General features: G+C 46.1%; 1 long non-coding RNA gene across 1 annotated transcript; it reads right to left on the minus strand.

Annotated features, from left to right (window-relative positions):
• Positions 1-19,782: 19,782 nt before the first annotated feature.
• On the minus strand, positions 19,783-20,497 carry LOC139832185 (uncharacterized). Its single transcript, XR_011746860.1, has 2 exons — positions 20,125-20,497; positions 19,783-20,016 (listed from the first exon to the last, which is right to left on the minus strand). It is a non-coding gene; the product is annotated as an uncharacterized lncRNA (long non-coding RNA).
• Between the last annotated feature and the right edge of the window lie 51,592 nt (positions 20,498-72,089).

Raw genomic sequence — 72,089 nt, forward strand, 5'->3', positions numbered from 1 at the left:
GGCGGGCGGCGCGCGGGCGACGACGCGGAGGAGAGGAAGAGGAGCAGGCCGGGCGCGGCGCGGTGTGGAGGAGGAAGAGGAGGAGCAGGAGCGCGCGCGGCGGGCGGCGGCGGCGCGACGGCGGGCGGGCGGGCGCGGCGACGGCGGGCGACGGCGCGAGCGGGCACGGGCGACGGCGCGGACGGCGGGCGACGGTGCGGGCGGGCGGCGGGCGACGGCGGCAGGGCTTGCAAAATTTGGCAGCCTGCCGGCGTCCAAATCTCCTCGCGCGAATGGGGAAGAAGGTGGGGCACGCGCAGTTAAGTAGCAGGGGTCTTTTGCTCCGGTTCGTGGGGGGTACCGGTGCAAAAGAGTCTTTTGCACCGGTTCCAGCCACGAACCGGTGCAAAAGACCCAAATTTAGGCTGAAAATTTTGCGTTCTTCCCGCCTTTTTTCTCTGTTTCGCGCGGGATCGAGTTCCCGCCACGACGCTGCGCGGGTTTCCGCCACGACGCCGCGCGGGATATGTTCCCGCCACGACGCCGCGCTGGACATTTCCCGCCACGACGCTGCGCGGGTTTCCGCCAAGACGCCGCGCTGGACATTTTCCCGCCACGACGCTGCGCGGGATATGTTCCCGCCACGACGCCGCACTTGACATTTTCCCACCACGACGCGCAGCGCGGAGATTTCCCGCCTAAACGCCCTCTATAAATAGTACTCCCCCGTGTCTCCCATTTCACTCATCACTGAACCCTAGCCCATTGCACAATGCCTCCAAAGCCGCACCCACCGCCGGTGGAGGTGGACCCGCAGCTCGCGGAGATAGAGGAGTGGGAGGAGCTGCAGCAGCAGCTGCGGCAGGAGGCGGCAGCCAGGAGGGCAGCAGCGGATGAGGTGGACCCGCAGCTCGCAGAGATAGATGAGTGGGAGGAGGCGGCGCTAGCGGCTACCATAGAAGCGTTTGAGAGGCAGAGTCTCCAGGAGCTGCATAAGCAGCCGCGTGTGGCGGATCTGGATAGTGAGGAGATGCATAAGCATCGTCGTGAGGAGGAGCTGCGGCAGGAGGCGACAGCCAGGAGGGCAGCAGCAGATGCGCGGAAGAACTAGTAGAAGTTGTTATTGTTGAATTTCAATAAAGCAGTGTTGTCGTTGTTTTAGTTTAAGTTTAGTTAACGTATCTTGTTAAATTTCAATAAAGTCGTTGTCGTTTTATCCCGGTTAATGGCTGGAACCGGTGCTAAAGACGGTTGATTAGTTTATATACCCCTTTTATCCCGGTTACTGGCTGGAACCGGTGATAAAGATGGTGGATTAGTTTATATATCCTTTTATCTCGGTTCCTGGCTGGAACCGGTGCTAAAGATGGGGGGGCTAAATCTGGGGGAGGCTTATCTGTTATTTGCCTTATCTGGGGTGGTTTCATCTGGGGGGAGGGGATTATCTGGAGGCACACACCGCTATATATAGCCCCCTCCGACCAATGTTACAGATACATATCACAACAAACGCTTCACAATATGAGCTCAAGGTACATGATAATAATTAATACATTATGATCGCTTCGACCGTAACCATGGAGTATCTTCAGCATTTAACGCGATGGTTGGATCAATGTTCACTGTGAAGGGCGGAATTTCAGCAAACTTATTATAATCTTCTGACATGTCTGTCTTGTCCTCGACTCCCACGATGGTTCTTTTCCCTGAAAGAACTATGTGACGCTTTGGCTCATCGGATGAGCTCGTTTCCTTATGTTTTCTTTTATTCGGTCTAGAGGACATGTCCTTCACATAGAAAACCTGAGCCACATCATTGGCTAGGACGAATGGTTCGTCTGTAACCAAGATTGTTGGTATCCACTGTTGTCATTCCGTACAGCTGGTCTACCTTTACCCCTTTTCCATCCAGCTTGAACCATTTGCACCGAAATAAAGGGACCTTAAAAGAAGGTCCATAGTCAAGTTCCCATATCTCCTCTATGTAACCATAATATGTGTCCTTTTTGCCACTGCTAGTGTTTGTTGCATCAATGCGGACACCACTGTTTTGGTTGGTGCTCTTTTTATCTTGGGCGAACGTGTAGAAGGTATTTCCATTTATCTCGTACCCCTGGAAAGTCACTATAGTCGAAGATGGTGACCCAGCCAACATGTACAACTGATCTACAATATTGTTGTTATTAATGAGATGTTCTCGGAGCCAACCGCCGAATGTCTGCATATGTTTATGCGTAATCCAGTCTTCAGACTGCCCCAGATGTTCTGAGCGCACAATATTCTTGTGATCAGTGATATACGGGGCCACCAAGGTGGAACTTTGTAGAACTGTGTAGTGTGCTTGAGTGAAAGAAATGCCGTCCCTACATATCATTGATTTCCTTCCTAGCGTGCCTTTTCCACTTAGTCGCCCCTCATGTCGCGATTCAGGAACACCAATCGACTTAAGGTCAGGAATGAAGTCAACACAGAACTCGATGACCTCCTCTGTTCCATAGCCCTTGGAGATGCTTCCTTCTGGCCTAGCACGGTTATGAACATATTTCTTTAAGACCCCCATGAACCTCTCGAAGGGGAACATATTGTGTAGAAAGACAGGACCGAGGATGGCAATCTCTTCGACAAGGTGAACCAGGAGATGTGTCATAATATTGAAGAAAGATGGTGGAAACACCAACTCAAAGCTAACAAGACATTGCACCACATCCTTCTGTAACCTTGGAAGACTAGCTGGATCGATTACCTTCTGAGATATCGCATTAAGGAATGCACATAGCTTCACAATGGGTATTCGAACATTTTCCGGCAGAAGCCCCCTCAGTGCAACCGGAAGCAACTGCGTCATAATAATGTGGCAGTCATGCGACTTCAGGTTCTGGAATGTTTTCTTCTCCATATTTATAATTCCCTTTATATTGGAGGAGAAGCCAGACGGGACCTTGATACTGTAAAAGACTTCAAAAAAGATATCCTTCTCTGCTTTGGTAAGAGCGTAGCTGGCAGGACTTAAGCGACTCCCTGTATGCTTGTAATCCTGTTCTTGCTTGTCTTTTGGGACTTTCATACGATACTGATCCTCCCGTGCTTCTGGTGTATCTTTTGTCTTCCCATACACGCCTAAGAAACCTAGCAGGTTCACGCAAAGATTCTTCGTCACGTGCATCACGTCGATTGAAGAGCGGACCTCTAGGACTTTCCAATAGGGTAGATCCCAAAATATAGATTTTTTCTTCCACATGGGTGCGTGTCCGGTAACGTCGTCATTCGGAACAGATTGACCGCCAGGACCCTTTCCAAAGATTACTTTTAGGTCCTTGACCATATCAAGTAAAGCATCACCGGTACGGAGTTCAGGCTTCACCCGGCGATCTGCCTCACCTCCGAAATGATTGCCTTTCTTTCTGACGGGGTGCCTCTTTGGAAGAAATCGACGATGCCCCAGGTACACAACCTTCTTACATTTATGCAAATAGGCACCTTCGGTCTCATCTAAACAGTGCGTGCATGCATTGTATCCCTTGTTTGTCTGTCGTGAAAGGTTACTAAGAGCAGGCCAATCATTGATGGTCACGAAAAGCAACGCTCGTAGGTTAAATGACTCCTGTTTGTACTCATCCCATGCATGTACACCTGGTTTGCTCCACAACTGTAAGAGTTCTTCAAATAATGGCTGTAGGTACACATCAATGTCGTTGCCGGGTTGCTTTGGGCCTTGGATGAGCACTGGCATCATAATGAACTTCCGCTTCATGCACAACCAAGGCGGAAGGTTATAGATACATAGAGTTACAGGCCAAGTGCTATGACTGCAGCTCTGCTCCCCAAAAGGATTCATTCCATCTGTACTTAGGCCAAATCTTAAGTTCCTCGCGTCATCTGCAAAATCCGGGAACTCTCTATCGATTGTCCTCCACTGCGACCCATCAGCGGGGTGTCTCAGCATCTCGTCTTTCTTACGGTCTTCTTTGTGCCATCGCAACAACCTGTCATGCTCTTTATTTCTGAACAGACGTTTCAACCGTGGTATTATAGGAGCATACCACATAACCTTGGCAGGAACCCTCTTCTTAGGGGGCTCGCCCTCAACATCACCAGGGTCATCACGCCTGATCTTATACCGAAGTGCAGTGCATACCGGACATTTTTCCAAATTTTAATACTCAGCGCGGTAGAGGATGCAGTCATTAATGCATGCATGTATCTTCAGCACCTCTAATCCTAGAGGCGAGAGAACCTTCTTTGCTTCGTATGCGTCTTGTCGTGCAATTCGTTATTCTTTGGAAACCTCCTCTTCATTATTTTCAGTAACTTCTCAAATGGCTTGTCACATATACCAGCCTCTGCCTTCCATTGCAGCAACTCCAGGGTGGCACCGAGCTTTGTGTTGCCATCTTCGCAATTTGGGTATAACTTCTTTTTGTGATCATCTAACATGCCCTTTAACTTTCGCTTCTCGTTTTCTCGTTTTCGCATCTCTGTGTGCATCGGCGATGGCCCGACGAAGATCATCATCAACGGGCTCATCTGATGCCTCTTCATCTTGATCACCTCCTCCTGCATCTTCATCTTCATCATGCCCTGTTGCAGTATCACCGTAGTTAGGGTACATATCATCATCCTCTTCTTCTTCTTCGTCGTTTTCCATCATAACCCCTCTTTCTCCATGCTTGGTCCAACAATTATAGCTGGGCATGAAACCTTTCCAAAGCAGGTGTGAGTGAATGACTTGCCATTCAGGGTATTGCTTCAAGTTATGGCAATCAACACATGGACAACACATAAAACCATCCGCCTGTCGGTTTTCCTGAGCCACACGGATAAATTCTTCCAGGCCCGATCTGAACTCGGGTAGACGTCGGTCAACGTACATCCATTGCCGCCGGTTCATCTACATCAAATAATTAATTAAGTTTATCAATAAACAATTACAAAACATCATAATATTTATAAATAGTGGAAATTAGCACCGTACAAATGAAAGGGTTAAGTTGTTGCTTAAACCTTGATCGAGGAGGAAAGAAAGAGGAGAAAGCTTAAGTGTCGCTCCGGCACCTCATCTCATTTTTGTTGGGTGTAAAATCAAGCGGCATCACTCTCTCACACATTTCATCGAGCACCTTATGTGCATGCCAAAGAGAAGCAACTTAACACTCAACACACACACACCTTCTCCTAGCAAAAATGAAGTGAGTGGGCTGTTTGGCCGGTAGCTGAGCTGAAATAGGGCTGGGGACCTTTTAGCACCGGTTCGTGTTACGAACCGGTGCAAATGATCTATCTTTTGCACCGGTTCGTAACACGAACCGGTGCTAAAGGTTCCTCGGCTGACACGTGCCTGGCGACGAACCTTTTGCACCGGTTTGTGTTACGAACCGGTGCAAAAGGTCCCTCGGCCGGCTGCTCCCCACGAACCGGTGCTAATGACCCCTTTTAGCACCGGTTCGTGCCAAATCCGGTGCAAATGACATCTGGGGCAAAAAACCAAAGCCCTTGTTTCTACTAGTGATACTATCTTCATCCCAAGACTTAAGGTTTATATTTTTTTGAAAAAGTCAAAGCAAGTAAAATTTGATCAAAATTTTAGAATAATCTAATAATAAATATGATATTTTGTAGATAGCACATAAAAATATATTTTATTATCTATCTAATAATATTAATTTTGTATTTGACATGTTATTGATTTTTTATAAAAACTTAGTTAAACTTAACATAGTTTGACTTTCTGAAAAAAAAATATACCTTAAACCTTGGGATGGAGGTAGTATACAACTGATCATTGATGAAATCGTGACAACATCAAATTGGTCCTTTGCAGGAGAAAGTGAGAGAAGCTGGGGTACATATCTTGTGAGGCAGACATGGCCTCGATCGATAGTGCACAAGCAGTACACTCAGACCCCAGTCACACGGAATCCCAATCCATAGTGGATTGAGACGCTCTTTCGGTTGTGATCTTGCACGAGTTTCGTGGTTTCTTCCACTGTCGGACCCGCCACCGGCAATGGTAACGCTAGTTAGGCGCAATTCTTTTTTAGAATGGACTAACGGAGGTTATGTTTCCGGCCTCTGTATAGCACGCATTATTTATTTTTTAATTTATTTAATGGAATCTTCCAAAGAAAATACAAAGATGAAACCGAAGCTAATGACTAATGTCGCAACAGCTACAAGCTTGATGAATGGGGTGGCCTTGTCGGGGCCTCATGCCCGGACATCGCATGTACACACATCATGAGATAACCGGAGGCCTCATAAATGCCCAATAGCGTTTCGGAAACACAAACCGGTCCAGCAAATCCTGAACACACACCATCTTCCGCTGACCCATCTCCAGTAAGAATCAAGGAATTGATCTTGTCAAGCATGCCGCCAACAACGCCACGATGTCAGACGGCGTCAATGGTGACCTCCCCAAATATGAGGTTTCCACAAAAACCAATGGAGCGAGAGACGCCCCCCACCATCGTCCTCGAGCGAGGAATACGACACCCACGACCGCCGCCGGTGATGGCATCCTTACCAGTTGGACCGCCGTCTCCTCCTCACTATGGACCGCCACACCTCACAGACCAAGCAATCCGCCGCGGGGAAACCGCTGTGAGGCGGCACCACCACTGACCGGATCCCTTTGCATTAACGAGGAAGGCATCCAACAGCAAACGTGGACACCTGGCTGCATACCCCGCATCATGGCCACACAGGTGTCTCATCCCAAGGCGCCTGCTCAAGATCCCCTGCCCAAGTGGCGCTTCAAAGCCGTGACGGAGAGGACGTAGCTAGGCGTACGTACCTTGTGTGTTTTACAAATGAAATATATGTACATCCTTCGTTCCATATTAAGTGTCATAACTTTATACTACATCAAAGACACTTATTAAGTATCTCCACCAGAGCGCCCATACCGACCCCAATAGCGATTTTTGGGTTGGATCATTTTTTCGGCCACACCGGCGCGCCCAATAAGTATGCGGCCATTTCTGGAGCCTAATACAACCGCCAGCAACCCCGTGTCGGCCTCTTCACGTGGGGTGCCGAATGGACACGCCGACACCTTGCACCATGTAGGATTAGGCGTGTGGGGCCATCTTTGCAACGAGAGCAGACGCCTGCCCCGGATTAACTGCCCGCGTAGAGAAGGCTGAGCGTCGTCTTCAATGGGCACGACGGTTCCCGAGGCAACGACAAGATGGCGATGCGACGGTTCCTAATGAATGCGACCCGCCGCCCAGGATAACCTGGCTGTCCCTCCCTATCTCCGCCCATACCACAACTCCCCTCCTCCATCAAACCCTAGTTGCGACAACAATCTCATCCTCCGCCGCCATGGCGCACAATCAAGAGGCCGGCGGGAGCAGCACCAGCGTCGGGGAAGACGGCCGGCCGCACAAACTGAGCCTCGACGAGGTGGAAGTGTTTCACCAAGCCCACCTGCTTGTGCCGCCGGAGTACCGCCTCCCGTACGAGTGGAATTTGTCGAACGTAGGTTATGCAATCCGCCATTACCGGTGGGGGCAGAGCTCCATGCGCTCATCGACGAGCGTCGAGCACGGATGACGCCGCAGCATCACACACAACTGAGGTGGTCGGAGACAAGACGCGACTGAGTGGATGTGTTCCAGTGGGAGCGCGGGGAGGAGATCGCCAGGTTCGCTGGCCCCGACGTCGGCCTGTACAACCGCCTCGGGTTGATGCCACGCTCGTCGCATATGGATACAGCCCGCGACAACCTTGGAATCCTTGTTGTCGGTCGGTGTGCTACCCGGTGGCCCTGTCCACCCCTCCCGCTACGCTTTCAAGGTCTTCGCGCTCCGGATCAAGCTACGCCGGACGATAGCGATCAGTGCCGTACCCTACGCCGAGACGGAGCTGAGGGATCTTCATCCAAGACATGACAAGGTCGTCTTCGTTGGCACCGGCGCGTCTCCGCTTGAAGAAGGAGACGACGGTGAAGAAGGAGCAAAAGTCTATCCTCGGGCGCCGCATGGCGATGATCCTCCCGTCCCAGTCGCCGTCGGAGAAGAATTGGTGGGAGATGGAGATGGAGATGTAGGTGGCTGCCAGCGGCGCCGACGATCCAGAGGATGCGCCGGGGTAGCATCTATTGTTGGGACGTTTGTTCTATGAGGACGTGCCTGCGGCGATCGGTAGGCAGGCGGAGTGGTGGTCGGCGATCGACAACAACTTCGTCGTCGACCTCGACGGCCCTGGTACTACTACATCCCGACATCGGCACCGACAATGAAGAAGGAGGAGGCTTCTTCGTCAGACTTCGAGTTCGGCTTAGACGACGATCGCAACGGCGCCGACAGCGCCCTCGGCTTCAGCGCTTTCGACCGCGGCCAGGTAGATTTAGTCTAGTTTTTTTTTCTAGATATAGATTTATTTTGCAAAAAAATTATGAATTCAAACTTTTCGTGTTTTGCGTGTCTACATTTCAGGCTCGCAGGTGCGTGTACCCTCTCCCCAAATTGAGAGCAGGTGCAGATGGCTCCAATAGAACAGTGCCGGCCAACCTGCCGGTGCCTACTTCGAGACTACACCAATTTGCACATACCCAGCCTATTATGCCAAGTCATTCAAAATGCATGTAATTGTACATTCTTTTGGGTTAAATTTCAGAAATGTTGCAGGTGTTTTTCAAGAGTGCATCTAGCAACCGCCAACTGGTATCACCTAACCCAATAGGGTGTATCAGTGTCTGCACCAGATGTTAAAACCTCATTATCATGGAACGGAGCCTTTTTGGAGCACAGGCTACAGTTTAGCCTGTTTTTAAAGCTTCAATATTTGGATTTGAATTCAAAGATTTTTTAAAATATAATATGGCCAATGGTGTATTCTAGCAATGTTTAAAACTTCTATACGTATTTTCTCTAGTTATTTGTGCACTCGTAGTATACACAGTTGGTAAATGCGGGTTTCTTTTCTAATTATTTGGGAATTTTGAAATCAATTTTAGATTCTTCGAAAATAGCACGCCTCTTGTAGCCCGTTCCCGTACTAATTATCTGTACTAATTATCGTATTATCCTGTGGCTAACCTAACTCGAACCCCCAAGACTACAAGGAAAAGCTGATTCTTTCGCAGTGCGGCATGTGAATACGGTTTAATTTGCTGATTTACGTGGCAATGTTCACGTTAAAATTGTGCACGTGGACATTGTTTCTTTTTTTGCGAAACATAGTACAGACGAAGACGCTCACAAATACGTACACATAGTCACCCTATAAACGCACACGTACCTTACTCCTATGAGCACCTTCGAGAGACTGATTCATGAACTTGATCAGATGGGTCTTCAGATTGACGAAGTCAACAGATGCCTCGTTGTCGACGAAATGTCGTTTTCCACAGAAAAATATTCCATCTTTACAAGACAACAAGTGTAAAATCTATGATTTAAACTTTAATGGACTGACGACGCTACTATCCTATTAACCATCACAAGTTGGTTCTCAAACGTGGCCGTTGTGAGCTTGCCACCAGCGCTTTGAAATAGAATTGTTTCATGCATGCTATTGCAAGTGGCTGGTCGCTTTGGCAGGTGCCATTGTTCACTTTTTATTGTTTATACGTGTATCTTTGATATTAGACTAGCAAAAGTGCCCGTGCGTTGCATCGGGTCTGGGTAAGAAAGTACCTAGACAAACCATCTGTGTTGATAATTCTCCTCTTTATCAACATTGTTGATGATGGTCTTATTTTCTCCTATTTATAATAATAGTGGATTGCAAAGTATCTCACTATACCAACTTGTAATACCACAATCCTTTGATGATGGTGGACATCATTCTTAGGTTCGGGACGATATCTGAAAACTTTCTCGGGGGCCCGAGAAACTAAGCGTGCGGCCCTTTTTTATACAGGCCGCGGACGGGAGCTCGGTTCCAAAACCCTACTCCCCTCCGGTGCTCCGCCGTCTGCCGCTTCCACTACATGCGAGCAATTCGAGCCAAGCCGCCGCCGCATCCGCTCTTCCGCGAGCTCCACCGTGACCGCATGGCTGGTGCCGACAGCTGCGGGAGGGGAGTCGGCCGGATTGGCGGCAGCAACTCGTAGCCCCCCGTCTTCCGCTCGGACTCGGTTCCAAAACTCTACTCCCCTTCGGCGCTCCGCCATCTTCCGCTTCCACTACCTGGGAGCAATTCGAGCCAAGCCGTCGCGCCGACAGCAACTCGCAGCCCCCCGACTTCCGCTTGGAGACGGCGCGGCGGAAGTGGAACCGCCCGGAGGGCTTGCGAAAGCGGAACGGTGGGATCCTTGCGCCGCCCGTCTATGCGAGCTTAGTCATATAAACTGGTGGGAGTTGGTCTATGCGAGCGATGTGGTACTATATCTCTCCTTTCTTTTCCCCCGCCGCCAACTGTCGTCCGTGCACTCCCTCCTCGTCCAGCTCGGACCCGTATTATTATCAGAATAAACCGACTCCCAGCCCGTGTCCTTTTCCTCTGCCTCTGCTGTGCTCCTTTTCCTCGCCATCCTCGTCTCCAGTGTTGTCCTACCGACCCCGACGGCTGCCATGCTTGTTCTTTTCTGAGGAGGCTTGTTGATATTCAGAATATTGATACGTCTCCAACGTATCTATAATTTCCGATGTTCCATGCTTGTTTTATGACAATACCAACATGTTTTGTTCACACTTTATATCATTTTTATGCGTTTTCCGGAACTAACCTATTGACGAGATGCCGAGAGGCCAGTTGCTGTTTTCTGCTGTTTTTGGTTCCAGAAAGGCTGTTCGGGCAATATTCTCGGAATTGGACGAAATCAACGCCAAACCTCCTATTTTTCCCGGAAGGCTCCAGAACACCGAAGGAGAGTCGGAGGAGTGCCAGGGGGGCCCCACACCCTAGGGTGGCGCGGCCCAAGGGGGGGGCGCGCCCCCCTATGGTCTGGGCAGCCCAGGCCCCCTCCGACTCCGATTCTTCGCCTATTTAAGTCGTCGTGACCTAAAACCTCGACACCAATTGACGAAACTCCAGAAAGACTCCAGGGGCGCCGCCGCCATCGCGAAACTCCAATTCGGGGGACAGAACTCTCTGTTCCGGCACCCTGCCGGACGGGGAATTGCCCCCGGAGCCATCTCCACCGCCGTCTTCACCGCCATCTTCACCGCCATCGCTGCCCCCGTGATGAGGAGGGAGTAATTCACCCCTGAGGCTGAGGGCTTCGCTGTAGCTATGTGGTTCATCTCTCTCCCATGTACCTCAATACAATGATCTCATGAGCTGCTTTACATGATTGAGATTCATATGAGTTTTGTATCACTATTATCTATGTGCTACTCTAGCAAAGTTATTAAAGTAGTTCTATTCCTCCTGCACGTGTGTAAAGACGACAGTGTGTGCACCGTGTTAGTACTTGGTTTATGCTATGATCATGATCTCTTGTAGATTGCGAAGTTAACTATTGCTATGATAATATTGATGTGATCTATTCCTCCTACATATGTATGAAGGTGAAAAGTGTGCATGCTATGTTAGTACTTGGTTTAGTCCTTTGATCTATCTTACACTATAAGGTTACTTAAACATGAGCATTATTGTGGAGCTTGTTAACTCCGGCATTGAGGGTTCGTGTAATCCTACGCAATGTGTTCATCATCCAACAAAAGTGTAGAGTATGCATTTATCTATTCTGTTATGTGATCAATGTTGAGAGTGTCCACTAGTGAAAGTGTAATCCCTAGGCCTTGTTCTTAAATACTGCTATCGCTACTTGTTTACTACTGCTGCATTACTACTGCTTGTTTACTGTTTTACTGCGTTACTACTGCTGCAATACTACCACCATCAACTACACGCCAGCAAGCTATTTTCTGGCACCGTTGCTACTGCTCATATATATTCATACCACCTGTATTTCACTATCTCTTCGCCGAACTAGTGCACCTATTAGGTGTGTTGGGGACACAAGAGACTTCTTGCTTTGTGGTTGCAGGGTTGCATGAGAGGGATATCTTTGACCTCTTCCTCCCTGAGTTCGATAAACCTTGGGTGATCCACTTAAGGGAAAACTTGCTGCTGTTCTACAAACCTCTGCTCTTGGAGGCCCAACACTGTCTACAGGAAAGGAGGGGGAACGTAGACATCAAGCACTTTTCTGGCGCCGTTGCCGGGGAGGAAAGGTAAAAAGTACTCACACTCCGGACCTCGGCTACCAAGCTATTTTCCGGCGCATTGTAAGTACTCAAAGCTATTTCCTTTAGATCCTGCAATTGCAACTTTTTGTTTCTTGTTTACACTAGTTTGGCATAATGGACAAGAATGAGCTTCTATTTTTGTTTCCTGATTTAAAACATGGATTGTTTGATGCGAAAATTAAAAAACCTATGGAATCTTATTTGCATGCTGGTAGTAATATTAGTATGAACGCTTTGAACACCATTGTTGATAATAATATAGAAAGTTCTAAGCTTGGGGAAGCTGGTTTTCATGATCTTTTTAGTCCCCCAAGCATTGAGGAGGAAATTTTCTTTGATAATACTTTGCCTCCTATTTATGATGATTATAATGATATTGGTCTTTTAGTGCCGCCTACTATGGAGAGTAATTTTTATGATGATAATACTATGCCTCCTACACTTGATGAGAATAATAATGATAGCTACTTTGTTGAATTTGCTCCCACTACAACTAATAAAATTGATTATGCTTATGTGGAGAGTAATAATTTTATGCATGAGACTCATGATAAGAATGCTTTATGTGATAGTTATATTGTTGAGTTTGCTCATGACACTACTGAAAGTTATTATGAGAGAGGAAAATATGGTTGTAGAAATTTTCATGTTACTAAAATGCCTCTCTATGTGCTGAAATTTTTCAAGCTATACTTGTTTTATCTTCCTATGCTTGTTACTTTGCTCTTCATGAACTTGTTTATTTACAAGATTCCTATGCATAGGAAGCATGTTAGACTTAAATGTGTTTTGGATTTGCTTCTTGATGCTCTCTTTTGCTTCAAATACTATTTCTTGCGAGTGCATCATTAAAACTGCTGAGCCCATCTTAATGGCTATAAAGAAAGAACTTCTTGGGAGATAACCCATGTGTTATTTTGCTACAGTACTTTGTTTTTATTTTGTGTCTTGGAAGTTGTTTACTACTGTAGCAACCTCTCCTTATCTTAGTTTTGTGTTTTGTTGTGCCAAGTGAAGCCTCTAATCGAAGGTTGATACTAGATTTGGATTTCTGCGCAGAAACAGATTTCTATCTGTCACGAATCTGGGATTTTCTCTCTGTAGAAAAATCCGAAAAATATGCCAATTTACGTGCGTGTTCCTCAGATATGTACGCAACTTTCGTTAGTTTTGAGTTTTCTGATCTGAGCAACGGAAGTATTTATTAGAAATTCGTCTTTACGGACTGTTCTGTTTTGACAGATTCTGCCTTTTATTTCGCATTGCCTCTTTTGCTATGTGGGATGGATTTCTTTGTTCCATTAAACTCCAGTAGCTTTGGGCAATGTCCAGAAGTGTTAAGAATGATTGTGTCACCTCTGAGCATGTGAGTTTTTGATTATGTACTAACCCCTCTAATGAAGTTTATGAGAAGTTTGGTGTGAAGGAAGTTTTCAAGGGTCAAGAGAGGAGGATGATATGCTATGATCAAGAAGAGTGAAAGCTCTAAGCTTGGGGATGCCCCGGTGGTTCACCCCTGCATATATCAAGAAGACTCAAGCGTCTAAGCTTGGGGATGCCCAAGGCATCCCCTTCTTCATCGACAAATTATCAGGTTCCTTCTCTTGAAACTATATTTTTATTCGGTCACATCTTATGTGCTTTACTTGGAGCGTCTGTGTGCTTTTGTTTTTGTTTTTGTTTGAATAAATTGGATTACATCATGCTTGTGTGGGAGAGAGACACGCTCCGCTGTTGCATATGAACACATGTGTTCTTAGCTCATGATATTCATGGCGAAGTTTCCTCTTCGTTAAATTGTTATATGGTTGGAATTGGAAAATGATACATGTAGTAATTGCTATAATGTCTTGGGTAATGTGATACTTGGCAATTGTTGTGCTCATGTTTAAGCTCTTGCATCATATACTTTGCACCCATTAATGAAGAAATACATAGAGCTTGCTAAAATTTGGTTTGCATAATTGGTCTCTCTAAGGTCTAGATAATTTCTAGTATTGAGTTTGAACAACAAGGAAGACGGTGTAGAGTCTTATAATGTTTACAATATGTCTTTTATGTGAGTTTTGCTGCACCGGTTCATCCTTGTGTTTGTTTCAAACAACCTTGCTAGCCTAAACCTTGTATCGAGAGGGAATACTTCTCATGCATCCAAATCCTTGAGCCAAACAACACTATGCCATTTGTGTCCACCATACCTACCTACTACATGGTATTTCTCCGCCATTCCAAAGTAAATTGCTTGAGTGCTACCTTTAAACAATTCAAAATTTATCACCTCTGATTTGTGTCAATGTTTTATAGCTCATGAGGAAGTATGTGGTGTTTATCTTTCAATCTTGTTGGGCAACTTTCACCAATGGACTAGTGGCTTCATCCGCTTATCCAATAATTTTGCAAAAGGAGCTGGCAATGGGATTCCCAGTCCCAAATTAATTAACAAAAATAGATACTCCTCCATGGTATGTGATTGTTGGACGGCACCCGAAGGATTCGGTTAGCCATGGCTTGTGTAAGCAAAGGTTGGGAGGAGTGTCATCATAATAAAACTAAAATAAAAAGGCACTCCTTCATGGTATGAGATTGTTGGCAGGCACCCGAGGATTCGGTTAGCCATGGTTTGTGAAACAAAGGTTGGAAGGAGTGCCACCCAAAATAAAATAAAATGGGAGCCGCTCTTTGAAGGTTTGTCTGGCAAGGGGGTTAGAGTACCCGCTACCATTCGTTGACAACAACATACACCTCTCAAAACTTTATTTTTATGCTCTCTTTATGTTTTTAAAATAAAAGCTCTAGCACAAATATAGCAATCGATGCTTTTCCTCTATGGAGGACCATTCTTTTACTTTCAATGTTGAGTCAGTTCACCTATTTCTCTCCACCTCAAAGAAGCAAACACTTGTGTGAACTGTGCATTGATTCTTACATACTTGCATATTGCATTTGTTATATTGCTTTGCATTGACAATTATCCATGAGATATACATGTTATAAGTTGAAAGCAACCGCTGAAACTTCATCTTCCTTTATGTTGCTTCAATACCTCTACTTTGAATTATTGCTTTATGAGTTAACTCTTATGCAAGACTTATTGATGCTTGTCTTGAAAATACTATTCATGAAAAGTCTTTGCTTTATGATTCAATTGTTTACTCATTGCATTTACATTGTTTCGAATCGCTGCATTCATCTCATATGCTTTACAATGGTATGACTAAGATTATGTTGGTAGCATGTCACCTCAGAAATTATCTTTTATCGTTTACCTACTCGAGGACGAGTAGGAACTAAGCTTGGGGATGCTGATACGTCTCCAACGTATCTATAATTTCCGATGTTCCATGCTTGTTTTATGACAATACCAACATGTTTTGTTCACACTTTATATCATTTTTATGCGTTTTCCGGAACTAACCTATTGACGAGATGCCGAGAGGCCAGTTGCTGTTTTCTGCTGTTTTTGGTTCCAGAAAGGCTGTTCGGGCAATATTCTCGGAATTGGACGAAATCAACGCCAAACCTCCTATTTTTCCCGGAAGGCTCCAGAACACCGAAGGAGAGTCGGAGGAGTGCCAGGGGGGCCCCACACCCTAGGGTGGCGCGGCCCAAGGGGGGGCGCGCCCCCCTATGGTCTGGGCAGCCCAGGCCCCCTCCGACTCCGATTCTTCGCCTATTTAAGTCGTCGTGACCTAAAACCTCGACACCAATTGACGAAACTCCAGAAAGACTCCAGGGGCGCCGCCGCCATCGCGAAACTCCAATTCGGGGGACAGAACTCTCTGTTCCGGCACCCTGCCGGACGGGGAATTGCCCCCGGAGCCATCTCCACCGCCGTCTTCACCGCCATCTTCACCGCCATCGCTGCCCCCATGATGAGGAGGGAGTAATTCACCCCTGAGGCTGAGGGCTTCGCTGTAGCTATGTGGTTCATCTCTCTCCCATGTACCTCAATACAATGATCTCATGAGCTGCTTTACATGATTGAGATTCATATGAGTTTTGTATCACTATTATCTATGTGCTACTCTAGCAAAGTTATTAAAGTAGTTCTATTCCTCCTGCACGTGTGTAAAGACGACAGTGTGTGCACCGTGTTAGTACTTGGTTTATGCTATGATCATGATCTCTTGTAGATTGCGAAGTTAACTATTGCTATGATAATATTGATGTGATCTATTCCTCCTACATATGCATGAAGGTGAAAAGTGTGCATGCTATGTTAGTACTTGGTTTAGTCCTTTGATCTATCTTACACTATAAGGTTACTTAAACATGAGCATTATTGTGGAGCTTGTTAACTCCGGCATTGAGGGTTCGTGTAATCCTACGCAATGTGTTCATCATCCAACAAAAGTGTAGAGTATGCATTTATCTATTCTGTTATGTGATCAATGTTGAGAGTGTCCACTAGTGAAAGTGTAATCCCTAGGCCTTGTTCTTAAATACTGCTATCGCTACTTGTTTACTACTGCTGCATTACTACTGCTTGTTTACTGTTTTACTGCGTTACTACTGCTGCAATACTACCACCATCAACTACACGCCAGCAAGCTATTTTCTGGCACCGTTGCTACTGCTCATATATATTCATACCACCTGTATTTCACTATCTCTTCGCCGAACTAGTGCACCTATTAGGTGTGTTGGGGACACAAGAGACTTCTTGCTTTGTGGTTGCAGGGTTGCATGAGAGGGATATCTTTGACCTCTTCCTCCCTGAGTTCGATAAACCTTGGGTGATCCACTTAAGGGAAAACTTGCTGCTGTTCTACAAACCTCTGCTCTTGGAGGCCCAACACTGTCTACAGGAAAGGAGGGGGAACGTAGACATCAAATATCAAGGTATATAAACCAGCCTTATTTTGTATAAGGGAGCGAGGTGGTACTATGACATCCAACGTTCGGGTTCCTGACTCCTACTACGAACGAACCGAACGCCAATAACATATTTTCGTTGATTCAGATTTCAGAAAGCCCACTGGCTTGCGGCTCATTGGTGCCTTACCAGGCCCGGCAACGCTGGGAGATCCTTTTATGGCACGATCGGGGCAGTAACCACCGCAGAATTCAGAAGCTCACCGGAGAAAGAGACTTTGCTGGCGCTGAGCCTACAGACCAACACGAGTTGGCCTTCCTCCAGCCACGCATCGCCCTGGAGACTCAGAGAGGGGAAAAAAAGCTCCCCTCCCATCGTGCCGCCTCCTGACCTGCCCTTCCGCCTACTTAAAGCCTCCGTCGCGAAACCCCCAGGACCGAGAGCCACGATATGGAAAACCTTCCAGAGACGCCGCCGCCGCCAATCCCATCTCGGGGGATTCAGGAGATCGCCTCCGGCACCCTGCCGGAGAGGGGAATCATCTCCCGGAGGACTCTACGCCGCCATGGTCGCCTCCGGAGTGATGTGTGAGTAGTCTACCCCTGGACTATGGGTCCATAGCAGTAGCTAGATGGTTGTCTTCTTCCCATTGTGCTTAATTGTCGGATCTTGTGAGCTGCCTAACATGATCAAGATCATCTATCTGTAATTCTATATGTTGCGTTTGTTGGGATCCGATGAATAGAGAATACTTGTTATGTTGATTATCAAAGTTATGTCTATGTGTTGTTTATGATCTTGCATGCTCTCCGTTACTAGTAGATGCTCTGGCCAAGTAGATGCTTGTAACTCCAAGAGGGAGTATTTATGCTCGATAGTGGGTTCATGTCTCCGTGAATCTGGGGAAGTGACAGAAATCTCTAAGATTATGGATGTGCTGTTGCCACTAGGGATAAAACATTGGTGCTATTTTCAAGGATGTAGTTACTGATTACATTACGCGCAATACTTAATGCAATTGTCTGTTGTTAGCAACTTAATACTGGAGGGGGTTCGGATGATAACCTGAAGGTGGACTTTTTAGGCATAGATGCATGCTGGATAGCGGTCTATGTACTTTGTCGTAATGCCCAATTAAATCTCACTATACTCATCATAATATGTATGTGCATGGTCATGCCCTCTTTATTTGTCAATTGCCCAACTGTAATTTGTTCACCCAACATGCTGTTTATCTTATGGGAGAGACACCTCTAGTGAACTGTGGACCCCGGTCCAATTCTCTATACTGAAATACAATCTACTGCAACACTGTTCTACTGTTCTCTGCAAACAATCATCATCCACACTATACATCTAATCCTTTGTTACAGCAAGCCGGTGAGATTGACAACCTCGCTGTTTCGTTGGGGCAAAGTACTTTGGTTGTGTTGTGCAGGTTCCACGTTGGCGCCGGAATCTCTGGTGTTGCGCCGCACTACATCCCGCCGCCATCAACCTTCAACGTGCTTCTTGGCTCCTACTGGTTCGATAAACCTTGGTTTCATACTGAGGGAAAACTTGCCGCTGTACGCATCACACCTTCCTCTTGGGGTTCCCAACGGACGCGTGCTGTACGCGTATCAGTCCCCCAGACGCTCGATCTGGCGCCGTTTTGGGGACGGTTTGGGGGACGCGACTGGAGTGGCTCTTAGAGCATCTCCAGTCGCATCCCCCAAACGACGTCCGGCAAAAGCGCCGGATTGGTCGTTTGGGGGACGTCCGGACAGAATCCGCATTTGGGGGGCTCCCTTTTCTAGCCGCGTCTCCCAAACTTGACCTCCAAACAAAAAGCAAGTGTAAAAATTGTGTCCGACATTCCTGATAGAGCCTCTATACACAGGGAATGGGCTAGGGACGCCGAACAATATTTGGGGCACGACCGAACCGAAGCAACCTTTAGAGCACGCGACTGGCAGAGGTTATATGTCCGGTGTCCCTCAAATCTCTTTGGGGAACGCTTAGGGACGTGGCTGGAGATGCTCTTAACCATCTCTGAGCTAAGGCTCGTTCTCAGTTTTTACAAAGTTGAGACATAGGTTTATGGATTGGAGAGAGTATATATTTTCCTCTTGCATATGCTATTTTTATCCAATCGCTCTAGGACGGCATCATGAGCTAACTTTTAACATTGTTACTTATTACTTATACTGGATCGTTCAGATTCCCCCACAGAAGCACATCTGAATTCAATAATGATAGCTTCATGCGTCTACTTGGTATTTCTTTTCTTCACTTTGATACTCCCTCTGATTTAACTTACCACTAGTTTAGATGTACCTAGACGGCCATTAGAATTTTGTCTATCCTTCTATTCTTCAATAGAATTCGGATTTGTTGGCGAGAATCGGACGGAGTACTATTAATTCCCGTGAATATCTCATTAGTCGTTGCCTTGGAATCTCTCTTTGGCAGCGCGCTCACTCTCTGCTCACTGTTACACGATGTATATTGCTAGTATATACACTAGTGGAAAACTGCTCTTTTGCACCGGTTCAAAAGGCCCATATGCACCGGATGGCCAACCGGTGCAAACCATCCGGTGCAAAGGCCCCCCCCTTTTGCACCGGTTCTGTTACAAACCGGTGCTAAAGGGGGCACCACGTGGCCGTCTGTGGAGAGTCCGGCGGGGGACCTTTTGCACCGGTTCGTAATACGAACCGGTGCAAAAGGGTTGTGCCGCGGTAGATTCTGCCGCGGCAGAGAATTGCACTAAACGCCGTCACAGGCTGTACTGCGGCAGGAATTTTCACTAAAACGCTGCCGCGGCGACTCTGCCTCCATTCGAAACACGGTATAATATTAATGCAAACAATTCAAATATATATATAGGAAACCATTGTATTACATATATCGATCAAAGTGACACACGTTCATGCATATATATATATGTCTACATCAACTTTGATATTGGCGGTTGTCCACATAGTGTTCTCCATCTGGAGCTATGACTTGCTCAAGTAAGAACCCCGCCAGTTCTTCTTGAATTGCTCGTACACGCTCTGTTGCTAGAAGACCGTCCCGCAACCGTTCGATCTAATAATTTGAAGAAGGTACGATGGTCAGTATATATATATGTGTGTATGTGAATGAAACACAAGGTGATCGATAAAATAAAGCCATGAATGTTGTTTAATTACTTACATCAAGTTGTTCCAAAATGTCCCTCACATGATGGGTATTCTGGCGGATGAACTCGCAAACGTAGAACCCGCATAAATTATTCCCGTCCTCTTGCCTCAAGCACTTTACGAGAACAAAGTTCAATCAAAATAATATATATATAATCAAGGATGATAATAATTGTATTGAAACTAGAATCAAAGAGATGCGCGGCCTAGCCATTAGTACTTACCGGTACATGTTTTATTCGAAGATCTTTATTCTTTAAACCCGGAGCTTTGTTGGTGAACCGTTTCCAAGCCTTGTGGAGGATATCAGCCATGTCCCCCCACGCCTCAAGGGGTTTACTCTTCGAGTCCATGACTTCTACTATCCCGGTGTCGGGTTCAATGACTAGCAGGATATAGTGAAACTGCGGACACACACATATATATATATGCATAACTCATCAATTACACTTAACACATGGAGTAAGCGAAAAAGATTTAATGTGTGAAGAGAGTAACACTCACGCGAAGTTGTAAGGAAATAGTATTGCCCTTTTGTATGAGTTTTTCCTTAAGACATGTACCAAGTTATTCTCTGTGTCCTTGGGAGAGTTGTCGACAGTATACCCATTCACGGTATATGGGTCAACGAACCCAAGATCATAGATTTGCCCCTTGCGGCATTCGCGAATCTTCATTCTGCATAATACAGTGAGAGTATGGTTATATGCATGCAATAATGGACGAGTCGCGGTAGAGACTTAATTACATAAATAATACTTACAGACAGTATGCACTCAGCAGAGATTTGTCGAGGGCGTCTTGGTTGAATAACTGAAATAATTCACAAAATTCGATGTTCATCACGTCAGTTCGCCCGTAGTGCTCATCTCTTATTGCCACCATGATCCAGTTCTGGCCGTCCTTACATGCATCCAAGTACCAATTATGTAGTCTTCGCAGCTGTGTTGATAGATTAGGCAACTCCGGAGCTCTGACAAGAGGTTCCCCGTATGTGTAATGGTATGCTAATTGGACATCGTCCGTGGCCATGAATTCGATGCGGCTTAAGTACTCAGGAATACTCATACCGGCCGCATCTGCCTCATCTTTGTATAGTTTTACCATCGTTGGATCAAGGCACGCTAGGACATCGGGATACACTTGGAGCGGGGGGCACGAGTTTTTCTGGGCTCCAAGCTGGGGAACTGGTTTCCCATCTACCTTACTTTTTTCCCACCGCTCTTTTGCTAACACATTTGACTTGCGAATAGACCGGTCATAGTTCGATGAAAGACTTGGCTCAGGTTGATGAAGGTTCTTCAGCAGTTTCAACTTCTTTTCCAGAGATATAGCTGGCTCCGGCTCAAGCTGGGGCTTTTTAAGTTTCAACATTTGTTGCTTGTGCTGTTCAGCTACGATCTTGGCATTTTCCTCAACTGTATAGTCATAAGGTCTCTTGGGAGCAACCTTAGGCACTCTTGGGAGGGGCTCTTGTTTGCGTCTCGGTGATTTGTTACGACTCAGCTGTGTCGTAGCGGCCCGCCTAATTTTCCTCTTATACTTGGCGGCGGAGAAGGCTCACGCGGCGGCGGAGATGGCTCACGCGCCGGCGGGGAAGGCTCACGCACTGGAGACGGCTGCATCGGTGGAGAATGCTGGCTCGGTGGAGACCTTGTTGGCGCCTTCCAACCCGGAATCACAATGAATTCCTTTCGTCATAGAACTGTAGTGTTCTTGGCCTCTCCCAGCTCTAGCAAATCCCCTTCACCGGCAGGGTGGTCAAGCCTCAGCGGCCCATACCCATCCATAACTTGATCCACCCCGGCAACAGCGTATCCAGGTGGAACCGGCTTGAAGTGATATCTTTGATCAGGTACGCCTTGAGCGTTAAGTAGCCCATCGTTTGGAAATGTAGCTCACAAGGTGTCGACTCTGTGATAAAGTCCACAGGGTAGAGATCAGAAGGCATCTGCGGATCCACAGGGGAGGGAGGAGCCATCTGCGGATCCACATCTGCATCATCACCAGGCAGCTCCGTGGAAGCCACGCTGCTCTTCCGCTGAGATCCCTGGCCGGTAGCATCGAATGCAACTTCTTCTATCCGCGGATTAGGTTGAGGTTGGGTGACTGTGACTGAGCCTGATATTATCATCCTCACTTGCTCCTCTAGCTTAGCAACGCGTTCTTGAACCACATCCTTTTGCCTCTGACGGCTTCTATCGGGATATTTCTTCGTTTCTGCAGGAAACCCAATACACCACGGCTTGCCACCTGGTATGGTTCGTGTTCGTCCTGGGTGTTCAGGATTCCCAAGGGCGCGTGTGAGCTGGTCCTTCTCTCTTTCGGGACGGAACTTCCCCTCTTCAACTTCCTTTGCAGCATTTCTAAAGGCTTCGATGGGAAGTGGGTTTTCCCGATGTCTTTGTGTATATATGCAGAACCCTTGTGCGTCCAACGTGCCCCCATGCGCGTAAAACCAATCCCTTGACCGCTGGTTCCATTTCCGTACCTCTGGCTGGATCCCGTTCTTAATTAGGTCATTCTCCCATTTCTCCCACTTAGGTCTGCCAGCCTTGTAGCCTCCTCGCCCCATGGTATGGAAGTACATCTTATTAGCAGCATTTTTCTTGTTGGTGTCTGACCTTGTCTTTGCCCTCTCCGATGTCTTGTACTTCACAAATGCCTCCCGAGTGGTCTTTTATCTTCTCATAGGGGCCGTTGAAATCTGAGTCTTCTTTTTCTTGACAAAGGAGTTGTCCAATTTCTTCTTGTAGTCGTTGAACTGCGTTGCCATCTTCTTAAGAGCCCACTTCTTGACTCTTCGTTGTATGCTATTCAGCTCGGGATCCTCGAGTCCGGCCTTTTATTATCACTATCGTAGTCACCGGCTCCGAAATGTGAAATTTACCATGAGTTTCCTAAACATCAGATTTTTGGATCTCGTATCGACGTAAGTAACTCCTTCGTCCTCCTTTGCAGGTTTCTTCCATTCTTGAGTGGTGATCGGGATGGTGTCCCTAACAATAACTCCGCATTGACTTACACACTTTTTTGCGTGATCCTTGGGAGAAATCGGTTCGCCGTCTATAGCGATTTCCGTGATGATGCACCTTTCATGCTCTTCCATCTTTCTGGCCGCGCCTCGTTTAGTTCTGCCAGTAGAGTGTGCTGATTGGGAGGTCTAAAAGAAGAAACAACGTTAATATATGTATATGCACATATCTGTAGGCTTGGTTAATTAATATATATACACCTCGACGTGGTGAGCTTCTCCCTCGCAGTCGTCACCTTCTCCCTCACCGGAGCCGTCTCCACGGTGGTCTTGATCATCTTCCTCAACGGAGCCGTCTCCTTGGGTTCGCTCGTCTCCCTCGCCGGATTGGTTTAGGTAAAGAGAGGTGATATCGTCATCATCACGGATAATCTCCTCGACGAGGTATTCTTGTTCTAGGTCTCTTTCCATAGTTTCTGCAAAGACTTAAAAGTTATTCTAATGCTATAAACACAACGAAGCTAGATTCTGCAAAGACTTACAAGTTTCTGCAAAGACTTACAAGTAATTAAGAATAATGCTCAATACATGATCAATAATAGTGCTGAAAGCAGATAGTGCAGTTACATGCATACATAGATCGATAATACATCAATCACTACTACAAACACTCAACCACTCAACCGCGCAGACCGGGTCCTAGAGGGCGCCGACCGGGTCCTGAGCCGCGCTGGGTGTACCCCCAAAGCCACGGAACAACAACGGGAGCATAGCTAACATGAGATCCCTGCATAACGCTCCATCCGGTCCTATACATGTTGTCTAACGCATACATGTAACGGCGAACGTGCTGGTCCTCCGCTTCAATGCGCTGAGCTACCTCCTCCGGCGGGGCCGGCTCCTCGAAACGAACGTGGCCCATAAGACCTCCACCAGAGAATATCCGGGTCGACGACGGGACCCGGATTCCGCACCAAGGTGCGCCCCGGAAGATAACACCTCCCAGTGCCACCCCGGCGGAGCCCAGTCCCGGACTTCCCCCATCTGCTGCATCTCCTCTAAAACTGTCCTAGCTCCAGGACGCGGAGGCCGCGGCATCGTATGCAAACTAACAAATATAATATTGAATTTGAATAAAGTACTTATGAATATGAATCAAAGTAATTAAAAATTTTCTAACACATACTAATATAGTACTGACATATTCCATCTAATTTTTTTCTAACACATCTAAAATAAAGTACTTACATATTTCATCTAATTTTTTCTAACACATACTATTTAAAATCTAACACATACTAAAATTTCCTAACACATCTAACACACTAAATTTTTTCTAACTAAAATTTCCTAACACATGTAACACACTAACTTTTTTCTAACACACTAAATTTTTTCTAACTAAAATTTCTAACAATTTCCTAACTAAAATTTCTAACAATTTACTAACTAAACTTTCTAACAATTTCCTAACTAAAATTTCTAACAATTTCTTAACTAAAATTTCGTAACTAAAATTTCCTAACTAAAATTTTCTAACTAAAATTTCCTAACTAAATTGTTTCTAACTAAAATTTCCTAACTAAAATTTCTAACTAAAATTTCCTAACTAAAAACTAACTAAAACAAAAAAAGGAGGGGGCCGGGGCGGGCGGCGCGGCTCACCTCGAGGGCGTGCGGCGGCGGACGGCGCGGAGGGAGGCGCAGGGCGGCGCGGGCGGGCGGCGGCGCGCGGGCGACGACGCGGAGGAGAGGAAGAGGAGCAGGCCGGCGCGGCGCGGTGTGGAGGAGGAGCAGAGCGCGCGCGGGCGGGCGGCGGGCGCGGGCGGGCGACGGCGGGCGGGCGCGGGCGACGGCGCGGACGGCGGGCGACGGTGCGGGCGACGGCGGCAGGGCTTGCAAAAATTTGGCAGCCTGCCGGCGTCCAAATCTCCTCGCGCGACTGGGGACGAAGGAGGGGCGCGCGCAGTTAAGTAGCAGGGTCTTTTGCACCGGTTCGTGGCTGGAACCGGTGCAAAAGAGTCTGTTGCACCGGTTCCAGCCACGAACCGGTGCAAAAGACCCAAATTTAGGCTGAAAATTTTGCGTTCTTCCCGCCTTTTTTCTCTGTTTCGCGCGGGATCGAGTTCCCGCCACGACGCTGCGCGGGTTTCCGCCACGACGCCGCGCGGGATATGTTCCCGCCACGACGCCGCGCTGGACATTTCCGCCACGACGCTGCGCGGGTTTCCGCCAAGACGCCGCGCTGGACATTTTCCCGCCACGACGCTGCGCGGGATATGTTCCCGCCACGACGCCGCACTTGACATTTTCCCACCACGACGCGCAGCGCGGAGATTTCCCGCCTAAACGCCCTCTATAAATAGTACTCCCCCGTGTCTCCCATTTCACTCATCACTGAACCCTAGCCCATTGCACAATGCCTCCAAAGCCGCACCCACCGCCGGTGGAGGTGGACCCGCAGCTCGCGGAGATAGAGGAGTGGGAGGAGCTGCAGCAGCAGCTGCGGCAGGAGGCGGCAGCCAGGCGGGCAGCCGCGGATGAGGTGGACCCGCAGCTCGCAGAGATAGATGAGTGGGAGGAGGCGGCGCTAGCGGCTACCATAGAAGCGTTTGAGAGGCAGAGTCTCCAGGAGCTGCATAAGCGGCCGCGTGTGGCGGATCTGGATAGTGAGGAGATGCATAAGCATCGTCGTGAGGAGGAGCTGCGGCAGGAGGCGACAGCCAGGAGGGCAGCAGCAGATGCGCGGAAGAACTAGTAGAAGTTGTTATTGTTGAATTTCAATAAAGCAGTGTTGTCGTTGTTTTAGTTTAAGTTTAGTTAACGTATCTTGTTAAATTTCAATAAAGTCGTTGTCGTTTTATCCCGGTTAATGGCTGGAACCGGTGCTAAAGACGGTTGATTAGTTTATATACCCCTTTTATCCCTAAGCATCGGCTGGAACCGGTGATAAAGATGGTGGATTAGTTTATATATCCTTTTATCTCGGTTCCTGGCTGGAACCGGTGCTAAAGATGGGGGGGCTAAATCTGGGGGAGGCTTATCTGTTATTTGCCTTATCTGGGGTGGTTTCATCTGGGGGGAGGGGATTATCTGGAGGCACACACCGCTATATATAGCCCCCTCCGACCAATGTTACAGATACATATCACAACAAACGCTTCACAATATGAGCTCAAGGTACATGATAATAATTAATACATTATGATCGCTTCGACCGTAACCATGGAGTATCTTCAGCATTTAACGCGATGGTTGGATCAATGTTCACTGTGAAGGGCGGAATTTCAGCAAACTTATTATAATCTTCTGACATGTCTGTCTTGTCCTCGACTCCCACGATGGTTCTTTTCCCTGAAAGAACTATGTGACGCTTTGGCTCATCGGATGAGCTCGTTTCCTTATGTTTTCTTTTATTCGGTCTAGAGGACATGTCCTTCACATAGAAAACCTGAGCCACATCATTGGCTAGGACGAATGGTTCGTCTCTGTAACCAAGATTGTTGGTATCCACTGTTGTCATTCCGTACAGCTGGTCTACCTTTACCCCTTTTCCATCCAGCTTGAACCATTTGCACCGAAATAAAGGGACCTTAAAAGAAGGTCCATAGTCAAGTTCCCATATCTCCTCTATGTAACCATAATATGTGTCCTTTTTGCCACTGCTAGTGTTTGTTGCATCAATGCGGACACCACTGTTTTGGTTGGTGCTCTTTTTATCTTGGGCGAACGTGTAGAAGGTATTTCCATTTATCTCGTACCCCTGGAAAGTCACTATAGTCGAAGATGGTGACCCAGCCAACATGTACAACTGATCTACAATATTGTTGTTATTAATGAGATGTTCTCGAGCCAACCGCCGAATGTCTGCATATGTTTATGCGTAATCCAAGTCTTCGAGATCGCCCTGTATGTTACGAGCGCACAATATTCTTGTGATCGGTGATATACGGGGCCACCAAGGTGGAACTTTGTAGAACCGTGTAGTGTGCTTGAGTGAAAGAAATGCCGTCCCTACATATCATTGATTTCCTTCCTAGCGTGCCTTTTCCACTTAGTCGCCCCTCATGTCGCGATTCAGAACACCAATCGACTTAAGGTCGGGAATGAAGTCAACACGTAACTCGATGACCTCCTCTGTTCCATAGCCCTTGGAGATGCTTCCTTCTGGCCTAGCACGGTTATGAACATATTTCTTTAAGACCCCCATGAACCTCTCGAAGGGGAACATATTGTGTAGAAAGACAGGACCGAGGATGGCAATCTCTTCGACAAGGTGAACCAGGAGATGTGTCATAATATTGAAGAAAGATGGTGGAAACACCAACTCAAAGCTAACAAGACATTGCACCACATCCTTCAGAACCTTGGAAGACTAGCTGGATCGATTACCTTCGAGATATAGCATTAATTAATGCACATAGCTTCAAAATGAGTAATCGAACATTTTCCGGCGAAGCCCCCTCGGTGCAACCGGAAGCAAGCTGCGTCATAATAATGTGGCGGTCATGCGACTTCGTGTTCTGGAATGTTTTCTTCTCCATATTTATAATTCCCTTTATATTGGAGGAGAAGCCAGACGGGACCTTGATACTGTAAAGGACTTCAAAAAAGATATCCTTCTCTGCTTTGGTAAGAGCGTAGCTGGCAGGACTTAAGCGACTCCCTGTATCCTTGTAATCCTGTTCTTGCTTGTCTTTTGGGACTTTCATACGATACTGATCCTCCCGTGCTTCTGGTGTATCTTTTGTCTTCCCATACACGCCTAAGAAACCTAGCAGGTTCACGCAAAGATTCTTCGTCACGTGCATCACGTCGATTGAAGAGCGGACCTCTAGGACTTTCCAATAGGGTAGATCCCAAAATATAGATTTTTTCTTCCACATGGGTGCGTGTCCGGTAACGTCGTCATTCGGAACAGATTGACCGCCAGGACCCTTTCCAAAGATTACTTTTAGGTCCTTGACCATATCAAGTAAAGCATCACCGGTACGGAGTTCAGGCTTCACCCGGCGATCTGCCTCACCTCCGAAATGATTGCCTTTCTTTCTGACGGGGTGCCTCTTTGGAAGAAATCGACGATGCCCCAGGTACACAACCTTCTTACATTTATGCAAATAGGCACCTTCGGTCTCATCTAAACAGTGCGTGCATGCATTGTATCCCTTGTTTGTCTGTCGTGAAAGGTTACTAAGAGCAGGCCAATCATTGATGGTCACGAAAAGCAACGCTCGTAGGTTAAATGACTCCTGTTTGTACTCATCCCATGCATGTACACCTGGTTTGCTCCACAACTGTAAGAGTTCTTCAAATAATGGCTGTAGGTACACATCAATGTCGTTGCCGGGTTGCTTTGGGCCTTGGATGAGCACTGGCATCATAATGAACTTCCGCTTCATGCACAACCAAGGCGGAAGGTTATAGATACATAGAGTTACAGGCCAAGTGCTATGACTGCAGCTCTGCTCCCCAAAAGGATTCATTCCATCTGTACTTAGGCCAAATCTTAAGTTCCTCGCGTCATCTGCAAAATCCGGGAACTCTCTATCGATTGTCCTCCACTGCGACCCATCAGCGGGGTGTCTCAGCATCTCGTCTTTCTTACGGTCTTCTTTGTGCCATCGCAACAACCTGTCATGCTCTTTATTTCTGAACAGACGTTTCAACCGTGGTATTATAGGAGCATACCACATAACCTTGGCAGGAACCCTCTTCTTAGGGGGCTCGCCCTCAACATCACCAGGGTCATCACGCCTGATCTTATACCGAAGTGCAGTGCATACCGGACATTTTTCCAAATTTTAATACTCAGCGCGGTAGAGGATGCAGTCATTAATGCATGCATGTATCTTCAGCACCTCTAATCCTAGAGGGCAGAGAACCTTCTTTGCTTCGTACGCTGTCGTGCAATTCGTTATTCTTTGGAAACCTCCTCTTCATTATTTTCAAGAACTTCTCAAATGGCTTGTCACATATACCAGCCTCTGCCTTCCATTGCAGCAACTCCAGGGTGGCACCGAGCTTTGTGTTGCCATCTTCGCAATTTGGGTATAACTTCTTTTTGTGATCATCTAACATGCCCTTTAACTTTCGCTTCTCGTTTTCTGTTTCTGCATCTCTGTGTGCATCGGCGATGGCCCGACGAAGATCATCATCAACGGGCTCATCTGATGCCTCTTCATCTTGATCACCTCCTCCTGCATCTTCATCTTCATCATGCCCTGTTGCAGTATCACCGTAGTTAGGGTACATATCATCATCCTCTTCTTCTTCTTCGTCGTTTTCCATCATAACCCCTCTTTCTCCATGCTTGGTCCAACAATTATAGCTGGGCATGAAACCTTTCCAAAGCAGGTGTGAGTGAATGACTTGCCATTCAGGGTATTGCTTCAAGTTATGGCAATCAACACATGGACAACACATAAAACCATCCGCCTGTCGGTTTTCCTGAGCCACACGGATAAATTCTTCCAGGCCCGATCTGAACTCGGGTAGACGTCGGTCAACGTACATCCATTGCCGCCGGTTCATCTACATCAAATAATTAATTAAGTTTATCAATAAACAATTACAAAACATCATAATATTTATAAATAGTGGAAATTAGCACCGTACAAATGAAAGGGTTAAGTTGTTGCTTAAACCTTGATCGAGGAGGAAAGAAAGAGGAGAAAGCTTAAGTGTCGCTCCGGCACCTCATCTCATTTTTGTTGGGTGTAAAATCAAGCGGCATCACTCTCTCACACATTTCATCGAGCACCTTATGTGCATGCCAAAGAGAAGCAACTTAACACTCAACACACACACACCTTCTCCTAGCAAAAATGAAGTGAGTGGGCTGTTTGGCCGGTAGCTGAGCTGAAATAGGGCTGGGGACCTTTTAGCACCGGTTCGTGTTACGAACCGGTGCAAATGATCTATCTTTTGCACCGGTTCGTAACACGAACCGGTGCTAAAGGTTCCTCGGCTGACACGTGCCTGGCGACGAACCTTTTGCACCGGTTTGTGTTACGAACCGGTGCAAAAGGTCCCTCGGCCGGCTGCTCCCCACGAACCGGTGCTAATGACACTTTTAGCACCGGTTCGTACAAATCCGGTGCAAATGACATCTGGGGCAAAAAACCAAAGCCCTTGTTTCTACTAGTGATACTATCTTCATCCCAAGACTTAAGGTTTATATTTTTTTGAAAAAGTCAAAGCAAGTAAAATTTGATCAAAATTTTAGAATAATCTAATAATAAATATGATATTTTGTAGATAGCACATAAAAATATATTTTATTATCTATCTAATAATATTAATTTTGTATTTGACATGTTATTGATTTTTTATAAAAACTTAGTTAAACTTAACATAGTTTGACTTTCTGAAAAAAAAAATATACCTTAAACCTTGGGATGGAGGTAGTATACAACTGATCATTGATGAAATCGTGACAACATCAAATTGGTCCTTTGCAGGAGAAAGTGAGAGAAGCTGGGGTCCATATCTTGTGAGGCAGACATGGCCTCGATCGATAGTGCACAAGCAGTACACTCAGACCCCAGTCACACGGAATCCCAATCCATAGTGGATTGAGACGCTCTTTCGGTTGTGATCTTGCACGAGTTTCGTGGTTTCTTCCACTGTCGGACCCGCCACCGGCAATGGTAACGCTAGTTAGGCGCAATTCTTTTTTAGAATGGACTAACGGAGGTTATGTTTCCGGCCTCTGTATAGCACGCATTATTTATTTTTTAATTTATTTAATGGAATCTTCCAAAGAAAATACAAAGATGAAACCGAAGCTAATGACTAATGTCGCAACAGCTACAAGCTTGATGAATGGGGTGGCCTTGTCGGGGCCTCATGCCCGGACATCGCATGTACACACATCATGAGATAACCGGAGGCCTCATAAATGCCCAATAGCGTTTCGGAAACACAAACCGGTCCAGCAAATCCTGAACACACACCATCTTCCGCTGACCCATCTCCAGTAAGAATCAAGGAATTGATCTTGTCAAGCATGCCGCCAACAACGCCACGATGTCAGACGGCGTCAATGGTGACCTCCCCAAATATGAGGTTTCCACAAAAACCAATGGAGCGAGAGACGCCCCCCACCATCGTCCTCGAGCGAGGAATACGACACCCACGACCGCCGCCGGTGATGGCATCCTTACCAGTTGGACCGCCGTCTCCTCCTCACTATGGACCGCCACACCTCACAGACCAAGCAATCCGCCGCGGGGAAACCGCTGTGAGGCGGCACCACCACTGACCGGATCCCTTTGCATTAACGAGGAAGGCATCCAACAGCAAACGTGGACACCTGGCTGCATACCCCGCATCATGGCCACACAGGTGTCTCATCCCAAGGCGCCTGCTCAAGATCCCCTGCCCAAGTGGCGCTTCAAAGCCGTGACGGAGAGGACGTAGCTAGGCGTACGTACCTTGTGTGTTTTACAAATGAAATATATGTACATCCTTCGTTCCATATTAAGTGTCATAACTTTATACTACATCAAAGACACTTATTAAGTATCTCCACCAGAGCGCCCATACCGACCCCAATAGCGATTTTTGGGTTGGATCATTTTTTCGGCCACACCGGCGCGCCCAATAAGTATGCGGCCATTTCTGGAGCCTAATACAACCGCCAGCAACCCCGTGTCGGCCTCTTCACGTGGGGTGCCGAATGGACACGCCGACACCTTGCACCATGTAGGATTAGGCGTGTGGGGCCATCTTTGCAACGAGAGCAGACGCCTGCCCCGGATTAACTGCCCGCGTAGAGAAGGCTGAGCGTCGTCTTCAATGGGCACGACGGTTCCCGAGGCAACGACAAGATGGCGATGCGACGGTTCCTAATGAATGCGACCCGCCGCCCAGGATAACCTGGCTGTCCCTCCCTATCTCCGCCCATACCACAACTCCCCTCCTCCATCAAACCCTAGTTGCGACAACAATCTCATCCTCCGCCGCCATGGCGCACAATCAAGAGGCCGGCGGGAGCAGCACCAGCGTCGGGGAAGACGGCCGGCCGCACAAACTGAGCCTCGACGAGGTGGAAGTGTTTCACCAAGCCCACCTGCTTGTGCCGCCGGAGTACCGCCTCCCGTACGAGTGGAATTTGTCGAACGTAGGTTATGCAATCCGCCATTACCGGTGGGGGCAGAGCTCCATGCGCTCATCGACGAGCGTCGAGCACGGATGACGCCGCAGCATCACACACAACTGAGGTGGTCGGAGACAAGACGCGACTGAGTGGATGTGTTCCAGTGGGAGCGCGGGGAGGAGATCGCCAGGTTCGCTGGCCCCGACGTCGGCCTGTACAACCGCCTCGGGTTGATGCCACGCTCGTCGCATATGGATACAGCCCGCGACAACCTTGGAATCCTTGTTGTCGGTCGGTGTGCTACCCGGTGGCCCTGTCCACCCCTCCCGCTACGCTTTCAAGGTCTTCGCGCTCCGGATCAAGCTACGCCGGACGATAGCGATCAGTGCCGTACCCTACGCCGAGACGGAGCTGAGGGATCTTCATCCAAGACATGACAAGGTCGTCTTCGTTGGCACCGGCGCGTCTCCGCTTGAAGAAGGAGACGACGGTGAAGAAGGAGCAAAAGTCTATCCTCGGGCGCCGCATGGCGATGATCCTCCCGTCCCAGTCGCCGTCGGAGAAGAATTGGTGGGAGATGGAGATGGAGATGTAGGTGGCTGCCAGCGGCGCCGACGATCCAGAGGATGCGCCGGGGTAGCATCTATTGTTGGGACGTTTGTTCTATGAGGACGTGCCTGCGGCGATCGGTAGGCAGGCGGAGTGGTGGTCGGCGATCGACAACAACTTCGTCGTCGACCTCGACGGCCCTGGTACTACTACATCCCGACATCGGCACCGACAATGAAGAAGGAGGAGGCTTCTTCGTCAGACTTCGAGTTCGGCTTAGACGACGATCGCAACGGCGCCGACAGCGCCCTCGGCTTCAGCGCTTTCGACCGCGGCCAGGTAGATTTAGTCTAGTTTTTTTTTCTAGATATAGATTTATTTTGCAAAAAAATTATGAATTCAAACTTTTCGTGTTTTGCGTGTCTACATTTCAGGCTCGCAGGTGCGTGTACCCTCTCCCCAAATTGAGAGCAGGTGCAGATGGCTCCAATAGAACAGTGCCGGCCAACCTGCCGGTGCCTACTTCGAGACTACACCAATTTGCACATACCCAGCCTATTATGCCAAGTCATTCAAAATGCATGTAATTGTACATTCTTTTGGGTTAAATTTCAGAAATGTTGCAGGTGTTTTTCAAGAGTGCATCTAGCAACCGCCAACTGGTATCACCTAACCCAATAGGGTGTATCAGTGTCTGCACCAGATGTTAAAACCTCATTATCATGGAACGGAGCCTTTTTGGAGCACAGGCTACAGTTTAGCCTGTTTTTAAAGCTTCAATATTTGGATTTGAATTCAAAGATTTTTTAAAATATAATATGGCCAATGGTGTATTCTAGCAATGTTTAAAACTTCTATACGTATTTTCTCTAGTTATTTGTGCACTCGTAGTATACACAGTTGGTAAATGCGGGTTTCTTTTCTAATTATTTGGGAATTTTGAAATCAATTTTAGATTCTTCGAAAATAGCACGCCTCTTGTAGCCCGTTCCCGTACTAATTATCTGTACTAATTATCGTATTATCCTGTGGCTAACCTAACTCGAACCCCCAAGACTACAAGGAAAAGCTGATTCTTTCGCAGTGCGGCATGTGAATACGGTTTAATTTGCTGATTTACGTGGCAATGTTCACGTTAAAATTGTGCACGTGGACATTGTTTCTTTTTTTGCGAAACATAGTACAGACGAAGACGCTCACAAATACGTACACATAGTCACCCTATAAACGCACACGTACCTTACTCCTATGAGCACCTTCGAGAGACTGATTCATGAACTTGATCAGATGGGTCTTCAGATTGACGAAGTCAACAGATGCCTCGTTGTCGACGAAATGTCGTTTTCCACAGAAAAATATTCCATCTTTACAAGACAACAAGTGTAAAATCTATGATTTAAACTTTAATGGACTGACGACGCTACTATCCTATTAACCATCACAAGTTGGTTCTCAAACGTGGCCGTTGTGAGCTTGCCACCAGCGCTTTGAAATAGAATTGTTTCATGCATGCTATTGCAAGTGGCTGGTCGCTTTGGCAGGTGCCATTGTTCACTTTTTATTGTTTATACGTGTATCTTTGATATTAGACTAGCAAAAGTGCCCGTGCGTTGCATCGGGTCTGGGTAAGAAAGTACCTAGACAAACCATCTGTGTTGATAATTCTCCTCTTTATCAACATTGTTGATGATGGTCTTATTTTCTCCTATTTATAATAATAGTAGATTGCAAAGTATCTCACTATACCAACTTGTAATACCACAATCCTTTGATGATGGTGGACATCATTCTTAGGTTCGGGACGATATCTGAAAACTTTCTCGGGGGCCCGAGAAACTAAGCGTGCGGCCCTTTTTTATACAGGCCGCGGACGGGAGCTCGGTTCCAAAACCCTACTCCCCTCCGGTGCTCCGCCGTCTGCCGCTTCCACTACATGCGAGCAATTCGAGCCAAGCCGCCGCCGCATCCGCTCTTCCGCGAGCTCCACCGTGACCGCATGGCTGGTGCCGACAGCTGCGGGAGGGGAGTCGGCCGGATTGGCGGCAGCAACTCGTAGCCCCCCGTCTTCCGCTCGGACTCGGTTCCAAAACTCTACTCCCCTTCGGCGCTCCGCCATCTTCCGCTTCCACTACCTGGGAGCAATTCGAGCCAAGCCGTCGCGCCGACAGCAACTCGCAGCCCCCCGACTTCCGCTTGGAGGCGGAGCGGCGGAAGTGGAACCGCCCGGAGGGCTTGCGAAAGCGGAACGGTGGGATCCTTGCGCCGCCCGTCTATGCGAGCTTAGTCATATAAACTGGTGGGAGTTGGTCTATGCGAGCGATGTGGTACTATATCTCTCCTTTCTTTTCCCCCGCCGCCAACTGTCGTCCGTGCACTCCCTCCTCGTCCAGCTCGGACCCGTATTATTATCAGAATAAACCGACTCCCAGCCCGTGTCCTTTTCCTCTGCCTCTGCTGTGCTCCTTTTCCTCGCCATCCTCGTCTCCAGTGTTGTCCTACCGACCCCGACGGCTGCCATGCTTGTTCTTTTCTGAGGAGGCTTGTTGATATTCAGAATATCAAGGTATATAAACCAGCCTTATTTTGTATAAGGGAGCGAGGTGGTACTATGACATCCAACGTTCGGGTTCCTGACTCCTACTACGAACGAACCGAACGCCAATAACATATTTTCGTTGATTCAGATTTCAGAAAGCCCACTGGCTTGCGGCTCATTGGTGCCTTACCAGGCCCGGCAACGCTGGGAGATCCTTTTATGGCACGATCGGGGCAGTAACCACCGCAGAATTCAGAAGCTCACCGGAGAAAGAGACTTTGCTGGCGCTGAGCCTACAGACCAACACGAGTTGGCCTTCCTCCAGCCACGCATCGCCCTGGAGACTCAGAGAGGGGAAAAAAAGCTGCGGGAATCGGGCCTTCTCCCTGCAAGGCGCGCGTTGGGTTCGTCCTTGACGCCGGCCTCCAGCGTGACCTTGGATTCCGTGAGCCGGAGGGATTGCTGGACGGCGGCGCGGCGCGCGCGGAGACCTCATCTGCTGCAGCGTGGAGGGGCGCGGCGAGGGTGGCCTCGACGAGGACAGACTGACAGTGCGGTGGGGGAGGGTGGGTGGCCGGCGCGATGGAGGAGAGCAGGGCGGAGCTGCATGGCGCGGTGGAGGAGGGTGGGTGTCGCCACGCTAGAAGAAGGGACCAGGCGGGTCGACGCCGTCTCGCCTGCTCCCGGTTTTCATCGTTTCGAGTGCCTGGCTGGCGGCGGGAGTCGGCAGGAGGAGCACTATCCAGCGGCGCGATGCGAGATCCCTTATCGCAGGCTCGCCGGTGCGCATGAGGGCGATGTCCATTTGAAGTAGCGGAAAGCCTGCTCTGCACAGCCGCGCGTGATGCGGCTCTTGCAGCGCGTCCTTATTTAGCTTGTTCGCGGTGTTGCGCGCGACGGCGCGAGGCAAGGCGTACATGTCCATAAGGCGGTACATCGAGGCTACTTAGAGGCGGCACGGCCAAGTGTTGTGCACCACGCGAGCGCAGGAGGCAAAAGACGGAGCAGGAAGGAGCTGGGCAAGGGAAATAAAAGAATGAAACGGTATGTGGCAATTGTGTCGTATTATGTGGATTGGTGGGAGGGCAAACCGGTCCAATAAAAAGTTGGACGAAAATTTTGGCAGAAACCTTAACTCCTTTATTATTAGGTATAGACTAGGAAATTTGCCCGTGCGATGCTACGGGTTACGTAATTTGACCTCTATCTTTACATTTTTAAAATTCCATACTAAATTTTTTCTTATGTTTTTAACTTTTCGTATTATTTGGCAATGTGGATTTGTAGGTTTTATAAAAATAAAATTTTGAGTTTCCTAGTGCAGATTTCTGTTTTTCACGCATGTTAACTATTTTCTAGTAAAAAACAAACTCCAGTTGTGTTGTGTGTAGAAACAATTGAACTTGTTGTCATACTAAGTATTTTTTCTGAAATTATCAATGAGATTTCGGAGCAAAACAATTGAACTCCTCAGACTTCTTTTGCGGGAGAAAAATTCACAATGTGTACCAATTTATCAGCAAAACTAAGAAAAATATCAAAGGAGATACACAACGCTTGTTGGTTTAGTAGAAGAAGTTCAGAACAAGCCTCGCCCTTTTTTACAGAAGAAGCAAGAAGCGACAACCCAATCAGTCCAATCAGTCCCAATTTAAAATATGTACTTCCAATGCAATGGTAGCTACCACGTCAATCCAGAAAGAAGAAATCAATCGGTATACAATTATAAATTAATTAGACACATCTTCCTATCCATTGCTACGGGTTAATTTCGAAAGGTTTTTCACATTCATCAAAATCAAAGTTTTCTACAAAGTATCACAGTTAAATTAGACACAGTCACGAAACTGATAATTGACTTGTAATTTTCTATACGGGAATCCAGTACACAAACAGTATCTATTGTTCAAGAAAAAAATGTGATCCCCAAATTTACTTTTTCTCGTGGAAAATTCTCAATTTTAGTTGACATATCTTTGATTCATGGTGACGGTTTCTACGGTGTCACACTAAATAAAATGAATACCCTTTCATTTGTTTTAAATCAAAGCAAAATTGATTGTGTTTTGTACTATGCAAAAGCTAAAATCACAAAAAAACCATCATTTTAAATGTATCGCAGTGAAAATATGCCAGTCCCGTATATACCTTGTTCTCATATGGTTGCATTAACGTGCCGCCCTCACGTAGTTTATATAAGTGTATGAGCGCCGCCTCTATGATAGTGAATCCGTACTCTGCGTGGGCACTCTTCCTGCAACCTTCCCGACAACCACATGGTCGCTGTAGGTAGGGAGCAGACAAGCCTTTCTTCCCGCCACGGTTTCGTCGAGCCGGAGGAATATGATTGCTTCCAGTTAGAAGGCCACTTCAGGAGGAGGAGTAGACCAGCCCTTGCGTAAATCAATTAGCAGCACATTACTGCCTTGGTGTAGCGCATGATCAAAAGGAAAAGTCTGCATCTCCAATTTACCATGTAACTTCTTGTTGTTCCTTGTAGCTACGGGCCTATCATAAACTTGGGCTTAAGGAAGCCGCTTGTGCTGCACCCCCGACGTCCCGCGCCCCTGGTCTCGTGATCCGACATCCCGTATCCCCGTTCCTGAAGCTCCAGATCAGCTTGCTCAAACGATCGCTAAGGCCACGATGCCACAGGACAAGACAGCCACGACGCCACGGATCTGGGCGGCGGGGCTGGCGCCGATGACATTGCTGGGCACTAAAATTTATGCAATTGTACCAACTCGTTTAGAATTCAGGAGAGCACGCATAAACCACCGGAACCAATATAGAACGGAAGTAGTACGGACATGGTCTCTGGACGCCCTCTGCCTCCGATCGAAACCTTGCATCATTGCTTGCCGCAAACACGGCGGGACGCGTCTGTCTTTCTGCTCCGGCGACGGTGCATGCCTCAAGCTGCCATGGTCCTCCATCGTCCTCGTCGGCAGCATCTCGGGTGCAGATTAAGTAGGCGTCGAGCATGGCGGTCACGACGTCCTTGCGCTTGCCAGCCCCGCAGCTCGGGCGGGTCGTGTGTTTGTGGCCTCCTCGAGCAGCCCAACGTCGTCCTCTTGTCTAAACTTGAGCAACCTTCGCCGGCTCCAATCCTTCCTTTTTATTCGTCTTGTCCATGGCGAGCCACCGGCAGCGTGGCCTCCTTGAGCCAGATCGACGTCGTACTTTTCCTTCTCCAATCGTTCTAGTTTTCGATGCCGCCGACCGAACGATCGATCGCGGCGTGGTTAGTTATTATTACTCGTCTTCGCTTCCGCCGGCCGGGCGTATGATCAATCACGTACGTACGGTGTGGTTATTTATATGGGGCTAGTATTGCGTTGGAGATGGATTCTTCTTTTTGCGTTCGAGATGGATTCTGCTTCCACGCGTGGCCTGAAAATACGATACGATGATTAGCTGAGGATAGTATGTAGCGTGTCCGAGCAAAACTCTAATGCGGATCGATTGGGATGGCTCTGCTGGTGCGATGTACAAAGCGTAAAATATGTTGGACGAAAACGTATTTGAACGGACCAATAAGAAACCTTATTTTTTTTATTATTAGGTATAGACTAGTTCTTGACATCCCTTTCGTACAGACGCTGAATATAATTACTCCCTCCGTTCTTTTTTAATTGACTAAAATTTAGTATAAGTTGTATTAAATTTGAGTCAATTAAAAAGGAACGGAGGGAGTAGTATCTTTTAGATATCAATATATTTGTATTGTCGAAAAAAGAAACAAGTGCAGAACCTTCCAGATGAACGCACCTTCCTTGCGCTCACCTATGATTCGGCTTTTTATTTCCGGGCAGTTTCACAGGATAGAAACGTGATGCGGCACCGTGACACGAGACGATCGAAAGGACCTCAGGCCACACGAGAAGAACTCCACGATACGCCGATGGAGACCTCGTCAGCAGTCAGCACTGCACCCACCGGCTGGCGTTGAGACAGACACGGCGGTGTCTCCCGTACGTGGTTGATCGGTTCGTGCCTCCTTCGTCCCGGCCAACTCCGGTCGCCCGACCGCCCGGCGGTGGTTCCGAGAAGCCACCGTGAAACGGCGACCTCACCAACTGACCGGCCGGAACGGGTCGGATCCATCGACCCGGCCGTGGCGCTTGCAACTGGAACTGCAAGCCAGTGTTGACTCCAGCCTACTACGCGAGATCGAGATCAGCCTGACGTTGGTGGTGTGGACATGCAGCACCGCGCGTTCGGACCTGCTGCTGCTTTCAGCGTTGACATTGGTGTGTGGTGCTACACGTACTACATGTACAGATAGGAATGGATTCTCGCCTGATCCTAGTCGTCGAATTGTCAACATCTTGTACACTGATTCTCGCCTAATGAGTAGTATAGACCAAGACTCATCTACTTGTATTTCAAGTCTCCTTCGTGTACTTCTATATAAATCCCACGAGGGTCACCACAATAAACACGAAAGAAATATTATTTGCTTCATTTGAAAATAAGTGTTGGAAATGCGTCTAGATGGATAAGAGCATGCCCACCGCTGCCCTAATTTTCCTTCACAAACGGTTATTCAAGCCGACAAACAAAAAAAAGTGCCCAAACCCTACACGCTAGTCGGGTCCAACGCAGACATGCGTCCTCAAACTGACACCGATCGACATGGAGTCAATTCAGGACGTCATACACAAGGCACCGCCGCCATGTCAGACGTTGGGAGGTGTGGGCCAATCATGCCATAGGCACAACGACATCTCTCACAAGAGGGCACCGACAATGGAGGCCTCTCGACTGCTTGTAGCCGCTGAGCGGCAGAAGATCATCGACATCGACGCCGAGCGTCTTGCTAAGGCGGCCATTCACTAGGCTTAGTGGGTCGTCCTGAATGAGGAATCTCATTGATCGTGGGAATCACTGAAGGCTCTGCGGGGCAAGGAAATGACCGGTGTCATTGATGCACCAACAATTGGTCAAAGGTCGGGCAAGGCGGCAAAGGGAAGTACCGCCAATACCACCCAAGTACCCAACATGCCACCCACCTGAAACCTCCCACGAGGGCACGGGCATCTGCAGACAGGGCCAAAAGGTCGGCCTAGCCAAGAAGCGATGGACGACTGCCAGGATGGCTTGTCTCGCGGCCCGACGAAGGCGAGTACTTTAGGGTTTAATTTAGTTTAATTTTTAGTCAAATTTTATTCAAATTCAAAATATACAACGAAATTTGAATACAAGTTTAATTTCAAATCGATTATCCTATGGACATTAGACGAAGCGATTGGAGTTGTTCTAATGCTTCCTTAGGGCATCTCCAACGGGGTGACGCAAATCGGACGCTCAAAGTGGCCGCACGTCCGTTTGCGCCGGAGGTGCTCCCAGCGGCACGTCGCAAAACTTTTTTTTAGGGTTTTCCATTCTTCCAGCGAAAACATAATTTACATAGTGAATAAAGGAAAATAAAAAACAAAAAGGCGCATGTACTGTCTCCTACCCTAGCGTACTCCTCGTCGTCGTTGTCGAGCACGACGAAATCCGTTATTGTCCAAGACAAGTTGTCAGCCGGCAGAATGTACGCCGGTGCCGCCGGTGGTGAAGATGGAGGTGGCGCAACCAAGGGGTGAAACGATGGAGATGGAGGCGGCAACGGGTCCGGGGTCGAATTTTGCAGCACCCGTTGAAGGACCTCATCCTACGTGAGTCATGTCGGCATGATGTTTGTGGAGTATTGGGGCAGCGGCGGACGCACCAGTCGGTCCACCTCCGACATAAGGACACCGAGCCTCGCGATTTCGTCGTCAGTCATCGTCTTCGATAGCTTGAACTTCCGGCCCTCCGTCATGGCCGTCTGCCACTCATAGAAGATGCAGCCGATGAAGTTGCATGAGTTATCCTTGGCCTCCTCGTTGTGGTAGGCTAACGCGTCGTTGTCCTGGGGAGGCGTTGGACGAGCCGGCGGCTACCGTATTCGGCGAGGAGGCGAACGCATAGGAGCACGAGGCTGATCAAAAAGTAAGTCTCGGTCGCCAAGGAAGCCTGCCTTCCTTCTGGAATCCGTCTCGGTCTCGCGCCCGGTGTACCATACATTGGATTCCACGCCGAAGGAACGATCGGCGCGGAGGTCCGGTGTCAGGTACTACTACATGCGCTAGATCTCGGCGGTCCTCTCCGGATCGTGATCAGGCACCGGCGGGACATGCAACGAAGGCAGCTAAGCCGCCAGCCGTCGCTAGGCAGGTGACATCCCCCCGACGGTGTCCAGTTGTCGTGCAGGAGCCGCGCCAGGTTGACTTGGAGCGGCACCCTGATCGGTCGCATCTACCTTTTGATGCCGCTTCTGGATGCCTCGAAGTTGTGCTTCTTCTTCCCTATGGTGATGCGGTAGCGGGTGGTGGTGAAGGGTGGGAGCGGATGTGTCGGTGGTGTGGGCGATGGCAGGGACGATGCCGACCGCCTTTCAAAGATCGGACACGTGCGGGACACAATGTCATTGATAGCGTCGTAGAAGTCTAGCCACCGCCCATTAGACCTGGTGCGCATGCAGAAGGCGTGGCACCGCCATTGATGACGAAGGATGCGGCGCAGACGCGAAAACGAAGACCGTCGAAGCAATGCGTTTGAAACAGGCTTCGAGTCCATTACCAGGCAAACCCGTGGAGAAGCGAGCGATCACGCGGCGCGACCGCGCAACGTCCGCCGACACGCATCCGAGACGTAAATTTAGGCCGCATTTGCGTCTCCACGAATAGACGATCACCGGACGTAGAACCGCTGAACTTGGTTGTGGACATATTTATTGACCGCGACGAACGCTGTGTCGCCATGTCTTATTAAACTTTCTGACATCGGAGGCAATTTAGTTTGTGTCCGGTTGGGCTGCATGCAGCCCTCTCTCTCTCCTCCTTTAATCATGCATGCGGTCATTCCTAGCCACACAAATAGAATACCTCCCTCTCTCTCCTCTCTAATCACGCATGCAATCAAATAAATGCGTCTCTGCCGCTGGAGAAATGGCAGACGCATACGGACATGCGGATGTTTTTCGTGTCCGTGCCCGACGCAAACAGATATAAATATGTGTCGGGCCGCTGGAGCTGGAGATGCCCTAACGCTAGACAAGCTAGACTTTGTGCGAGGGAAAGCAATCAATGGCTTGGCTCAAGGATTCGATGGCGCTACTAGCCTAGTGCTGGCGTTGCTTCCTTGGGCCGTCGTCTAGCTGGCCTAGCATCCATAGCCACGTCCCATCATCCCGTCCATGTCATAGCGTCTCTTTTCCCCATCCCGAGAATCATCCGAGTACAAAAGGCAGTACTGCTCACCTTGTAGATGTACCTCAATGTACCCTTCCTCTGTCCCCACCCGTGACCCAGGCGAAACTCCAATCTGCAACTTGTCGAGGATGCAATCTTTTTTTTTTTGACACTTTCAAGTTTTGGAAAAAAATGCAAACTAAAATTGAAGACCTATATTATGTTGTATCTTATGCATATGTGAAGTTTCATCAAAAAATATGACCATATGTGATGTACACAAAAATAACAAATAATGTGTAAATAGTACATGATACTATTCACATATGTCTTTTCTTTTTTGCACAGTTCACATATCATCATATTATGAAACAAAAAAATTCAGGTTCACAACATATATCATAACCAATGTCTATAATTTTAGTTTACATTTTTCGGAAACTTGGAAGTGTCACAAAAAATAGGTTGCACCCGCAACTAGTTGTGGAATGTTCGCACTCCACAACCCCGCCTTTTCCGTAAGATCATCTCCTACCTTCCTTTATCTAAATTATATCTTATTTGATCCGTTTGAATCGGACCATGCACAATAAATTAGCCGCCAGCTAGCTCATGAAGGCCAGCGAGGAGGTCCGGTGGCAGAAGTGATCGGCGTCGGGCGATCTCTTGTCGCCACACCCGGCCATGCCTCGGCACCGGCATCATGAGCACCCTCCGGTGGCTAAGGAGCCAGCCACCGGGAGGTGGATGTCTTCCACTCCGAAGCGCGCGACATGTGGTCACGGTAGAGGGCCCTTGCCACGTCGACGCTGATGCACGACTTCTTCTTCTTTACTGCTAACGACCCAACCTTGCAGTTGTTTTTCGGCTTATGAATGGCCATCCCTTGCACATGGTTATGGTTGCGCTACATGTTCTCTAGGAAATACAAAGGGAATACAATGCCATCGAGTTGGGCGAGATGGTGCCAATGGCAAGGCAATGTTGCTGCCCTTAAAAGGGGCGGGGACACAACCTCTATGAATGACAATGCTTGATTCCAGGAAGCGTGACATTGATGGCGGTGCAAAAGACCGGCCGTCGTCCGCTATTGCTGTTGTTGCCCTGAAGTTGAAGTGTCCCATTGATGGCGTCATAACGGTCGGCGCGCGTATAATAGGAAGCGATGCGATGCGCAAAGAGGCGAAACGATGCAGGCTGCTCACCCGCCGCTAGGCAGGCCAGAGGCGAGAGAACGTGGACATGCGTTGCGTCCGCACCGTGTCTTTACCGATTCATTTGCGGCCTAAATTTAAGTTGTGAAAGTGCATCAGGCTGTTGGGCTGGTTTTATCCATTTCATGTCAGCGCGGACAAAAACAAACATGTGTCGGCCGACGAAGATGCCAATAACTCTGTCCTCATTTTTCACCACAGTCTTAAAACGAGTTTGAACGAGGTTATGCAGAAATCAGGCTGCGGTTTTACGGAAGCTGGGGTGAAAAGTGAAACAGCGTGACTCATATGCGAAGATGCACCGGTCTTTTTCTTTGGAACGGCACTGGCTTTGGCCAACCTCTGCGCCCGTTTCCGTTCGGTGCGGCGAAGCTACGGTAACGCAACGTGGATCCCCGAGGTAGGCAGCACGGAGCCCGAAACCCACAAGCCCTGTGAATCTCGATGCGGTGCAGCAGCAGCGCGCGTTGGTGGGGGCGACAATCTTTGGAGCCGGCCTTTTGCTTCCGCGCCGAATCAAAGCGTCAGAGATCCCAAAGTCGCCGCCTCCTCCTGTCCTCGTCCCTCGGCTGCCGTAAACCTGTCTATACTGCCGATCACTCCGCCGCACATTCGCTGCATTGGATCGTGCGCACAGTCGATGCAGATGGTGCTTCTCAGGCAGACATCTGGGGTCCACGAATCAGGTGGCAAGGCCGGAGAAAAAGGTTTTTTTTAAAACACTATACAACGACGCTTATGTACACGCGCATACATTCACCCATATGAATGCGCACACGTACACCCTACTCCTATGAGCACCTTCGGAAGGCTGAGCCGGCGAATTGGATCTTGGAATTGACGAAGTCACCACTGACGCCTTGCTGTCGACTGGAACGTCGCCTCCCACTAAATGAATATTCCACCTTTATGAGACACACAGATGTCAAATCTGGGGTTTGAGCTCTGGTGGGCTGGGGATACAACCACCCTCCTAACCACCCAACATCAGGGTTTTATTTCTATATATCTAACCTTATTTACGAAACTAATGTTTCATATGATCCTGGTAAAACTATTTCGAAATCTAACCAACGAATTTGGAACCAACTAGGATAGATCAAAACTTCTCCACAATTGGTATCTTGCTTAGTGATATGAGATTTGGACTTCGTATGAATATCCTAGAGGCTAAAGAGGTGTACATTCGTAGAGTTTGTAATAGACCGGCTCATGAGCTTGGGGCTTTCGGTGTAGGTGAACTTTCCTACTAGTGTAACCTGTCTAGTGACCGGCAACTATGCCATGTCTTAATGAAATACGAGTGATCCATGTCAAAAAAAAAACTTATGCAATTTGACCTCACTACTATGCCTCAATCCTAGTTGGAGCCGACCTTGCTTCGGCACCGAGATGCTTGGCACCGACCTGCGGACTACTTCGCCTCAATCCTAGTCGGCAGCAAGGTTGTCAATATACTAGGTGCAATCAGTAGTATCATATCGTGGAGTCATATCGTAGCATCATGATACTATGAGGTTTTTATTTTAATTAAAATATATGTATATATTAAAAATATACTTCAAGTGAATTTAATTTTCATTTTAATTTAAATATTGAGCATATTTTACGTCTTTCATACAATCTTATTATGTCAATAATGTTTTATAACATGACTAACTATAGACCTCGAGAACCAAAGAAAGGTATGCAACTATTTTTTTCGCATAGAAGCTTATTTTTAAACCCATTGCGCCCAAATCTATTGTTGTTGTATGTATAAATACTTTTTTTGAGGGAAATGTATGTATACATATTTAGTTAGCCTTGAGTCTAGAGAACAACTTCTACTCCTTTTCATGTCATTGTCTCCATATTTTTTTTTAGCATAAGCGTGGGACCGTGCGGTAAAGCTTTCGTATCGAGACACTAAAGATACCATGATACATACCGAGATACGAGTTAGATGCTGCATTTTGAAGTTTATTGCTACCATAGTGACACAAAAGCAAATTTCCCGACGCTATAAAATGTTATTTTGCACTAGCAGCCAAGGACTCCGGCGTGTGACAAAATCACAACCCAACGACATGATCACGTCGTAAGCAAATCCCCTTTGGGCATGCCCAATGCACTGCCCTAGAGATACTGCCTCACAACTTTAGTTAGGTTCGGGTGGTCCAAAGTAGGTTTGGATGAGGAGGTAGCCTCTTCATCAGGAGGCAGCCTCTTCAGCCATAAAGTGAAAACTGGGTGAAAATATGAGAGAGAAGAGAAAAACCAAATCAGCTTTTGAGAGAAAGATATATTAATGGGACCATAACATGGCATGCATATGTCAAAAGTTTTATCCAAACCTAGTTGAACAGCTGCCTCCATTGCTCATGCCCTTACATGCCCCCCCCCTGGATGGTGCCTGCTGACAAGGACACAATGTGAGTCACGGGCGTCCGTTTGTTAAGCGTTATTCCAAAGCTCCAAACCGAGTTATCAACAACCGAATATATTTTAAATAAAGTTTTGTCCTAGTAGTACTAGTAGGTTAAGTCAACTGCTGTGGAGTACTATACTTCTTTCATTGATCTATATTCTACTCCATAATGATATGGTTGATGGATTCTGTTTACACACAAGTTTTGCCTTTATCGAAAAAAACACAAGTTTTGCTGATGATAATTTTATCGCTTCTGGTTCGCTAGGTATTCTTCTTCCCTGTTGTCAAAGATCTGGAAATAAGCTTGACCAAGCTGAGCTAACACAAAACAGTACGGTACGTAGTAAAAACCGTTAACTTTGCCAACCGTGATTATACTACTACTCTGTTCTGGATCGCCACATTCTTTAACACTATCTTACTTGTTTCCATTTTCTTATGGCGTGTGCTTCGATGGGCTGCTGCTTGCTGTCTACGCGTACATTTCAAATACTCTTCTCGCTCATCATCTTTTACAAACCGTCAAGGAGTATATTTATTTTTCGACAAATCCACCATGCATCATGCGTGCAAGTTATCACCTTGTCTCTGTTCGGCTTACCTATGGTTCAACGGTATTGCATGTGCCCGTAGCTAAACCAAAAACAAGAATTATTTCCTGATGGTGAGCATACACGGAGCTAACACAAAACAGTACGGTCAGTCGTTATAAGTGTAGCAACCGCGATTATGCTATTGCCCTCTTCTGGATCGCCAGATTCTTTATAATTATCTTACTTGTTTCCATTTTTATATGGCGCGATGCACGGCGCGTGTATCAATGGGGCTGCTGCTGGCTGCCTACGCTTACATCTCAAATAATCTACTTGCATACCATTCTTTTTTGTGATCCATCTATATTTATTCGTTCGAGAAATCCACCATATACATCATTCCTGCACGTTATCACGTTGTCTCTGTTCACCTTACCTATGGTTCAACGGTTTTGCATGTTCCCGTAGCTAAACCGAAAGCAAGAATTATTTCCTGATGGTGAGCATCCAGGGAGGACATGCATGTGAACATCCAAGCAAACATAGCCAAGCATCGAAGATAACTTTCATTTTTTAGGGAAACCATGAGCTTTATTAACTAGGCAATAATATTTTTACAATCATCAAGATCAGCGCCAACACACTGGTCGGCACCGACTCGCGTAACACTCCATATAACTCATGCTTGCCTAGCTGCGCGAAATTATGCGCTACTTTATTACACTTACGTTTACTTAACGAATAAAAATGTCGGGATGAAATCCAAAAAGTTGTTGTATCTCCCTATAGATGCACCAGCATGATGATCTATCAAAAGAATTCGCTGCAACAACTTGCACCACTCAGCTGCAATCAGTCTCAATAGTAGCTGGCCAACACGGAAGGTCAATAACATGTTTAAGGCTCTCCAGGCAAGCAAGTGCTTGAGCCTGCTCAGCACTCACACATCCAGGGAGATACTGCCATACAGTAATTAACACTTCTCCTATATTGTCACATATGATCAACCCTCACCCGGCCTTCTTGCTCCATGAGTCCCAGCCCCCGTTAACGTTCACCGTGAGCCTACATCAGGGGTGCTAGGCACGGCTGTGATTTGAAAATGGCTCTTCCGAACACTTCCCTTTTTACGCATGATCTATGCATGTGTCAAAAACACATCAATTCTACACACAAAAAGCTACCAGTATACACGAACTATCTAGACCATTCAATTTGCATTCCACCACATAACTGTTTTACGGTTACAACCTCTAGCTCCAACAATTTTGCAGCCACGCAACCACAAAAATTCTCAGTTCTGTGGTGGCAAGACCCCAACCGTGTCTAATTAGACCCGAATGCCATTTTAATTAGTTTATTGGGGATAATTACAATTTCCACCTTCAATAGGTTAGGGGGGGGGGGGGGGGGGGGGCTAGGGAAGCACATACCCTAACTAATACGCAATGAGGGCTTCCTCGTCGGAGTTGCTTGGGTCGGGCACCATAGACGACCAACAACCTATATTCTTCCTTGTTAGAGTCGAGGTTGACGATACCGACCTCTCTAGCTGATCGAATGAAGGCTAGACGGATGGCGTTGTTGATGCCGTCCCTAACTGTAGTTGGCCACTAACCAGAACCTTTTCCGCTTAACTTTGTGCTTCTATAGTGGTGGATGGTCACCAACGTACCGGTTTAATGCCGCATGTTGTACCATGCGAAATAGAGCTGCTAGTAGTCGCTATCTTTCTTTAATTTTGGGACGAGCTACTGCACGTGCTTCTGCATGCTGCGGAAGACCCCATGGTCGAAGTTCGACATGTACTAGCGGCATGGGCACACCGCCGAAGCTGATGTCCCAGCCCCTCGACACCGTCTCTTTTGGCGGCGGGAGTATGATGTACTTGTGGAACTCGGTGGCCTCGTGCCACAACACCCAAACCCCGTCCATGCTGACCCAGTGTGTAAAGGCGGTTTATGGAGTAAGAACGGCTAGAACTATCAATGGTGATGCCTGCGGAGAATGGCTGGTGTGGTTGCTTTCCTTGAAAAGGACCGGCCGACGCACCATCAGCGTAAGCGCAGGAGGGAAAGCAATCGACATTGAAAGCGAGCGTAGACAGCTAAACCCCCGCCCGCTGCTGTCTACTACTGGCGCGCAGTTGACGTGGGAGGTAGGAATCTCTTGTGGTGTAGCTTTTCTTCGTTCCCCGGCAACGGCGCCAGAAAATAGCTTGATGTCTACGCACGCTTCTATTCCTGTAGACAGTGTTGGACCTCCAAGAGCAGAGGTTTGTAGAACAGCAGCAAGTTTCCCTTAAGTGAATCACCCAAGGTTTATCGAACTCAGGGAGGTAGAGGTCAAAGATATCCCTCTCAAGCAACCCTGCAATTACGATACAAGAAGTCACTTGTGTCCCCAACACACCTAATACACTTGTCAGATGTATAGGTGCACTAGTTCGGCGAAGAGATAGTGAAATACAAGTAATATGGATGGTTGTAAGTAGTAATTGCAATCTGAAATAAAAATGGCAGCAAGCAAACATGTAGCAGAACTTGTTGGAAACGGTGTTTCAATGCTTAGAAACAAGGCCTAGGGATCATACTTTCACTAGTGGACACTCTCAACATTGATCACATAATAAAACTACTCTACACTCTCTTGTTGGATGACAAACACCATTCATTGTGTAGGGCTACAAGAGCTCCCTCAGGCCGGAGTTAACAAGCTCCACAACATCCGGTGTTCATATTTAAGTAACCTTAGAGTGCATAATAGATCATTGCAATTTAGACCGAGTACTAACATAGCATGCACACTGTGACCATCAGGCTATGAAAGGGGGAATAGATCGCATCAATACTATCATAGTAATAGTTAACTTCATAATCTACAAGAGATTACAATCATAACCTATGCCAAGTACTACATGATGCACACACTGTCAACATTACATCATGGAGGAGGAATAGAGTACTTTAATAACATCACCAGAGTAGCACATAGATTAATAGTGATACAAAGCTCATCATATGAATCTCAATCATGTAAGGCAGCTCATGAGATCATTGTATTGAAGTACATGGGAGAGAGATGAACCACATAGCTACCGGTACAGCCCTTAGCCTCGAGGGAGAACTACTCCCTCCTCATCATGGGAGACAACGATGGCGATGAAGATGGCGGTGGTGTCGATGGAGATGCCTTCCGGGGGCAATTCCCCGTCCCGGCGGCGTGCCGGAACAGAGACTTCTGTCCCCCGAATCTTGGCTTCGCGATGGCGGCGGCTCTGGAAGGTTTTCCGTCTCGTGGCTTATTGGTTTAGGGTTTTCGCGACGGAGGCTTTAAGTAGGCGGAAGGGCAGCCTCGGAGGGGTCCTGGGGGACCCACACAGTAGGGGCGCGCCCCCCTTGGCCGCGCCGCCTTGTGGGGTGGGGCCCCCTGGCTCCCCTCTGGCCCCTCTTCGGTGCTCTGGAAGCTTACGGGAAAAATAAGATACTGGGCGTTGATTTCGTCCAATTCCGAGAATATTTCCTTTGTAGGATTTCTGAAATAAAAAACAACAGAAAACAGGAACTGGCACTTCGGCATCTCGTTAATAGGTTAGTTCCGGAAAATGCATCAAAACGATATAAAGTGTGAACAAAATATGTGAGTATCATCATAAAAGTAGCATGGAACATAAGAAATTATAGATACGTTTGAGACGTATCAAGCATCCCCAAGCTTAGTTCCTACTCGCCCTCGAGTAGGTAAACGATAACAAAGATAATTTCTGAAGTGACATGCTATCATAATCTTGATCAATACTATTGTAAAGCATATGAGATGAATGCAGCGATTCGAAGCAATGGTAAAGATAATGATTAAACAACTGAATCATATAGCAAAGACTTTTCATGAATAGTACTTTCAAGACAAGCATCAATAATACTCGCGTAAGAGTTAACTCATAAAGCAATAGATTCATAGTAGAAAGTTTTGAAGCAACACAAAGGAAGATATAAGTTTCAGCGGTTGCTTTCAACTTCAACATGTTTATCTCATGGATAATTGTCAACACAAAGTAATATGATGAATGCAAATAAGCAAGTATGTAAGAATCAATGCACAGTTAACACAAGTGTTTTATTCTAAGATAGAAAGAAGTAGGTAAACTGACTCAACATAAAGTAAAAGAATGGCCCTTCGCAGAGGGAAGCAGGGATAAAATCATGTGCTAGAGCTTTTCAAGTTTTGAAATCATATAGAGAGCATAAAAGTAAAGTTTTGAGAGGTGTTTGTTGTTGTCAACGAATGGTAGTGGGCACTCTAACCCCCTTGCCAGACAGACTTTCAAAGAGCGGCTCCCATGAAATCTTTATTTTTGGGTGACACTCCTTCCAACCTTTGCTTTGACAAGCCATGGCTAACCGAATCCTCGGGTGCCTTCCAACAATCACATACCATGAAGGAGTGTCTATTTATTTTAGTTTTATTTAGAGATGACACTCATCCCCACCTTTGCTTTCTCAAGCCATGGCTAACCGAATCCTCGGGTGCCTTCCAACATTTCACATACCACGGAGGAGTGTCTATTTGCAAAATTATGAAGGTTAATTAATTGGGGCTGGGAACCCAATTGCCAGCTCTTTTTGCAAAATTATTGGATAAGCGGATGAAGCCACTAGTCCATTGGTGAAAGTTGCCCAACAAGATTGAAAGATAAAACACCACATACTTCCTCATGAGCTATAAAACATTGACACAAATAAGAGATAGTAACTTTTGAATTGTTTAAAGGTAGCACATGAATTATTTACTTGGAATGGCAGAAAAATACCATGTAGTAGGTAGGTATGGTGGACACAAATGGCATAGGTTTTGGCTTAAGGATTTGGATGCACGAGAAGTATTCCCTCTCAATACAAGGCTTTGGCTAGCAAGGTTGTTTGAAGCAAACACAAGTATGAACCGGTACAGCAAAACTTACATAAGAACATATTGCAAGCATTATAAGACTCTACACTGTCTTCCTTGTTGTTCAAACACCTCACCAGAAAATATCTAGACTTTAGAGAGACCAATCATGCAAACCAAATGTCAACAAGCTCTATGGTAGTTCTTCATTAATAGGTGCAAAGTACATGATGCAAGAGCTTAAACATGATCTATTCGAGCACAACAATTGCCAAGTATCAAATTATTCAAGACATTATACCAATTACCACATGTAGCATTTTCTGTTTCCAACCACATAATAATTAACGAAGCAGTTTCAACCTTCGCCATGAACATTAAGAATAAAGCTAAGAACATATGTGTTCATATGAACAAGCGGAGCGTGTCTCTCTCCCACACAAGCATGAATTTATTCAGAGAATGAAAATAACAAAACGAAAATAAAGCACACAGACGCTCCAAGTAAAGCACATAAGATGTGATGGAATAAAAATATAGTTTCACTAGAGGAAACCTGATAAGTTGTCGATGAAGAAGGGGATGCCTTGGGCATCCCCAAGCTTAGATGCTTGAGTCTTCTTGAAATATGCAGGGATGAACCACGGGGGCATCCCCAAGCTTAGACTTTTCACTCTTCTTGATCATATTGTATCATCCTCCTCTCTTGACCCTTGAAAACTTCCTCCACACCAAACTCAAAACAAACTCATTAGAGGGTTAGTGCATAATCAAAAATTCACATGTTCAGAGGTGACATAATCATTCTTAACACTTCTGGACATTGCACAAAGCTACTGAAAGTTAATAGAATAAAGAAATCCATCAAACATAGCAAAACAGGCAATGCGAAATAAAAGGCAGAATCTGTCAAAACTGAACAGTCCGTAAAGACGAATTTTTCTGGGGCACTTAACTTGCTCAGATTAAAATGCTCAAATTGAATGAAAGTTGCGTACGTATCTGAGAATCACGCACGTAAATTGGCAGATTTTTCTGAGTTACCTACAGACAACCCTGCCCAAATTCGTGACAGATAGAAATCTATTTCTGCGCAGAAATCCAAATCTAGGATCAACCTTACTATCAAAGACTTTACTTGGCACAACAATGCAATAAAATAAAGATAAGGAGAGGTTGATATAGTAGTAACAACTTCCAAGACACAACAAAACAGTAGCAAAATAAAAACATGTGTTATCTCCCAAGAAGTGCTTTCTTTATAGCCATTAAGATGGGCTCAGTAAATTTAATGATGCACTCTCAAGAAATAAGAGTTGAAGCAAAAGAGAGCATCAAAAAGCAAGTATGAAACACTTTTAAGTCTAACCCACTTCCTATGAAAAGGAATCTTGTAAATAAACAAGTCATTGAAAAACAAAGTGAATAGCATAGGAAGACAAAACAAGTGTAACTTCAAGATTTTCAGCATATAGAGAGGTGTTTTTGTAACATGAAAATTTCTACAACCATATTTTCCTCTCTCATAATAATTTTCAGTAGCATCATGAACAAACTCAACAATATAACTATCACATGAAACATTCTTATCATGAGCTACATGCATAAAATTATTACTCTCCACATAAGCATAGTCATTCTTATTAATTGTAGTGGGAGCAAATTCAACAAAGTAACTATCATTATTATTGTCATCACCATAATCATCAAATATAGGAGGCATATTGTAATCATAATTAATTTTCTCCTCCATGCTTGGGGGACTAAAAATATCATGCTCATCAAAACCAGCTTCCCCAAGCTTAGAATTTTCCATAGCATTAGCAACAATGGTGTTCAAAGCGTTCATACTGTTGCCTGCCAAAACCCACCGGCGAGCAGCGACGGGCAACACGGAGAGCCGGGAGGCTCCCAGGTCAGGGTGGGCATAAAAACCGTGAAACCGAAAACCGAACCGAAGCCGAAACCGAACTAACCGAAATCTCAGTTTTTTCTATTAACCGCAATTTTTTCGGTTTCCATTTATACTAACCGAATTAAATTTGGTAGAATTCGGTTTTTAGCCCCACCAACCGAACAAGACCGAATAGACCGAATTGAGTAACCTACCATCAATTTGTGCATAAACCGATCATTCCATAGAAGCCCAATTGCATTTGATGTTCCAAAAATTGTTCATTCAATGTATGACTTTGGTCTTTGATGTACTAGTTTTTTCTGAATATAGCGTGAAGCCTGCATAATAGAACACGTCGCTCGAAGTCTTAGCTACCCCTTTTAATCACTCACAAGTGATGCACCTGTACCACGAGTGCCGCAGCCTACCAAATAGCATCCCTCCACGATTGGTGCTCATTTGTCGATTTCTTGCGCAGTTGATGCTTTTTGTGTTGATATGTCAATCACTATTTGCTTTCTTCGGTGATGCCTACTATTTGTTCAAGTGAGTAGGTTCATTTGGTTTTAACCGAAAACCGAACCGAATTTGTCGGTTAACCGAATCTTCGGTTTCCTAAATTTTCATGCCAATTTCGGTTACCATTTTTGAAAACCGAATTTGTTCAGAAACCGCAAAAACCGAACCGAAATTTCGGTTAAAACTGAATGCCCACCCTAACTCCCAGGACTGCTGGTGGGCCCTGGTCCCTCGGGCGACAGCCCGCAATGCTCCGGCACACATCCTAGCTGGTGCAAGGGCTGTAGGGATTCGTTGCATAGAAAACAAAAAATTTCCTACCGCGAACACGCAATCCAAGCCAAGATGCAATCTAGAAGATGGGAGCAACGAGGAGATGAACGAGACTAACCCTTGAAGAGTTCCAAAGCCTACAAGAGTAGGCTCTCGTTGCTGCGGTAGACGATCACTTGCCGCTTTCAAAAGCGCGTAGAAGATCTTGACGGTGCCACAATCGGGCAGCACCTCCGTACTCGGTCACACGTTCGGTGTTGATGAAGACGACGTCCTTCTCCCCGTTCCAGCGGGCAGCGGAAGTAGTAGCTCCTCCTTGAATCCGGTAGCACGACGGCGTGGTGGCGGTGGCGGTGGAGATCTCCGGCGGAGCTTCGCTAAGCGTGCGGGAGAAGAGGAGGAGAGAGGGGGGCGGCTAGGGTTGGGAGAGGGGGTGGCCGGCCACCTATGGGTGCGGCCAAGTTATGGGCTTGTGGTGGTCAGCCCCCTCTCCTATGCCCCTCATTATATAGGTGGAAGCCCCAAGTGTTGGACTACAAGTCTTCAAATAAGACCCGAACCAAAAACCTTCCATGTGTAGGGAAACCTACCCAAGGTGGGAATCCCACTTGGGGTGGGATTCCCCCTTTCCATGTGGGGGGGTGGCCGGCCCCCTAAGGGGGAGTCCACTTGGGACTCCTCCCCCACTAGGGTTGGCCGGCCATGGAGGTCGAATCCCTCCGGGACTCCACCTTCCTTGGTGGTTTCTTTCGGACTTTTCTAGAACCTTCTAGAACCTTCCATAGAACCTTCCGAATCATTTTAATTCACATAAAATGACATCCTACATATGAATCTTATTCTCCGGACCATTCCGGAACTCCTCGTGATGTCCAGGATCTCATCCGGGACTCCGAACAAATATTCGAACTCCATTCCATATTCAAGTTCTACCATTTCAACATCAAACCTTAAGTGTGTCACCCTACGGTTCGCGAACTATGCGGACATGGTTGAGTACTCACTCCGACCAATAACCAATAGCGGGATCTGGAGATCCATAATGGCTCCCACATATTCAACGATGACTTCAGTGATCGAATGAACCATTCACATACGATACCAATTCCCTTTGTCACGCGATATTTTACTTGTCCGAGGTTTGATCATCGGTATCACTCTATACCTTGTTCAACCTCGTCTCCTGACAAGTACTCTTTACTCGTACCATGGTATGTAGTCTCTTATGAACTTATTCATATGCTTGCAAGACATTAGACGATATTCCACCGAGAGGGCCCAGAGTATATCTATCCGTCATCGGGATGGACAAATCCCACTGTTGATCCATATGCCTCAACTCATACTTTCCGGATACTTAATCCCACATTTATAACCACCCATTTACGCAGTGCCGTTTGGTGTAATCAAAGTACCTTTCCGGCATAAGTGATTTACATGATCTCATGGTCATAAGGAATAGGTAACTATGTATCGAAAGCTTATAGCAAATAACTTAATGACGTGATCTTATGCTATGCTTAATTGGGTGTGTCCATTACATCATTCATACAATGATATAACCTTGTTATTAATAACATCCAATGTTCATGATTATGAAACTAATCATCCATTAATCAACAAGCTAGTTAAGAGGCATACTAGGGACTCTTTGTTGTTTACATATCACACATGTATCAATGTTTCGGTTAATACAATTATAGCATGATATATAAACATTTATCATAAACATAAAGATATATAATAACCATTTTTATTATTGCCTCTTGGGCATATCTCCTTCAGTCTCCCACTTGCACTAGAGTCAATAATCTAGTTTACATTTGTAAAGATATAACACCTTGGCCTTCTGGTGCTTTATCATGTTTTTGCTCACGGGAGAGGTTTTAGTCAACGGATCTGACATGCTCAGAAACGTATGTATTTTGTAATTCATTTGCGTCTCAACGCATCACTCATTTCCAAATGAGTTGGCATTAAATATGTTTGATCTTCTGGTGGAACCTTAATTCCGCGGTCTGAAATAAGTCACTAATATTGTCACATACAATATAGCTTCAAAGTTCTGTCTCTGTCGGAACTACACCAAGTTCTCAAAGAACCTCTTGACTTTAACATCCTTTGTCATTGTCAAAACAATGACATACTCTGCCTTCTTTTGTAGAATCCGTCATAATATTTAGAACTCTTCTAAATCTAGCATAGACAACTTCTAGCTCATTGTGCTACCTTTTAAACAACACTTAGTCTAATTTGAGATTGAAATTTTATTTTTATATGTGACAAAACAAATATCGGTGCAACATCTTACAGCGATTTGTTTGTCATTTCTCCATACAAAACTATATATATATATTCTTGGTTCTTCTTAAGTAATCAAGAATATTTTTACTATTTTTCAATGATCATCACATGAATCATTCTGGTACATGCTCATAACATTTTTAAGAGCACATGACATCTGATTGTGTACATATTATTTGTGATCTATAATCACTCATGTGTTTTTACTCATTGAGTGTCAGATACACTCAAGTCTTGTTAAAACTTCACATGATAAGAACATTTTCTTAATATTTCTATATTGAACTACTTCAATATCTATTTTATGTACTTTGACTTAAACTTATTATATGTTTCAATCTATCTTCATAGATCTTGACACTAAATATGTTTCAGTCCATATCCTTTCATTGAAATTAATTTCTCAATGAAACCTTTTAATCAAGTATATAATTACATCATTTATAACCAACTATATGTCACCTACATAAAGTATTATAAATATGTCTTAGCGCTCCCACTTAATTTCTTGCAAATGCAAGCCTCTTCATCGTCTCTGATGAAATCAAAAATTCTTTGACTATTTCATCTGGTGAAGATTCCAACTCCGTGATACTCACTTCATCCAATTGAAGTTCGTATACCTATATAGTATTCTACGGACTAGCAAAACAATTGGTTGTATCTTGTATACACCTTTAATACACACTTCTGTTAAGTAGTGTATTTTGCCATCCTACTAGCATATCTCATAAAAGAAATATGTAGTGATTACTAGAATAATCCACATAGACTATAAGCATTGCTACGGAAGATCTAATCTTATCGTAGTCAACTCTTTGAACTTTGTCGTAAACAAATTTTCGACAAGTCGAGCTTCTTCAAGGATATTTCATCCAAGTCTATAGATCCATTTACTTTCAAAAAGTATTCATCTATTATGGATCTTATGGCGCATGGCCATTTTAACGGAGTCAGGGCCCATCATAACTTCTTTGTTTGTAGTTGGTTTATCATTGTTCAAAATCAATCCTTTGTCCACAAATCATTTATTTGATCACAAAGTAAACCATACCTACAAGGTTCAATATGTACTTTGATCTCCATGGCTACAACACTTTGTAGTCATGGGAGCCATGATCGTCGTGGCCGCTTCCGAAACCAATTCCGATGCTGCGCTACTCTGATCATTATGCTCAGGTTCATAAACCTTATCAAATTATATTGTCCTCCCACTCAAATACTTCACTAGAAACAATTTCTTGGAAATAAGAAACATTGACAAACACTTTTGTCTTTGTCTCCATAGTGGGAAGAATTCCCAATCAATTCTCTGGGATAACCAACAAAGACATTCATACGATTTTGGTTGTAAACTTATTTACTTATGCTATGCATACCAAAATTTAAGAAAGGACTATTAGGGTTCATACCCATGCCATAACTTGTATGGTGTCAATTCTACGAATCATGATGATGCTCTATTCAGTGTAAAAGCGGTAGTCTCTAAAGCATAATCTACAAAAATATAATGGCTTTATTTTATCTCATCATTGACCCAATAAGGTTTGGATACATCTCTTGAATACTTCATCATCACTATGATACTCCAAGAAACGTGAGTTGTAGAACAATTTCATAACTCTCTTAGATGATCGCTAAAACTCGTAATTCAAATATTTCCACCATGATCCAATCATAGATATTTGACTTTTCTATTACGATGATTTCCACTTCATGCTGAAATTTATTTGAATCCATTCAAATGTTTCAAACTTTTTCCTTATTGAATATATCCACATATATATACTCAATTCATTATTGAAAGTTCTCATGAAGTAGAAGAATCTCCCGCACATAACTATGCCCAGTGAACCACATACATCATCATGTATTTTTCCACTAAGTTAGTTGCCCGTTCAACTTTTGGCCTATGAACGGTATTTTAATCATTCTCTTTAGAAAAGATTTGCAAGCGCCAAATGATTCAAAAATCAAATGACTCCAAAAATCCATTTGCATGGAGTTCCTTCATGCGTTCCTTTCTAACATGACCTAAATGGCGGTTCCACAAATAAGTGGAATTCAAATCATTTGCCTTATGGCATTTTAGCGTCAGTTTTATGTATGTGTGTTTCACCATTAAGATTTATAATAACTTATCCATCGTACATGGAGTAATGTCATAATTTGAACAACTCATTGTTTTCATTTGACCAGAGCAAAATAACAATTATTAAGTTCTTTATTATAAATTCTAAGGGCTAGATAGAATGCCAACGATGAACATAATAACACTTTATTTTTGTTCCAGACGTGCATTCCTATCATATTCCTTGTCAGTCACTTAGGCCATTGTATTCTTGTATTGCGTTGTTTTGTATGACACTTCATACCAACCAATATGGTACTGATACCCAAGAATTTCATTGTGTGACTTAACTAGGAATACAACCATAACATGTATATCATTTATATACACCTGAGCTAGACTTTCTAGTCTTTTCTTTTCTTTTTGCCAAAATATCTTTTGCAGTTTATCTTTTAGCTTTCCTCATTATTCAGAAAAACACTTCAACATCAATAACTTCTAGGTTTGTTGGTCAAATACCAATAACCTTGAGGTTCTTACTTTGAAGTTGATCATCATATGACAAGTGTTCTAGATTTCACTTATTAGTAACTTTGTAATACGATGAACAATTTCACTCATAATTTTATCCATCAATTCATGACAACTTTTTGAGACCATGTCTATACATGCTAGGCTCATAAAGTTTAACCTCAGTATTCGCATGTGCAAATCTGGCTTGCACCCGTTGTAAGCACACGTAGAATCTTTAACACCCGATCATCACGTGATGCTTCGATACGACGATTCTTAGCAACGGTGCATACTAAGGATGATAACTTCATGGATATGCGAATATTGTTAGTGCCCCAATAGTTGGAGGATTGGGACGCCTTGCGTCTTCAACCTTCGTACATTCCCATAAAAGTTATGAGTTTATGTAGTCTCACCAAATTATATTCTATCATCTTGCAATAAGGTCTTAGATATCACATATATCTCATACCTTGATTATTTCTGAAAACTAAATTTTCAGCTCCTTACTTTTCAAACATATTTGAACTTTCAAGTTTCACGGAGACAAGATAACTTTAGGTACTAATTGAAACCATAGTTCTTTGAATCAATAATGTGAGGTTTACTAAAAGTTTGCAATAGGACTTAATCAATTCTTGATTTTTTAACAATACGGTACCAATCCGTAAAGTTTCTTATCAGATTTTAACAGTATTTCTATCTCAATTACAAGACTAGCGCATAGTAGTAAACGGATGCCAATACTACAAAATTAATTCAAAATACTACTCAGACTATGTTTATGATAATTAGTTCATGTTTTAATCTAATTACTAATGAACTCCCACTTAATACAACATCCCTCATAGTTGTTAAGTGGTACACGATCCAAATCCACTACACCAAAACCGATCATCACGTGAGATGATGTAGCTTCAATAGTGAACATCAACATGTTGATCATATCATCCATATGACTCGTGTTCAACCTTTCGGTTTCCGTTGTCCCGAGGCCATGTCTGTACATGCTAGGCTCGTCAAGCAAACCCAAGTATTCCGCGTGTGCAACATGGCTTACACCCGTTGTATGTGAACGTTGAGTCTATCACATCCGATCATCACGAGATGCTTCGAAACGACGAACTGTACAACGGTGCATACGAGGGGAGAACACTTTATTATCTTGATATTAATGTGAGGGATCATCTTATAATGCTACCGTCGCATTCTAAGCAAAATAAGATGCATAAAGGATTAACGTCACATGCAATTCATATGTGATATGATATGGCCCTTTTGTCTTTGCTCCTTTGATCTTCATCTCCAAAGCACGGACATGATCTCCATCATCAACGGGCATGATCTCCATCATCATCGGCGTAGCGTCAAGGTTCATGGCGCCGTCTTCATGGTTGTTCACCTCATGTAGCAACTATTACAACTACTTTGAAATACTACTCAACATGAAATTTAAAGACAACCATAAGGCTCCTGCCGGTTGCCACAATACAATAATGATCATCTCATACATATTCATCATCACATTATGGCCATATCACATCACCAAACCCTGCAAAAACAAGTTAGACGTCTCTAATTTGGTTTGCATATTTTACGTGGTTTAGGGTTTTCGAGAGAGATCTAATCTACCTACGAACATGAACCACAACGTTGATACTAATGTTTTCAATAGAAGAGTAAATTGAATCTTCACTATAGTAGGAGAGACAGACACCCGCAAAGCCTCTTATGCAATACAAGTTGCATGTCGAACGAGGAACAAGTCTCATGAACGCGGTCATGTAAAGTTAGTCCGAGCCGCTTCATCCCACTATGCCACAAAGATGAAAAGTACTCAAACTAAAGATAACAAGAGCATCAACGCCCACAAAACCATTGTGTTCTACTCGTGCAACCATCTATGCATAGACACGGCTCTGATACCACTGTAGGGATAACGTTGCATAGAAAACAAAAAATTTCCTACCGCGAACACGCAATCCAAGCCAAGATGCAATCTAGAAGATGGGAGCAACGAGGAGATGAACGAGACTAACCCTTGAAGAGTTCCAAAGCCTACGAGAGTAGGCTCTCGTTGCTGTGGTAGACGATCACTTGCCGCTTTCAAAAGCGCGTAGAAGATCTTGACGGTGCCACAATCGGGCAGCACCTCCGTACTCGGTCACACGTTCGATGTTGATGAAGATGACGTCCTTCTCCCCGTTCCAGCGGGCAGCGGAAGTAGTAGCTCCTCCTTGAATCCGGCAGCACGATGGCGTGGTGGCGGTGGCGGTGGAGATCTCCGGCGGAGCTTCGCTAAGCGTGCGGGAGAAGAGGAGGAGAGAGGGGGGCGGCTAGGGTTGGGAGAGGGGGTGGCCGGCCACCTATGGGTGCGGCCAAGTTATGGGCTTGTGGTGGTCAGCCCCCTCTCCTATGCCCCTCATTATATAGGTGGAAGCCCCAAGTGTTGGACTACAAGTCTTCGAATAAGACCCGAACCAAAAACCTTCCATGTGTAGGGAAACCTACCCAAGGTGGGAATCCCACTTGGGGTGGGATTCCCCCTTTCCATGTGGGGGGGTGGCCGGCCCCCTAAGGGGGGGTCCACTTGGGACTCCTCCCCCACTCGGGTTGGCCGGCCATGGAGGTGGAATCCCTCCGGGACTCCACCTTCCTTGGTGGTTTCTTCCGGACTTTTCTAGAACCTTCTAGAACCTTCCATAGAACCTTCTGAATCATTTTAATTCACATAAAATGACATCCTACATATGAATCTTATTCTCCGGACCATTTCGTAACTCCTCGTGATGTCCAGGATCTCATCCGGGACTCCGAACAAATATTCGAACTCCATTCCAAATTCAAGTTCTACCATTTCAACATCAAACCTTAAGTGTGTCACCCTACGGTTCGCGAACTATGCGGACATGGTTGAGTACTCACTCCGACCAATAACCAATAGCGGGATCTGGAGATCCATAATGGCTCCCACATATTCAACGATGACTTCAGTGATCGAATGAACCATTCACATACGATACCAATTCCCTTTGTCACGCGATATTTTACTTGTCCGAGGTTTGATCATCGGTATCACTCTATACCTTGTTCAACCTCGTCTCCTGACAAGTACTCTTTACTCGTACCGTGGTATGTAGTCTCTTATGAACTTATTCATATGCTTGCAAGACATTAGACGACATTCCACCGAGAGGGCCCAGAGTATATCTATCCGTCATCGGGATGGACAAATCCCACTGTTGATCCATATGCCTCAACTCATACTTTCCGGATACTTAATCCCACCTTTATAACCACCCATTTACGCAGTTGCGTTTGGTGTAATCAAAGTACCTTTCCGGCATAAGTGATTTACATGATCTCATGGTCATAAGGAATAGGTAACTATGTATCGAAAGCTTATAGCAAATAACTTAATGACGTGATCTTATGCTATGCTTAATTGGGTGTGTCCATTACATCATTCATACAATGATATAACCTTGTTATTAATAACATCCAATGTTCATGATTATGAAACTAATCATCCATTAATCAACAAGCTAGTTAAGAGGCATACTAGGGACTCTTTGTTGTTTACATATCACACATGTATCAATGTTTCAGTTAATACAATTATAGCATGATATATAAACATTTATCATAAACATAAAGATATATAATAACCATTTTTATTATTGCCTCTTGGGCATATCTCCTTCAAGGGCGTGCCACCTGACCTATACCTGGTCAGGAAGGTGATGGATTGCTTCGACTAGTTTCCTGCATGGTATACACGTAAACATTAAATATGAGCCTCGATCGGCTCTCAGGTTATCCTGTGAATCGGCTCAAGGAGCCGATCCACCCATGATTCGTATCGGATCTACGATAACATGGTGGTCCTGCTTGATCAATACTAAGTTAAAACGATCTACGACGATTTAGGGTTTTCACCACATAACCGGAACGTCCTACACGTAGTTGAGCCTGGCAGATATGAAAGATAATAGAAAACCAGCCCTAGACAAGGCCTAAAAACCAACGTAGAGTTGATTCCCGGAACATCCCCTCTAAGACCAGCAAACTACACCTTACGCACTACTGGATCATTCAACCCGTTTGCAAGGCCTAACCATATGGATATCAAACTAATCCTTGAAGAACAAGGAACAACCATAACAGATCGACTCTACTAAATAAAGACTAAGCAAGGTGCTGTCCTTACACCTAAGATAGGTGTAAAGGCAGCTAGATATCTAGGGATAGCATAACTAAATGAATACATCAAGAAAGTATCGATGCCAACCCTAACATATCTATGGTAACAGCGTTGCTCGCCATCAACAAGGCTTCAGTACGAGCAACACATAAACAACGAATAAACTTGATGCTGCTTAGATCGCAAGATGCGATCTAGGCAGCATGGCGCTTACCCGGAAGAAACCCTCGAAACAAGGGGTGGCGATGCGCCTAGATTGGTTTGTTGTGAACGTGATCGTCGTTTTTCTCAATAACCCTAGATACATATTTAGAGTCCGTAGACTTTCTAACTTGGGAATAAACCCAACTGCGTACGAGCTAAAATCTATCTCTTAATTCTAACCGACACGTAACCTACTATTATTTACAGATACACGGGCAATCTAGCCCAAACTCTTGTACGAGGCTGATTCAGAATATTTCTCGTGCATATTCTCTAAGCCCATTTAATCACGGCCCATCTCCGGACTTGGTTAAAATCTGGCGATAACACATGCCCCCCTGGTTTTGGCAATGATAATTCCAAAACCACTCTGTTTTTTCTTCGTAGGGTCACGTCGTGGCAGAGCAGAACCGTCGCAGTATCCTTTCATCATGATGCCTTGCCTTCTCAACTTCTCTGCACGATTTGACAGTTTTTTGGCACCACTTCCTCGGAAACCGCCGCAGCATTAAATTTCCACTATATCCCCTTTATTTAACCGCACCGAGCAGTTCGCCTCTTCATCCTCTTGCTCCGCACTAGCCATCGAAAAACCCTCTCCTCTGCAACCATGTCTTCCTCTTCCTCCTCTGCCTCATCGGGTCTTTCCTTCCAGTCCTCCTCCTCCAGCGAGCCGATACCAGAGTACGACCAAATGGCGCAGTACGAGAAGGAGGCTCCCGAGCATTGGGACGAGAGGGAGTGGGACTTCACCGTCAGGGTGAACGACGCACCCCTGACCGTCGTCGGGTCAGACGATGACTTATCCCTGACCGACGGGGAGGCGGACCTCCGGTTCCTCGTCGACGGGGAATTGGAGGCGGAGAGCGAGGACGACCTCTACTCCTGGGCCAGCTTCACCTCCTACGACGAGGAGGAGGAAGAGGAGGACGACGCCTCCTCCGACGAGCCGCCGGTGAAACGCTTCCGCACCGGGTCGGAGGACGACGACGACGACGATGATGAGGAGGAAGAAGCCCCTGCCGAGGGCTACGGCAGCAGCGACGAGGACCTCGCCGGCAGCAGCGCCGACGGCAGCTACGACGGCGACGACGAGGGCAGCGACGGCCCATAGATTAGCATCTACTAGTATAGGACTAGTAGTAGTAGTCGGCTCTTCTTTTGTTCTTCCTTTCTTGAGCAATCGGCTCTTCTTTGTAAGTAATCCCTTTATCAATGAAAAATGATTTCAATTGATTTTGCCGATAGTCAAAGTAAGTCAACGCTTAAAGAGCCGATGGCAGCGCATCGGCCTTTACCATAAAACGCGAGTAAGGCTAAATCAGTTGCCTATTCAAACGGTAAGCTGCAACCCTTGTCTGAAAGAGTAAACTCAGATCCCCAAATCGCCGCTCGAACAGATCCAACTCACAGCCACGCGAATCTCAGATCTCAATCGCGCAAATTCAACTCCGCAGCGAATCCAATGGCGGAATCATCCAGTGCCAACGCTACGGTCTCTGGCCTGAAGGTAATCCTCAACCGCTCCTCGCCATCCGAGCATAATGTTAGAATTAACAGCAAACACCTGAATTAATGTCTCATCCCATCATTTATTTTAGGTATCAGACATTCTGCTGCCGCATCCTTCTCTTCCAAATTCTCTCTATCTTGGCCCCCGTTCTACCGAGAGTCCTGCCCATTTGATTTCATGCGAGGCCAATAGAGTTCCCTTCGTGAACCAGAACTTAGATTTAACCTCTTGGGCCGACTGCTTACGAGCCTGGCCTAATCCTCCTGAAGATTGGGTTTCATGGTACAATAGAGTATCAAAAACTCACCAAGCCACATGGGAAACTACAGGAATAGCCGATGCTTTATCATTATCACTGTCTCCCCTTGAGAAACATGAAAACCTTCTGAAAACCATCATCTACTTTTGGTCTGATGCTCTGAATTGCTTCATGTTCGGCCATGGCCCCATGACACCAACTCTGCTAGATGTGGCCATGATCACTGATCTAGACATTGCATCCCCAAGCCCTTCTGCTTTTATGTTGCCAAAGGTCCCTTTTACACTCTCCTCCAAAACAGAGTGCACAAACTGGGGTGCCTATCTTAGACGCCACATGAAAACCAAAGACCCTGTAACAGAGAAAGAACACACGGCCTTCCTGAACTTCTGGTTGGAACACTTCATATTCTGTGGCCCTTCACTTGCCCCAACCAAGAATTATCTCTCTTTGGCCTATGAACTTGCCAAAGGCATCCAACCTGGCATCGGCAAACTGTTCCTTGGAGAGGTCTATCGATATCTCCAACTGATGTCTGTCAACCTGTTCTCCCAAAAGACAGTCAAAACAGGAGGCCCCTGGTGGTTTATTCAGCTATGGGCTCAGCTGTATTTTCAGAACCATATCCCAAATTTTCCACCTTTGGCCACTTGCACCTTCCCAGATGCTAATGGGAAGCAGATCCGATGCACTAGCTATGGCCAAGCTTTATATAGCCTTCCAGGCAGCAAGCTGATCCCCAAGGAAGCATCAGAGTGGTTCAGGGTTTTCTTCCAAGGCCTGGACAATCCCCTGTTCTTTCCTTACACTGAATCTGGAAATTTTGAAAATCCAGTCTCCTTCAGGCTAGACAGCTTTGCCGATGACCCTAGCACCCGCCACTTGTATTCCATCATGATCCGTCCTTGCTTCCTTCCAGTGGGCACGAGCACCTCAAACAGGATCATCAAACCTGGTTATGAGTGTTATCAGTCGGTCGTAGTAGCCCGGCAGTTTGGTCTTGGGCAGGTGTCTCCACACTTCTTCCTCCACCACTTGACAGAGAGCAGAGTTGAGTTGCCTGATGTCCTCACTGGCCAGAGGTGTTACTCTTTCTTTGATGCTCTGGCCATCCCAATCCCTCACAACCTCTCTGTCACCTCATCAACTGACAGTTTTGAGGCCTGGTGGTCTATGTGGAAGACTCATGCCTTCAGAAGAGCTCTGGGACCGTTGCTGAAACAACTTGATGTTGAATATGATATCCCTGCAGAACAGGTACCACCACTCACAAATTTTCTTGCAGTGGCTCACAATTATTTTTTGTAACCTTGCTCTGTCTCTTTGCAGCAACAAGATGGTCCAGAACCTGCACATGATGACGGCTCCCCCTTCAAATTCCTCCCACCAGCTTCGGTAGTCCTCTTCTGCAAAAGCTCACCACCCTTGAAGAAGGTTGTGATGCAGAGCCAGCCGATTTCACCAAAATCGGCTCCCAAGAGCAAGATATCTTCTGGGCCAGCTGCCCCCCGAGCCTCAATCAAGGCGAGAACGGCAGTGAGGAAGGTAGCTGCCAGGAAGACCTTGAAGTGCCAAAACCCTACTCCAGCTCAAGAAAGTTTGCATGTAAGCTGATCCATGCCTTGGCTGATTTTATCTACCCTTACAGCCTTCTGTAAATATGCTGGGTTTACTAACTCTTTTTTTACAGGCCTCCACTGAAGACAACTCCAGCGAGGAAACCCAATCCAGCCGAGGGAATTCGAGCTCGGGCACCTCTGTGAAAATCACCACGCAGAGCCAGCCAGATTTGCCATCATCGGCTTCCAAGAAAAGGTCAGCTCCTGAACCTGCTGCCTCCCAAACTCCAATCAAAGCAGGGCAGGGTGGTCTACGCACAAAGAGCCGATGCATCAAGAGAGCTCGCAAGGAACCGCAAGCCTCTTCATTAAACCAGGAGGCTTCAAATGTAATTACTCCCCTTGGATCATACTTCATGCTAACTCATCGCTGCTCGCATCGGCTAACCACTCTCTTTGCAGACTGATGACACCTCTAGTGGGGAAGTCGAGGAGGTACTGATGCCATCCGCCACCTTGGACCTAGCAACTTCTAAAAGTGTAGCTGACAAGGTCGCCAACTTGGCCAAGCCCACAGCAGAAACACAAGAGCCGATCACCTCATCATCGGCTGTTCCTCTGGTTTTAGGAGAGGTAGACTCCTTTCTCTTGGCTCTACTCCTCTCTTTTGCTGCATACTGACGATGTTCTTGCTGTTTGTCAGGGTTATGACCTCTCAAGCTTGCTAACGTTCGACCCTGAATCCATCGAACCAGCTACTTCAAGGGCAAGTGAAGAGTCAGGACCCAGTGCTACCCATGGTCAACTCCAGCGTCTCAAGGCCCTGCTCTCCTCCTCAATTGAGACATTGGTTGAAAACCCCGAGGAAGTGAAGAGCATCCTTGAAGACATCCAGCCCCATCTCCCGGTGACGTTGCAGGTGAAACTCTGGCCAGTTGTTACTCTGTCAGCCTTCAGGTCAAGGGTGAAGTTGGCTCGTCAGAGAATCGACCTACGCCACGCCCAGCTTCCGTTGAAAGCCGATATTGCAGACAAGTGTCAGCGGCTTAATGAGAAAAAGGCAGCTTTGGACGCCAAAACTGACACCTCTGTCAGCACTGCTGAACTTGAAGCCTTGCGAAAGGAATTGGAGGACCTTGAAGAGAGGGTCCGGGCAACCAAACAGCTCATCCATGATAAGGAAGCCCTTATTACACGCTCCCAAGAGGAAGCAGAAGGCCTCAAAGCTGAACTGAAGACTGATCTGGCCGACATACGTGCCCTGAACAGCCAGCTGGTGACAGGCAAGGACGAAGATGATGAGGCCGAGATCTCCGAGGTGGATCGTGTCCGTGCTGACGCTCTCCATTCCCTCGAGGCATTCCTTCAGTAGAGCCTCTCTATGTAATCTGATAACTGCTCAATTGAGCTTGTACCTCTAGAGTCGATGCCTGTGCATCGGCTTTTTTAGTCTGAAGTCGATGTCTGTGCATCGGCTGTACTTGTGTCCTGTTGCTTTGTGTATTTTTCTAAAGTCGATGTCTGTGCATCGGTTGTGATTTGTATGTACATTTTGTTTTTTACTGGCCGATTTTATGCATCGGCCCCCATATTTCACTGTCCGTCATCCCACATGCTTGGGAAATATTTCTTGAGATGTTGACCATTGACAGCTACTGGGAATTTAACACCGTCCAGCTGCTCGAGCATGTATGCATTACCCTTCAAGACTTGGTCGACTCTGTACGGTCCGTGCCAATTATGAGACCATTTACCATACACTTTATCCTTAGTTCCAAATGGCAATACAACTTCCCATACTAGATCACCAACGTGGAACTCCTTTGGTCTCACCTTCTTATTATATGCGCGAGCTACCTTGGCTTTGTTCTCTTTAATCTTCTCCAGCGACCAAAGTCTGAGTTCCGTTAGATCCTCAATACTATCACTCATCAGGGCTGCATATTCTTCAGTTGTTAGATCATTCTGGAACGTAACACATCTCGATCCAGCCGTAATTTCCCAAGGCAATACGGCTTCCTGTCCATAGACCAGATGGTATGGCGAGGTTTTTATAGCTCCATGACATGACATGCGATAAGCCCATAAAGCTTCTGACAATACCTCATGCCAACGTCTAGGGTGCTCGTTAACTTTTCTCTTAATCAACTTGATAAGGCTCTGGTTGGACGCTTCAGCTTGCCCATTTTCTTGAGCATAGTATGGAGACGATCGGATCAGCTTAATTCCCATGTCGTCGCAGAACTTTCTGAACTCTTTAGAAATGAAGACCGAACCTCCATCGGTCGTGATAGTCTGGGGAATCCCAAATCTATGAATGACATGTTCTTTAACAAAGTTGATCACATCTTTCGACGCCACTGACTTCATAGGGACGGCCTCCACCCATTTAGTGAAATAATCTGTAATGGCCAAAATCCACTCGTGGCCTTTGCTTGATGGAGGGTTGATTTTGCCGATCATATCCATGCCCCAACCTCGAAATGGCCACGGCTTGATGATGGGGTTCATTGCTGATGCGGGCACCATCTGAATTTTCCCAAACATCTGACACGCTTGACATCCTTTATAGTACCTAAAGCAGTCCTCATCTTATGAGCCGATTGGTGAGTTCCACAGGCGCCTTCGTGTACCTCGTGTAAGAGCCGATTCGACTCGGCTGGTCCCAGGCATTTGAGAAGTAACCCTTCGAAAGTCCTTTAGAACATGTCATCTCCTATAAGGACATATTTCATGGCCTTGTACCTTATCCATTTAGGTGCCCCCCGAGCCGGATCTTTCAAGTAATTGAAGATATCGGCTCTCCAGTCATCCTGTTCCAGGAACTGTACCTGAACATCGGCTCCATCTGTTACTGAAAGTGCATGGAGCCCCCATGTGTGGTTTTGGTAATTAATGACAATCCCTATGGACTAATGTTTGCATTGAGTTATATTTGTAGGAGTTGTCCATAGGCAATTCTTGAACCATATGTTGGCTTCAAGGTTGCAATAAGAAGAATTTGATGAAGGATATCAAGTGTCAAGTATGTCTTGAAGATGAAGATGAAGTGAGCCCTCAAGTTACTTCAAGACATCAACATGATGAAGAACGAAGAAATGAAGTGCAAGTTCAAGACGAGCCATCTCGAAGAGATCCTTTGCTTGAGTCTTGCCATCCATATGGTGATCATGGTTATGTGAAGGTGCGCCGAAGAAGAAGCTCTCCCATGGTGGATTATGGGGGAGCATTCCACAAGACTTCGTCAAGCAAGCACAAGCAAGAAAGGCGTTCCATCTTGTTGAGGTCAAGATCGTCGTCATCGAGCTCAAGTGGAATGTGCAAGTATAAGGTTTGCTCTTGATAGGGTTTCTTTCTCACCGGTCTCATAGTGTAGTTGGAGACCGGTTTATAGTTTAGTTGCCGTACTATCAAGAGGGCTCTCGAGTGAGTAACTCGATCGTATCGTTCGGATAATCCGCCCCCCGGATAATCCGGCCCTTACTTAGGCCGGATTATCCGGCCCTGGTTTTGCCCAACGGCTCGATTTTCTTGGGGGGTATAAATACCCCCCTTCTTCCTCCTTGGGCTGTGGCTTCTCTTACTCTCTCTCTCCTCCATTGTTGAACTAGAGAAGCTTGCTCTATCTCTCAATCCCTCCATGATTCTTGCCCCCATTTGAGGGAAAAGAGAGAGAAGATCTAGATCTACATTTCTACCAATCAAATCCATCTCTTTGTGAGTGGAACTCTCTAGATCTTGATCTTGGTGTTCTTTGTGAATTCCTTTGTTCTTCCTCTCTTATTCCCCCAATAGCTTTTGTAGCTTTGTTGGAATTTGAGAGAGAAGGACTTGAGCATCTTTGTGGTGTTCTTGCCATTGCATTTGGTGCATCGTTTTGAGTTCCCCACGGTGATTCGTGGTGGTGAAAGCAAGAAGGTTGTTACTCTTGGGTTCTTGGAACCCTAGACGGATTCTAGGCCTTTGTGGCGGTTTGTTGGGAGCCTCCAATTAAGTTGTGGATGTGTGCCCCATTCTTTGTGTAAGGCCCGGTTTTCGCCTCGAAGGAAATCCCTTAGTGGAACCGTGACCTAGGCCTTTGTGGCGAGGGTCACCGGAGATTTAGGTGAGGCGCCTTCGTGGCGTTCGGTGTGTGGTGTGAGTACCGCATCTTGGGGTGAGGCCTTTGTGGCGTTGGTGTGCATCGAGCAACCACACCTCAAGGTGAGCCTCTTGTGGCGTTCGGGGGCACTAAGCCACCGCACCTCTCCAACGGAGATTAGCACTCGCAAGAGTGTGAACTTCGGGATAAATCTTCGTCTCCCGTGTGCCTCGGTTATCTCTATACCTGAGCTCTTTACTTATGCACTTTACCTTGTGATAGCCATCGTGCTTGAAGTTATTTATATCTTGCTATCACATACTTGCTTGTATTGCTTAGCATAAGTTGTTGGTGCACATAGGTGAACCTTTGCTTAGAATAAGTTGTTGGTGCACATAGGTGAACCATAGTATATAGGCTTTGGGCTTGACAAAGTAAACGCTAGTTTTATTCCGCATTTGTTAAGCCCATCTCGTAAAAGTTTTTAAACCGCCTATTCACCCCCCCTCTAGGCGACATCTGTGTCCTTTCAATTGGTATCAGAGCAAGGTCTCTCATTCTTAGGCTTCACCGCCTTGAGAGTAAAGATGTCGGTTAGGGGATTAGCGCACAATAACTTGTTTATATTTGATGGCACAAATTATGATCTATGGAAAATTTATGTGCTTAAAATCTTACGGGGAATGTCCCCGGACATGGAGCGATATCTTGGCATGGGTTTTTCTTCTCCTAAGGATCCTCAAAATTTATCTCTTGAGGAGGAGAAAAACTCTTGCCTCGATGCTCTTGCTTCTCATGTGTTTTCCATTGTTGTGAGCAATGTAGTTACTTCATCAATCATGCCTTTTGGGAGCTCTCATGAATTATGGACAAAGCTTCAAGACAAATATGATGTGTCCAATATTATTGAGGATGATTGTATTGCTTCCACTTCCGGCCGTGATGAGTTCTCATCTTCATCCACTTCACCAAAGTGTGTCAAGACACAAGGTGATGATATGGTGAGTGGTGATGAAAATTGCAATGTTGATATTGAGCTTACTATTGATGATTCTTCATCTCTATCTCATTGCAATGCTTCATCTACGGACTCAAACACATCTAGCACTAGAAATGATTTACATGCTTGTGTTGATAGTCCTTGCATATCAT

The sequence above is a fragment of the Lolium perenne genome, chromosome 6 (genome assembly GCF_019359855.2).
Source record: "Lolium perenne isolate Kyuss_39 chromosome 6, Kyuss_2.0, whole genome shotgun sequence".
Taxonomy (NCBI): Eukaryota; Viridiplantae; Streptophyta; class Magnoliopsida; order Poales; family Poaceae; genus Lolium; species Lolium perenne.